This window comes from Taudactylus pleione, unplaced genomic scaffold (assembly GCF_031769625.1).
Source record: "Taudactylus pleione unplaced genomic scaffold, aTauple2 ptg000136l, whole genome shotgun sequence".
NCBI lineage: Eukaryota > Metazoa > Chordata > Amphibia > Anura > Myobatrachidae > Taudactylus > Taudactylus pleione.
The window spans coordinates 8,164,370-8,236,458 of record NW_028284538.1 but is presented as its reverse complement, the minus strand read 5'-3'; the positions used below and the strand labels follow the sequence as shown (position 1 = coordinate 8,236,458).

The following is a 72,089-nucleotide window of genomic DNA, read 5'->3' as shown; positions in this document are numbered from 1 at the left end:
CTAACATACATTCTAACATTCTAATATACATTCTAACATCCAATAAAACATTCTTACATCCAATAAAATATTTTAACATACATTCTAACATTCTAACATATATTCTAACATACATTCTAACATTCTAATATACATTCTAACATCGATTTTAACATTCTTTATTACATTATAACATTATAGCATACATTCTGACATCCATTATAACATTCTAACATAAATTTTAACATTCTAACAAAAAATATAACATCAATTATAATATTCTAATATCAATTATTACATTTTAACATACATTATAACATTCTTATATACATTATAACATCCAGTTTACCATTCCAGCATACATTATAACATTCTAACATACATTATAACATTAAAATATACATTCTAACATCCATTATAACATTCTAACATTCATTCTAACATTCTAATATACATTCTAACATCATTCTAACATTCTAACATACATTCTAACATTCTAATATACATTCTGACATCCATTCTAACATTATAACATACCTTCTCACATTCTAATATACATTCTAACATGCATTATAACATTATAACATACATTATAACAATCTAATATACATTCTAACATCCATTATAACATTCTAACATCCATTATAACATCCTAACATACATTCTAACATTCTAATATACATTCTAACATTATAATATACATTCAAACATCCATTAAAACATTCTAACATCCATTAAAAATTTCTAACATACATTCTGACATTCTAACATACATTCCAACATTCTACTATACATTCTAACATCCATTATAACATTCTAACATACATTTTAACATTATAATATACATTCTAACATCCATTATGACATTCTAACTTATTTTATAACATACATTCTGACATCCATTATAACATTCTAACATCAATTTTAACCTTCTAACATACATTAAATCATCAATTAATAATATTCTAACATCCATTATAACATTTTAACATACATTATTACATTCTAATATACATTCAAACATCCATTATAACATTCTAGCATACATTATAACATTCTAACATACATTATAACATTCAACTATACATTCTAACATCCATTATAACATTCTAACATCCATTATAGCATTCTAATATACATTCTAACATCCATTCTAACAGTCTAACATCCATTATAACATTCTCACAGACATTCTAACATTCTAAAATACATTCTAACATCCATTATAACATTCCAAAATCTATTTTAACATTCTATCATACTTTTTAACATCAATAATAATATTCTAACATCCATTCTAACATTCTAACATCCATCATAACATTCTAACATACATGATAACATTCTAATATACATTCTAAAATCAATTATAACATTGTAACTTCCATCATAACATTCTAACATACATTCTAACATCCATTAAAACATTCTAACATCCATTCTAACATCCATTATAACATTCTAACATACATTATTACATTATAGTATACATTATAACATCCATTATAACATTCTAACATCCATTATAATATTCTAACATACATTGTAACATTCTAATATACATTTTAACATACATTCTAACATTCTAATATACATTCTAACATGCATTATAACACTCTAACATACATTATAAAAATCTAATATACATTCTAACATCCATTATAACATTCTAACATCCATTATAACATCCTAACATACATTCTAACATTCTAATATACATTCTAACATCCAATAAAACATTCTTTCATCCAATAAAATATTCTAACATACATTCTAACATTCTAACATATATTCTAACATACATTCTAACATTCTAATATACATTCTAACATCGATTTTAACATTCTTTATTACATTATAACATTATAGCATACATTCTGACATCCATTATAACATTCTAACATAAATTTTAACATTCTAACAAAAAATATAACATCAATTATAATATTCTAACATCAATTATTACATTTTAACATACATTATAACATTCTTATATACATTATAACATCCAGTTTACCATTCCAGCATACATTATAACATTCTAACATACATTATAACATTAAAATATACATTCTAACATCCATTATAACATTCTAACATTCATTCTAACATTCTAATATACATTCTAACATCATTCTAACATTCTAACATACATTCTAACATTCTAATATACATTCTGACATCCATTCTAACATTATAACATACCTTCTCACATTCTAATATACATTCTAACATGCATTATAACATTATAACATACATTATAACAATCTAATATACATTCTAACATCCATTATAACATTCTAACATCCATTATAACATCCTAACATACATTCAAACATTCTAATATACATTCTAACATCCATTAAACATTCTAACATCCAATTATAACATTCTAACTTACATTCTAACAATCTAACATACATAGTAACATACATTCTAACATTCAAATATACATTCCAACATCCATTAAAACATTCTAACATCCATTATAACATTCTAACATACATTCTAACATTCAAATATACATACTAAAATCCTTTATAACATTCTAACATCCATTATAGCATTCTAATATACATTCTAACATCCATTATAACAGTCTAACATCCATTATAACATTCTCACAGACATTCTAACATTCTAATATACATTCTAACATCAATTATAACTATCAAAAATCTATTTTAACATTCTAGCATACTTTTTAACATCAATTATAATATTCTAACATCCATTCTAATTTTCTAACATCCATTATAACATTCTAACATACATTATAACATTCTACTATACATTATAACATCCATTATAACATTCTAACATGCATTCTAACATTCTAACATATATTCTAACATCCATTCTAACATTCTAACATCCATCCTAACTTTCTAACATACATGGTAACATTCAAATATACATTCTAAAATCAATTATAACATTGTAACTTCCATCATAACATTCTAACATACATTCTAACATCCATTAAAACATTCTAACATCCATTCTAACATCCATTATAACATTCTAACATACATTATAACATCCATTATAACATTCTAACATCCATTATAATATTCTAACATACATTGTAACATTCTAATATACATTATAACATTCATTATAACATTCTAACATACATTCTAACATTCTAATATACATTCTTACATCCATTAAAACATTCTAACATACATTCTAACATTCTAACATACATTCTAACATTTTAATATACATTCTAACATCGATTTTAACATTCTTTTTTACATTATAACATTATAACATACATTCTGACATCCATTATAACATTATAACATCAATTTTAACATTCTAACATACATTATAACATCAATTATAATATTCTAACATCAATTATAACATTTTAACATACATTATAACATTCTTATATACACTCTAACATCCATTATAACATTCTAGCATACATTATAACATTCTAACATACATTATAACATTAAAATATACATTCTAACATCCATTATAACATTCTAACATCCATTATAGTATTTTAATATACATTCTAACATCATTATAACATTGTAACATACATTCTAACATTCTAATATACATTCTAACATTCTAATATACATTCTAATATCCATTCTAACATTATAACAAACATTCTAACATGCATTATAACATTATAGCATACATTATAACAATCTAATATACATTCTAACATCCATTATAACATTCTAACATCCATTATAAAATCTGAAAATACATTCTAACATTCTAATATACATTCTAACATCCATTATAACATTCTAACTTACATTCTAAAAATCTAACATACATTGTAACATACATTCTAACATTCAAATATACATTCTAACATCCATTAAAACATTCTAACATCCATTATAATATTCTACCATACATTCTTACATTCTAATATACATTCGAACATCCATTATAACATTCTAGCATACATTCTAAAATTCTAATATACATTCTAACATCCATTATAACATTCTAACATACATTATAACATTATAAAATACATTCTCACATCCATTCTAACATTCTAACATCCATTATAGCATTCTAATATACATTCTAACATCCATTCTAACAGTCTAACATTCATTATAACATTCTCACAGACATTCTAACATTCTCAAATACATTCTAACATCCATTATAACATTCCAAAATCTATTTTAACATTCTATCATACTTTTTAACATCAATAATAATATTCTAACATCCATTCTAACATTCTAACATCCATCATAACATTCTAACATACATGATAACATTCTAATATACATTCTAAAATCAATTATAACATTGTAACTTCCATCATAACATTCTAACATACATTCTAACATCCATTAAAACATTCTAACATCCATTCTAACATCCATTATAACATTCTAACATACATTATTACATTATAGTATACATTATAACATCCATTATAACATTCTAACATCCATTATAATATTCTAACATACATTGTAACATTCTAATATACATTTTAACATACATTCTAACATTCTAATATACATTCTAACATGCATTATAACACTCTAACATACATTATAAAAATCTAATATACATTCTAACATCCATTATAACATTCTAACATCCATTATAACATCCTAACATACATTCTAACATTCTAATATACATTCTAACATCCAATAAAACATTCTTACATCCAATAAAATATTCTAACATACATTCTAACATTCTAACATATATTCTAACATACATTCTAACATTCTAATATACATTCTAACATCGATTTTAACATTCTTTATTACATTATAACATTATAGCATACATTCTGACATCCATTATAACATTCTAACATAAATTTTAACATTCTAACAAAAAATATAACATCAATTATAATATTCTAACATCAATTATTACATTTTAACATACATTATAACATTCTTATATACATTATAACATCCAGTTTACCATTCCAGCATACATTATAACATTCTAACATACATTATAACATTAAAATATACATTCTAACATCCATTATAACATTCTAACATTCATTCTAACATTCTAATATACATTCTAACATCATTCTAACATTCTAACATACATTCTAACATTCTAATATACATTCTGACATCCATTCTAACATTATAACATACCTTCTCACATTCTAATATACATTCTAACATGCATTATAACATTATAACATACATTATAACAATCTAATATACATTCTAACATCCATTATAACATTCTAACATCCATTATAACATCCTAACATACATTCTAACATTCTAATATACATTCTAACATCAATTAAACATTCTAACATCCAATTATAACATTCTAACTTACATTCTAACAATCTAACATACATTGTAACATACATTCTAACATTCAAATATACATTCTAACATCCATTAAAACATTCTAACATCCATTATAACATTCTAACATACATTCTAACATTCAAATATACATACTAAAATCCTTTATAACATTCTAACATCCATTATAGCATTCTAATATACATTCTAACATCCATTATAACAGTCTAACATCCATTATAACATTCTCACAGACATTCTAACATTCTAATATACATTCTAACATCAATTATAACTATCAAAAATCTATTTTAACATTCTAGCATACTTTTTAACATCAATTATAATATTCTAACATCCATTCTAACTTTCTAACATCCATTATAACATTCTAACATACATTATAACATTCTACTATACATTATAACATCCATTATAACATTCTAACATGCATTCTAACATTCTAACATATATTCTAACATCCATTCTAACATTCTAACATCCATCCTAACTTTCTAACATACATGGTAACATTCAAATATACATTCTAAAATCAATTATAACATTGTAACTTCCATCATAACATTCTAACATACATTCTAACATCCATTAAAACATTCTAACATCCATTCTAACATCCATTATAACATTCTAACATACATTATAACATCCATTATAACATTCTAACATCCATTATAATATTCTAACATACATTGTAACATTCTAATATACATTCTAACATTCATTATAACATTCTAACATACATTCTAACATTCTAATATACATTCTTACATCCATTAAAACATTCTAACATACATTCTAACATTCTAACATACATTCTAACATTTTAATATACATTCTAACATCGATTTTAACATTCTTTATTACATTATAACATTATAACATGCATTCTGTCATCCATTATAACATTATAACATCAATTTTAACATTCTAACATACATTATAACATCAATTATAATATTCTAACATCAATTATAACATTTTAACATACATTATAACATTCTTATATACATTCTAACATCCATTATAACATTCTAGCATACATTATAACATTCTAACATACATTATAACATTAAAATATACATTCTAACATCCATTATAACATTCTAACATCCATTATAGTATTTTAATATACATTCTAACATCATTATAACATTGTAATATACATTCTAACATTCTAATATACATTCTAACATTCTAATATACATTCTAATATCCATTCTAACATTATAACAAACATTCTAACATTCTAATATACATTCTAACATGCATTATAACATTATAGCATACATTATAACAATCTAATATACATTCTAACATCCATTATAACATTCTAACATCCATTATAAAATCTGAAAATACATTCTAACATTCTAATATACATTCTAACATCCATTATAACATTCTAACTTACATTCTAAAAATCTAACATACATTGTAACATACATTCTAACATTCAAATATACATTCTAACATCCATTAAAACATTCTAACATCCATTATAATATTCTACCATACATTCTTACATTCTAATATACATTCGAACATCCATTATAACATTCTAGCATACATTCTAAAATTCTAATATACATTCTAACATCCATTATAACATTCTAACATACATTATAACATTATAAAATACATTCTCACATCCATTATAACATTCTAACTTCCATTTTAACATTATAACATACATTATAACATCAATTATAATATTCTAACATCAATTATAAATTTTTAACATACATTTTCACATTCTAATATACATTCTAACATCCAATATAACATTCTAGCAAACATTATAACATTCTGTCATACATTATAACATTCTAATATACATTCTAACATCCATTATAACATTCTATCATACATTATAACATTCAAATTTACATTCTAACATCCATTATAACTTTCTAACATACATTCTGACATTCAAACATACACTCTAACATACATTCTAACATTCTACTATACATTCTAACATCCATTATAACATTCTAACAAACATTCTAATATTCTACTATACATTCTAACATCCATTATAACATTCTATCATACATTATAACATTCAAAAATACATTCTGACATCCATTATAACATTCTAACATCCATTATAACATTCTAACATACATTTTAACATTCTAATATACATTCTAACATCCATTATAACATTCTAACAAACATTGTAACATTCTGCTATACATTCTAACATCCATTATAACATTCTATCATACATTATAACATTCAAATATACATTCTAACATCCATTATAACATTCTATCATACATTATATCATTCTAATAAACAATCTAACATCCATTATAAAATTCTAACAGACATTCTAACATTCTAACATAAATTTTAACATTCTAATATATATTCTAACATCCATTAAAACATTCCAACATCCATTATAACATTCTAAAATACATTCTAACATTCTAATAAACATTCTAACATCCAATATTGCACTCTAACATACATTCTAACATACATTACAACATTCTAATTTACATTCTAACATCCATTATAACATTCTAACATACATTATAACATTCTAATTTACATTCTAACATCCATTATAACATTCTAACATACATTATAACATTCTAATTTACATTCTAACATACATTATAACTTTCTAACATACATTCTGACATTCAAACATACACTCTAACATACATTCTAACATTCTACTATACATTCTAACATCCATTATAACTTTCTAACATACATTTTAACATTCTAATATACATTCTAACATCCATTATAACATTCTAACAAACATTCTAACATTCTGCTATACATTTTAACATCCATTATAACATTCTATCATACAATTTAACATTCAAATATACATTCTAACATCCATTATAACATTCTAACATACATTTTAACATTCTAATATACATTCTAACATCCATTATAACATTCTAACAAACATTCTAACTTTCTACTATACATTTTAACATCCATTATAACATTCTATCATACAATTTAACATTCAAATATACATTCTAACATCCATTATAACATTCTAACATACATTTTAACATTCTAATATACATTCTAACATCCATTATAACATTCTAACAAACATTCTAACTTTCTACTATACATTCTAACATCCATTATAACATTCTAACATACATTCTAACATTCTACTATACATTCTAACATCCATTATAACTTTCTAACATACATTTTAACATTCTAATATACATTCTAACATCCATTATAACATTCTAACAAACATTCTAACATTCTGCTATACATTTTAACATCCATTATAACATTCTATCATACAATTTAACATTCAAATACACATTCTAAAATCCATTATAACATTCTATCATACATTATATCATTCTAATATACATTCTAACATCCATTATAAAATTCTAACAGACATTCTAACATTCTAACATACATTTTAATATTCTAATATATATTCTAACATCCATTAAAACATTCTAACATCCATTATAACATTCTAAAATACATTCTAACATCCAATTTAACATTCTAACATACATTCTAATATACATTACAACATTCTAAATTACATTCTAACATCCTTTATAACATTCTAACATACATTCTAACATTATAATATACATTCAAACATCCATTAAAACATTCTAACATCCATTATAATATTCTAGCTTACATTCTAAAAATCTAACATACATTGTAACATACATTCTAACATTCAAATATACATTCTAACATGCATTATAACATTATAACATACATTATAACAATCTAATATACATTCTAACATCTATTATAACATTCAAACATCCATTATAACATCCGAACATACATTATAACATTCTAATATACATTCTAACATCCATTAAACATTCTAACATCCATTATAACATTCTAACTTACATTCTAAAAATCTAACATACATTGTAACTTACATTCCAACATTCTACTATACATTCTAACATCCATTATAACATTCTAACATACATCTTAACATTTTAATATACATTCTAACATCCATTATGACATTCTAACTTATTTTATAACATACATTCTGACATCCATTATAACATTCTAACATCAATTTTAACATTCTAACATACATTAAATCATCAATTAATAATATCCTAACATCCATTATAACATTTTAACATACATTATTACATTCTAATATACATTCAAACATCCATTATAACATTCTAGCATACATTATAACATTCTAACATACATTATAACATTCAAATATATATTCTAACATCCATTCTAACATTCTAACATCCATTATAGTTTTCTAATATACATTCTAACATCCATTCTAACAGTCTAACTTCGATTATAACATTCTCACAGACATTCTAACATTCTAAAATACATTCAAACATCCATTATAACATTCTAGCATACATTATAACATTCTAACATACATTATAACATTCAAATATATATTCTAACATCCATTATAACATTCTAACATCCATTATAGGTTTCTAATATACATTCTAACATCCATTCTAACAGTCTAACTTCCATTATAACATTCTCACAAACATTCTAACATTCTAAAATACATTCTAACATCCATTATAACATTCCAAAATCTATTTTAACATTCTATCATACTTTTTAACATCAATTATAATATTCTAACATCCATTCTAACATTCTAACATCCATTATAACATTCTAACATACATTATAATGCTCTACTATACATTATAACATGCATTATAACATTCTAACATGCATTCTTTCATTCTAACATATATTCTAAAATCCATTCTAACATTCTAACATCCATCATAACATTCTAACATACATGATAACATTCTAATATACATTCTAAAATCAATTATAACATTGTAACTTCCATCATAACATTCTAACATACATTCTAACATCCATTAAAACATTCTAACATCCATTCTAACATCCATTATAACATACATTATTACATTATAGTATACATTATAACATCCATTATAACATTCTAACATCCATTATAATATTCTAACATACATTGTAACATTCTAATATACATTCTAACATCCATTATAACATTCTAACATACATTCTAACATTCTAATATACATTCTAACATACATTATAAAAATCTAATATACATTCTAACATCCATTATAACATTCTAACATCCATTATAACATCCTAACATACATTCTAACATTCTAATATACATTCTAACATCCAATAAAACATTCTTACATCCAATAAAATATTCTAACATACATTCTAACATTCTAACATATATTCTAACATACATTCTAACATTCTAATATACATTCTAACATCGATTTTAACATTCTTTATTACATTATAACATTATAGCATACATTCTGACATCCATTATAACATTCTAACATCAATTTTAACATTCTAACATAAAATATAACATCAATTATAATATTCTAACATCAATTATTACATTTTAACATACATTATAACATTCTTATATACATTATAACATCCATTATAACATTCCAACATACATTATAACATTCTAACATACATTATAACATTAAAATATACATTCTAACATCCATTATAACATTCTAACATCCATTATAACATTCTAATATACATTCTAACATCATTATAACATTCTAACATACATTCTAACATTCTAATATACATTCTGACATCCATTCTAACATTATAACATACATTCTCACATTCTAATATACATTCTAACATGCATTATAATATTATAACATACATTATAACAATCTAATATACATTCTAACATCCATTATAACATTCTAACATCCATTATAACATCCTAATATACATTCTAACATTCTAATATACATTCTAACATCCATTAAACATTCTAACATCCATTATAACATTCTAACTTACATTATAACAATTTAACATACATTGTAACATCCATTCTAACATTCTAATATACATTCTAACATCATTATAACATTCTAACATACATTCTAACATACATTCTAACATTCTAATATACATTCTGACATCCATTCTAACATTATAACATACATTCTCACATTCTAATATACATTCTAACATGCATTATAACATTATAACATACATTATAACAATCTAATATACATTCTAACATCCATTATAACATCCTAACATACATTCTAACATTCTAATATACATTCTAACATCCATTAAACATTCTAACATCCATTATAACATTCTAACTTACATTCTAACAATCTAACATACATTGTAACATACATTCTAACATTCAAATATACATTCTAACATCCATTAAAACACTCTAACATCCATTATAACATTCTAACATACATTCTAACATTCAAATATACATTCTAACATCCATTATAACATTCTTACATCCATTATAGCATTCTAAAATACATTCTAACATCCATTCTAACAGTCTAACATCCATTATAACATTCTCACAGACATTCTAACATTCTAATATACATTCTAACATCCATTATAACTTTCAAAAATCAATTTTAACATTCTAGCATACTTTTTAACATCAATTATAATATGCTAACATCCATTCTAACTTTCTAACATCCATTATAACATTCTAACATACATTATAACATTCTAGTATACATTATAACATCCATTATAACATTCTAACATGCATTCTAACATTCTAACATATATTCTAACATCCATCCTAACATTCTAACATACATGGTAACATTCTAATATACATTCTAAAATCAATTATAACATTGTAACTTCCATCATAACATTCTAACATACATTCTAACATCCATTAAATCATTCTAACATCCATTCTAACATCCATTATAACATTCTAACATACATTATAACATCCATTATAACTTTCTAACATCCATTATAATATTCTAACATACATTGTAACATTCTAATATACATTCTAATATCCATTATAACATTCTAACATTCATTCTAACATTCTAATATACATTCTATCATGCATTATAACACTCTAACATACATTATAAAAATCTAATTTACATTCTAACATCCATTATAACATTCCAACATCCATTATAACATCCTAACATACATTCTAACCTTCTAATATACATTCTTACATCCATTAAAACATTCTAACATACATTCTAACATTCTAACATACATTCTAACATTTTAATATACATTCTAACATCGATTTTAACATTCTTTATTACATTATAACATTATAACATACATTCTAACATCCATTATAACATTCTAACATCAATTTTAACATTCTATCATACATTATAACATCAATTATAATATTCTAACATCAATTATAACATTTTAACATACATTATAACATTCTTATATACATTCTAACATCAATTATAACATTCTAGCATACATTATAACATTCTAACATACATTCTAACATCATTATAACATTCTAACATACATTCTAACATTCTAATATACATTCTGACATCCATTCTAACATTATAACATACATTCTCACATTCTAATATACATTCTAACATGCATTATAATATTATAACATACATTATAACAATCTAATATACATTCTAACATCCATTATAACATTCTAACATCCATTATAACATCCTAATATACATTCTAACATTCTAATATACATTCTAACATCCATTAAACATTCTAACATCCATTATAACATTCTAACTTACATTATAACAATTTAACATACATTGTAACATCCATTCTAACATTCTAATATACATTCTAACATCATTATAACATTCTAACATACATTCTAACATACATTCTAACATTCTAATATACATTCTGACATCCATTCTAACATTATAACATACATTCTCACATTCTAATATACATTCTAACATGCATTATAACATTATAACATACATTATAACAATCTAATATACATTCTAACATCCATTATAACATCCTAACATACATTCTAACATTCTAATATACATTCTAACATCCATTAAACATTCTAACATCCATTATAACATTCTAACTTACATTCTAACAATCTAACATACATTGTAACATACATTCTAACATTCAAATATACATTCTAACATCCATTAAAACACTCTAACATCCATTATAACATTCTAACATACATTCTAACATTCAAATATACATTCTAACATCCATTATAACATTCTTACATCCATTATAGCATTCTAAAATACATTCTAACATCCATTCTAACAGTCTAACATCCATTATAACATTCTCACAGACATTCTAACATTCTAATATACATTCTAACATCCATTATAACTTTCAAAAATCAATTTTAACATTCTAGCATACTTTTTAACATCAATTATAATATGCTAACATCCATTCTAACTTTCTAACATCCATTATAACATTCTAACATACATTATAACATTCTAGTATACATTATAACATCCATTATAACATTCTAACATGCATTCTAACATTCTAACATATATTCTAACATCCATCCTAACATTCTAACATACATGGTAACATTCTAATATACATTCTAAAATCAATTATAACATTGTAACTTCCATCATAACATTCTAACATACATTCTAACATCCATTAAATCATTCTAACATCCATTCTAACATCCATTATAACATTCTAACATACATTATAACATCCATTATAACTTTCTAACATCCATTATAATATTCTAACATACATTGTAACATTCTAATATACATTCTAATATCCATTATAACATTCTAACATTCATTCTAACATTCTAATATACATTCTATCATGCATTATAACACTCTAACATACATTATAAAAATCTAATTTACATTCTAACATCCATTATAACATTCCAACATCCATTATAACATCCTAACATACATTCTAACCTTCTAATATACATTCTTACATCCATTAAAACATTCTAACATACATTCTAACATTCTAACATACATTCTAACATTTTAATATACATTCTAACATCGATTTTAACATTCTTTATTACATTATAACATTATAACATACATTCTAACATCCATTATAACATTCTAACATCAATTTTAACATTCTATCATACATTATAACATCAATTATAATATTCTAACATCAATTATAACATTTTAACATACATTATAACATTCTTATATACATTCTAACATCAATTATAACATTCTAGCATACATTATAACATTCTAACATACATTCTAACATCATTATAACATTCTAACATACATTCTATCATTCTAATATACATTGTTACATCCATTATAACATTCTAACTTCCATTATAACATTCTCACTGACATTCTAACATTCTAATATACATTCTAACATCCATGATAACATTCCAACATCCATTTTAACATTCTAGCATACATTTTAACATCAATTATAATATTCTAACATTCTTACATACATTATAACATTCTAATATACATTCTAACATCCATTATAACATTCTAACATACATTATAACATTCTAGTGTACATTATAACATTCATTATAACATTCTAACATCAAATCTAACATTCTAACATATATTCTAACATCCATTCTAACATTCTAACATCCATTATAACATTCTAACATACATGATAACATTCTAATATACATTCTAAAATCCATTATAACATTGTAACATCCATGATAACATTCTAACATACATACCAGCATAACATACATATATAGCATAACATACATACATAACATACCAGCCCACCACAATTGTCCAAGGAGGGTGAGAAACTTATATTGGCAGTCATAACTTGAAGGATTCTTTATCCATTTATCCATTTTGGCAGCTACATTTTGAAGCACTTTGTTTTTATTTATTCATTCATTGATGGTTATATGTGAATAAAAATACCTGGTTTTATTTCACTTTTTTTTACATCTTTTTGGTTTCCTTGGCGCCACTGCTTTCTTAAAGTTTTTATGCATAGTAGAGGTCATGTAAAATCCAAAAAGCCAAAGTTCAGTAAAATGACCTTAAAAAATTAATTGAAATTGACTGAGGAGAAACATAGACTTGCCAATGGACCATTTAGGACACGGAGTGGCAAGGAACGGATATGGTCCTTCCCTATGTTCATGACTAGTAGTTCAGCTTCACATGATGATGTGGTTTATTCAAATCAGGCACCGGGGGAGACAGTTGTAGTTTGTGGGATGAAAACGCCCATCACTGTCATGCCTGGGCAGAAGACCAAACATTCCACCTCTTTGGTCTGGCAATATTTCTATCCAAATCTGGACAACTACTGTCTTGCCATAAGTTGCATGTGTAAAAGTGAAATAATACATCACCTGTAGCACATTCATAAAAAGTTACTGCCAAGTTCAGAAACTGTGGCTAAGACCATAAGCAGTCCTGAGACACCTGAATCCCTTTGTCCTGTTGTATCCAAGAGCCTGCAAATCACACCGTCAACTCCCTCCTTGTCAATTTCCTCCTCTGTCAGGTTCAGAAGTAGTCCTGCAGGCCATGTCACTGGCATGACTGACTCCTCTCCTATCCTGCCTTCCTCCAGAGGATCCTGCTTTGCTATGCCTACTGCTGTCACTCACTGCTGCTGTTGCTGCTGGGAGTCGTTCATCATCCCAGAGAGGAAGTTGGAACACCACTACTTCTTTTACTAAGCAATTGACCATCCAACAGTCCTTTGCGAGGAGGATGAAGTAGGACAGCAGTCATCCTCTTGCAAAGCGGATAACTGAGGCCTTGACAGCTATGTTGGTATTAGATGTGCATCTGGTTTCTGCCATTAGTGCAGTGGGATTTAGACAATTGTTGTAGGTAGCATGTCCCTGGTACCAAATCCCATCTAGATTCCACTTCACTAGGCAGGTGATACCGAGAATGTACAGAAACATCAGAAAAAGTGTCCTTAGTGTCCTAAAAAATGCAGTTGTACCCAATGTCCAATTAACCATGGACAAGTGGAACAGGGCCGACTAAGGACTATATGACTGTGACAGCCCATTGGGTAGATGTATCACCTTACGCAGCAACAACAGCAGAGTCACCAGTAGCAGCATGTCAGAAAGGCCAGCACGATCTAAGGCAGGCTATGCTGTGTATCACCGTTCCAGTAAGAGGCACACTGCTGACAACCTCGTAGAGAAACTGGGGGAAATCATCACCCAATGGCTTACCCCACTTAGACTCTCCTGGGGATTTGTGATATCAGACAACACCACAAATATTGTGCAGGCATTAAATCTTGGCAAATTCCAGCATGTCCCATGTTTTGCTAACACAATAAATTTGGTGGTGCAGAATTTTCTGAAAAAACAACAAGGGCTTGCAGGAGATGCTTTGGGCGGCCCAAAAAATTTCTGTCCACTTTTGCCATTCAGCGACTGCGTGCTGAAGACTGGAGTGCCAGCAAACACTCTTAAACCTGCCCTGCCATCACCTGAAGCAAAAGGTTGTGACGCGGTGGAACTCAACCCTCTATATGCTTCAGAGGATGGAGAAGCAGCAAAAGGCCATTCAAGCCTATACATCCACCTATGACATAGGCAAAGTAGGAGGTATGCACCTGACTCAAGCGCAGTGGAGAATGATTTCTGTGTTGTGCAAGGTTCGCCAGCCCTTCGAACTTTCCACACGTGAAGTCAGTTCAGACACTGCCAGCTTGTGTCATGTCATTCCCCTCATCAGGCTTTTGCAGAAGCAGCTGGAGAAAGTGAAGGAGGAGCTAAGACGGTGCAATTCCGCTCGGTATGTGGATGAAACCTTTCATTCACTTTGCCAGGATTCGAGGGTGGTCAATCTGTTGAAATCAAATCACTACATTTTGGCCACCGTGTTCGATCCTAGGTTTAAAGCCTATGTTTTGTCTCTCTTTCTGGTGGACACTGTCCGCTGAAGTGGAATGTGACACATCTACAGTTCCATCTTCATTTTCTCCCACAACTGGGGCTGCCAGGAAACAACTTAGATATCCTAAGCAACCTGGCGGTGATGCAGGGGAGACAGGATCAAGTTTGGACATCTGGTCAGGACTGAAGGACCTGCCAACAATTTCTGACATGTCTACTGTCACTCCATATGATACTGTCACCATTGACAGAATGGTGGAGGATTACATCAGTGACAGCATCCAAGTAGGCATGTCAGACAGTCCGTACCTGTACTGGCAGGAAAAACAGGCAATTCGGAGGCCCCTGTACAAACTGGCTCTATTTTACCTAAGTTGCCCCCCCTCCAGTGTGTACTCCATTTTTAGTGCAGCCGGGAACCTTGTCAGCGAAAGGTGTAGGAGGTTGCTTCCACAAAATGTGGAGAAGATGATATTCATCAAAATTAATGATCAATTATTCCAGGAAGACCAGCCTCCAGAAAGTACAGAGGGACCTGTGGTGGTGGATTCCAGCGGGGATGAATTAATACTCTGTAAGGATGAGGATGTATACAACACTGAAGAGGGTGAGGAATCGGTGGATGAGGAGGATGAGGATGACATCTTGCCTCTGTAGAGCCAGTTTGTGCAGGGACAGATTAGCTGCCAGCTTGTTTTGTGGGGGCCCAAATGAACCAATCATTTCAGCCACAGTCGTGTGGCAGACCCTGTCGCTAAAATTATTGGTTTGTTAAAGTGTGCATGTCCTGTTTATACAACATAAGGGTGGGCAGGAGGGCCAAAAGACAATTCCATTTTGCACCTCTTTTTGTTCTTTGCAGTATGTACTCTTTGGAGCCTAGTTTTACAAACTGCCATCCTGTCTGCCACTGCAGTGCCACTCCTAGATGGGTCACGTGTTTGTGCCGCCCACTTGTGTCACTTAGCATAGTCATCCAGCTACCTCGGTGCAACATTTTGGCCTAAAAACAATAGTGTGAGATATTCAGAAAAGACTGGAAATGAGCGGAAATGAATGTTATTGAGGTTAATAATAATGTAGGAACAAAATTCTGTGATCTTAGCTGTTTTCATGCTTTTTTCCAAAAAAGTACAGTTCCAAAACACAAAACACGAAACGGTGGTTTTGGCAAAACCAATCTAGATCCAAAACACGAAGAAAGATCCAGATCCAAAACCAAAAAATGAAAAGTGGCCTGTGCACACCCCTAAGTTTAATTGACTAAAAATTAGATAAAAATCGATCAACATTGATGTGTTTCTGGGGCTTAATCACATATTTACTAATACACAAAAACCAAATGAAAAATGATGTTATTAAACGTGTGATTTAGCCCCAGAAACATTTAAATCAACCTTTAATAAATCTACCCTTAAGGCTGGATATATCCTATAAGGAGATATATAAAACCTTCTAAAGAGCACAGGTGGTTAAGTTGTCCATAGCAGCCAATCAGTATTTGCCTATTATTCATGGAATGTAGTTGATAGTTGATAAATTATAGCTAGAATCTGAATCCATAGGGAGGCCTGGTGGCATCACCACTACAAGTTTAGCTGCACTTGAATAGGTGTAATGAGGCAGCTAGAATGGCTTCATTATTTTCATAATTCATTAAGTATTCACAACGCTTCACTTTTTCCACATTTTATGTTACAGCCTTATTCCAAAATGGAATAAATTAATTTGTGGCCTCAAAATTATACACACAATACCCCATAATGACATGTAAAAAGTTTTTTTGAGATTTTTGCAAATTTAATAAAAAAAAAACACTAAGAAATCACATGTACATAAGTATTCACGGCCTTTGCCATGAAGCTCAAAATTGAGCTCAGGTGCATCCTGTTTCCACTGATCATCCTTAAGATGTTCCTACAGCTTAATTGGAGTCCATCGGAGGTAAATTCAGTTAATAGGACATGATTTTGAAAGGCATACACCTGTCTATTTAAGGACCCACACTTTACCGTGCATGTCAGAACACAAACCAAGCATGAAGCCAGGTCTGTAGACCTCTGAGACAGGATTGTCTCGAGGCATAAATCTGGGGAAGTGTACAGAAAAATATCTGCTGCTTTGAAGGTCCCAATGAGCACAGTGGCCTACATCATCCATAAATGGAAGAAGTTCGGAACCACCAGTACTCTTCCTAGAGTTGGCCGGCAGTCTAAACTGAGCGATTGGAGGAGAAGGGCCCTAGTCATGGAGGTGGCCAAGAACCCGATGGTCACTCTGTCAGAGCTACAGTGTTCCTCTGTGGAGAGAGGAGAACCTTCAAGAAGGACATCCATCATTGTAGCAATCCACCAATCAGGCCTGTATATTAGAGTGTCCAGAGTGGCCACTCCTTAGTAAAAGACATATGGCAGCCTACCTAGAGTTTGCCAAACTGCGCCTGAAGGACTCTCTTGTCTGATGAGACAAAGATTTGGTGTGAATGCCAGGCACTATGTTTGGAGCAAGCCAGGCACTGCTCATCACCAGACCAATGCCATCCCTACAGTGAAGCATGGTGGTGACAGCATCATGCTGTGGAGATGTTTTTCTGTGTTAGGAACTGGGAGACTAGTCAGGATAGAGGGAAAGATGAAAGCAGCAATGTACAGAGACATCCTGGATGAAAATCTGCTCCAGAATGCTCTTGACCTCAGACTGGGCCGACTGTTCATCCTTCAGCAGGACAAAGACCCTAAGCACACAGCCCAGATATCAATGGAGTGGCTTCAGGGCAACTCTGTGAATGTACTTGAGTGGCCCAGCCAGAGCCCAGACTTGAATCTGATTGAACATCTCTGGAGAGATCTGAAAATGCTGTGCACCGACGCTTCTCATCCAACCTGATGGAGCTTGAGAGGTGCTGCAAAGAGGAATGGGCGAAACTGCCCAAAGATAGGTGTGCCAAGCTTGTGGCATCATATTCAAAAAGACTTGAGGCTGTAATTGCTGCCAAATGTGCATCAACAAAGTATTGAGCATAGTTTGTGAATTCTTATGTACAGTACGTGTGATTTCTTAGTTTTTTGTTTTTTTAATTAAATTTGCAAAGCTCCTCAATTTTTTTATACATTGTCATTATGGGGTATTGTGTGTAGAGTTCTGAGGACAAAAATGAATTTATTCTATTTTGGAATAAGGCTGTAACATAACAAAATGTGGAAAAAGTGAAGCGTTGTGAATAGTTTCCGGATGCACTGTATATTCAAATTTACAATATTTCTGTGGGAAAGATTCTGGATTAGGTAAATTCCTGCATATTGAGATTATTTCTGCATGTATGTGTTTGTAAAATAGTTGATATAATGTACAGTTATTATATATTTGCTAATCAAAATGCAGGAATGCTATGGACCTCTTGTGGCACCTTATCAATGTCTTTTTCATTGATCATCCTGGATCAGCATATTCATAAATGCAAAAAATGGACATTGATGGTAGAGAATAAAGGATATCCATGTTTTTTTCCATTGAAAACATTAAAATCCTACTTCTAAATAGGGCATGAATTTCCTTGTAAGGCTGCTGTTATATATGTAAACATGCTTTGTGCACAATAACTACATAAGCCTCCATAATTTAAATTGCATTGTGATTTATTGATTTATTACTGTTAACAAGCTTATTCCCGTGCATCAAAGGTTAAAGGGACATCAGGGATATGGCTGATTTTCAGATGTTGCAAATGAAGGGCAGTTCAGCATTGCAGTTGACAGAGTACCACTGGCCGGCTGATAGAAGAAAACAAGAGAGGGGTGTTAGTGTTAGAGCAGATTGTATCCATGCATCAAGTTTCTTAAGTGATCTCAAAGATGGTCACCCATCAAATGCAAACAGGTTTCACTGCAGTTGTCAAAATACTTAAACCATATATCGGATGAAGTGTATCATGTGAGCAAATCGCTTAACAAATGTACTTATAATAATAATAATAATAATAATAAATAATGACTAACTATTCACCCATTTGGGTGATGATGCTGTCCCGGTCAGGGTGGTGAGCCAACTAACTATTCAACGAAGGGAGAGCACCCAAAATGAGTGGTTCCAACTGGACTGGAGAGCTGCCGTTCTTTTCCGCCGCAAATTGCCAACGATAAACCATCAAACAACAAATAAACTATAAGGAAGGGAGAGTGGGAAAACTAGAACAAAAAGGCTTTGGCCCAAGTCCAATACAGATACACCCCTGCCACACCATATTCAGGCTAAGTCATGTGATCAGCCCTTTTGTCAGCCCCCCATCCTAGTGGTTTAAACTACCTCATTCTTATACCAATCATCCAGTTTCTCTTCATGAAAAAAAGCAAAGCTAATGGAAAAAAAACATAAATAAAAATAGGATAGGAAAGGATAAAAAAGAAATGACTAAAATGACAAAAGCTATATATAAGTGCCAAAAAGGGCAAATTACACAAAGTTGAATTCATAATACTGTATATTGCTCTACACTATTATTAAACATTTTTAAATATGTAACTTTGTTTGAGCATAGATCCAAAATTTTATTTTTCATTTGGTCACTTGGCAACAATGTTTTATTATTGTAATTTCTGTCTTATTGTGCAATTTTACCTTTCGCTATATACCTACTGTATGTATGCCTATAATCTTCCCTTTCACTTACTTGACAAATTGACTGCAGTGCACCATGTTCCACACCGTTGGTTCTGTCCACAAGCCCAGTTGGTATAGTCCAACCTGCTCCCATCTACATTTCGGTATCCGACACATTAGAAAATGGAGGAGAAAGAAAAATGCAAGGTAAATAGATTTCCCATTGTATTTCCTACTACAAGTACAGTGTGTAAAAACTAGTACATGATTCTTGCATGAAACAGAGTCTATCTAGCCTCAGATGGAGATAACATGAATGGGGATAAAGTCTCACCCAATCAGCTCCTAAATGCCATGTCACAGGCTGTGTTTGAAAAATGACAGCTAGGAGCTGATTAGTTGGGAGTTTATCCCCGTTCACGTTATATCCATCCAAGGCTTAATAAATAGACCCCTACCGGAAACACAACTGAATGTGAAGACATTATAATGGCTACAAAGAGGGCTTGTCAGTTGTCTTGAGGTGAGCACTTGTTGACTTTGGAAGGGTCATCCCCTGTTTAGGGTAATCCATATTGTATAGTTCTGTGGCATGTAATTATATTGCTTTTGGGTTCCTTTATATGTATACTGTAGTTTGTATATTTTATGTGGTTTTATGTGTTTAGCAAGTGTTTCTTTAACAATCTGGCTGGGATATACTAAAGGGAAAAACAGGGTTTTAACCGCATTTCCATATGTACTAAGGCCCGGACGCACTTTTATCCATGCATAGGGTAACGCCAGAAAAATCTGGAAGCCTATGGGCTTCTTATCGCACCTTGCTCCCGCTGGTTCGCCGCCGCCTCGCCGCCCCACCATCGCCCAGCGATAACCCCCACTCACCTGCACTCATTTGTCGCTGGCCCGCGCTCCTCCTGGGTCCTCCGTCTCCTTCTCCTCCTAAGCTTCTTCCAGGTGCAGGGAGGAGGAGGAGGAGCCCGGGGCTTCCTGCACATGTGACCAGCAGGAAGCTTCTATGGCTTGGAGGGGACGGGGTCCCACGGAGACCCTGTCACCTGGCGTCGGCTACTTCACAAAGGGCAGCACTATCGCAAAATCTGTCCTTTGCGATACTAATCGCAGATGTTAGTACATATGCGATTAGTAAGGTTGCAGTGACTGGCGGAATGGTCACTGCAACCTTAGTACATCCCACCCTATGTCATAAACCAATGTGTTGTTTTTGGCATTTGCGTATAAACATTAAACTTGGTGGTGGAATTATCTGCTAGGGGGCAACATCCACAATCTTGCCTAGGGCACCAAATTGGTAAGTGTCAGCTCTGTTTTCTCTGTTTCCTGGACTGTCTTCTGTTGTGTGTCATCTTTTTACTCCAGGAGACTGTGGTCCTGTTACTATGCCACCTTACAATATACATATACTGTAGTATATACCTCTGGAAAACATGTCTGATAAAAATTCTTTAGGTTACAATCCTTTCTATAGTAGTAAGTTTTTAACTTCCTAAAAACAATATGTGGGTGTGTGGCTGTAGCACGGACCTCCGGCTTGTGTTTGCATCTAGGATAAAAGCAGCAGTTGTGTGCTACTTACGTTGTTGGCTTTATACACTCCGATCCATGCGTAACTCTGATTTGCGCATGTACGCTTTGCCAGACATCGAAGATTGCTGTTAGCACACGAGTTGTGTAGAGAACTCAGATTCCCTCTCAAACATCTGCAGGTATGATATTGAGGTAATAAAAAAGTGTCATTAATATTTCAGTAACATTTACATGTTCACGTCAAAACATTTACAAAGAGCACAAATGTAACCCATATCTAGTGGCGGATTTTACCTAGAGGCTGCAGGACTGTAGCTCTCCCCCACCAGTAATACCCGACACATGCTGGGACTGCCTAGCAGTGGCAGTGGTTTCCTACTAGAAGCGCTCCCCGCTAAATACAGCCAGGCAGACAGTGGGCCTGATTCAGAGCCGGACGCTCTGACCAGAGTGCTCGCTCTGAATCAGGGCCCTCCTACCTTAAAGTGGAGCAGCCTTCTGGCCGCTCGTATAGCTGTGGGTGACCACCAACAGCTATAGCGAGCGGCCATGATGATGGTCGCGATGGTCAAGACCATCACGACCATCGGGCTTGCGACGAGACCCTTGCGGTAGGGTCTCGCTGCCGCAAGCCCTGGAGTGATTTTGGCTCTATCAGAGCCAAAATCACTCCCACTTACATCACTACTGATGTCAGTGGGGCCAGACTCAGATGGTAGGCGTTCCCATGGGAATGTTTCCATCTGGCAGCCACGCCCCCGGCACGCCCACCAAAGGGGCCGTGCTGTCTCTCACCATCGACAGCATGCTCCCTTTGGTGCAAGACCCATAACAACAGCTTGGCTGTCGCTATGGGTCTCGCGCATGCGCACGATGGAGCTCCCTCCGTCGTGCGCATGCGCATTAGGGCACCATCGACTCGCTTGCCAGCGTCCTGCGCTTGCGAGCAGGTCTGAAGTAGGCCCAGTGCTCCCTGCTAATCACAGCCAGACAGACAGTGCTCCCTGCTAATCACAGCCAGGCAGACAGTGCTCCCTGCTAATCACAGGCAGACAGTGCTCCCTGCTAATCACAGCCAGACAGACAGTGCTCCCTGCTAATAACAGCCAGGCAGACAGTGCTCCCTGCTAATCAGAACCAGGCAGACAGTGCTCCCTGCTAATCACAGCCAGTCAGACAGTGCTCCCTGCTAATCACAGCCAGGCAGACAGTGCTCCCTGCTAATCACAGCCAGGCAGACAGTGCTCCCTGCTAATCACAGCCAGACAGACAGTGCTCCCTGCTAATCACAGCCAGGCAGACAGTGCTCCCTGCTAACCACAGCCAGGCAGACAGTGCTCCCTGCTAATCACAGCCAGACAGACAGTGCTCCCTGCTAATCACAGCCAGACAGACAGTGCTCCCTGCTAATAACAGCCAGGCAGACAGTGCTCCCTGCTAATCACATTCTCGACTGCAATTAGCAGAGAACGCTTCCAATTAGAAGCCTCTCTCCTGCTATAATGGTAGCCTCATCTGGCTTCTAAGGCCTGCAGCCCCTAGAAGCCTGGGCTGCTTGTCAATTTGTGTGCATGTTGGATTGCACATAAAACACATTCTATAAAATTACTGGTAGACGCTATTTGTTGCTATGGGCAATGTCTCCACTGTCCATTTCGCCTTTCTTTTCACTGCTTCATACATCAACCACAAAAGCTTCAGGTCTGCTAGTTTAAGTGCTCTTGCTTGTCCACTAAACACAATTGAAGGTGAACACCCACATCACTGTCTCTGGAGACTCCCATGTAAAACCATTGTGTCCTAGTTTTGCGCAGGGTGGGAACATGGAAACCATAAAAATGTAACCTCCTTCCATATCAGGACTCCATTTCTTTATGACCAATATTTAATGCACACTTATGTTTGTCTACCTAACACCTGCCATTTGCAGAGGCAAAATGCTGCATCCTGTGAATGAAACCATATTACCGCAGATTAGTGCGCATTATCGGGAAGCTAGGTGAATTAGCTGCGGTCACACTTCTGCTGTCCTTTACCAAGTTCTTGTTGAATTTAGAGGAAGAATATTGATTAGGCAAAATAATGAAATAAACAATGAGCTGCCTCTACTGTAAATATGTGACATACAATACCACATACCGTATCAGGGTTGGTTGCTTTGAGGTGCAGCCCATTTGTCGTATTTGCACCATTGCATTGGATATGCTATGTGTTGGGTGATGAATGAGGGATCATATTCACCCCTGGTTCTTATAAGCGATGCATTGAAGCAGAAACTGTCAGAAAGCTCAGTGTAAGTGCTCAGTATAAGCAGTAGGAATCCCAAAGCTTTGATCTTCTAACCTCAATAAATAAAATAGTTACAGTATAAGAGCTTATGAAACTTGGAATTTCTCCTGTGTCAGCGCAAAATAACCCCATAGGCATAGGTTCCCAAATTCAGTCCTCAAGGCATCCTAACCATCCACCTATTAAGGAATGAGCATGGGATGCAGTTATTGGACTGGCGGACGGCATGCCACTGGTCTGAATCCCGATGCTGAAAGTCCAACACAACACTTTAGGTAGGCGTCGAAATACCGAAGCCTCTCTTAATCCCAATGCCGGAATCCAGAAGGATGCCAGCCTGACCGAGTTAAGTCCAGGGGGACCCTTAGCTGTTAGCCACAGGGGGAGGAGTGTTAGGTTTAGGTAGTGTAGCGGGGTTAGAGCTAGGTTTTGGGGGGGAGGTAGGGTTAGTCACATCTTGGGGGGATGGTTAGGGTTAGGTTCCATGGGGGGAGGGTTAGGGTTAGGCAAGAAGGGGTGAGACTTAGGTTTAGGCACTAACGGGGAGGGTTAGGGTTAGGCTACAAGAAGGTGGGGTTAGTGTTAGTGGGAGAAGGGGGAAGGGTAAGTATACATACCTGACCCTTGTTGGGATAGCAACCATAAGGATGCCGCTGTCTGTATTTTGGCAGGAGGCATCCCAACAGCCGGCATTACATATCGATTCTGTTGAGCACAGATGGTTAAATTAACTAATGAAGTCACCTGTGCCCAAGCATTGTTATCCTTAGAACCCATTAGGGCCGAGTTTGGAAACCTCTGCCTTAGGGTCTAAAATGTTTATACCCATTAAAATTTTTAAAACTGTTTCTGAGTAAACTTTGTATAATGAAAGTGAGGAGCCATTTTGAATGCAATGACAGTTCTTTTCATTATCACCTATACATGGATTGCTTTTAGTAACAGTTACAGAATATCATCAATAAAGCAAAATGAATCAATGTTATTCTTTCATATTTAACTACAGTAGGGGGTCTAGTCATATAGCAATGAAAAGACCTGTTTCAGGAAGCACTGCATAAAACAGGGCTTTCACTGCTTTCTGGTGTTCAAGTAAGGGTATACTTAGGAGAAGACCATGATGTCCCAGCAATTTAATTGCTTCCCCATACACTGCTATGAGGAGGATGATTCATAGATAAATAGAAACTTAGGGGTACAGTAAAGTGCGTGATTTTAGAAGTGGAGATGTTGTCCATAGCAACCAATCACATTCTATCTATTATCTTCTAGAAGGTGCTAGATAAATGTTAAATAAAATCTAATTGGTTGCTATGGGCAACATCTCCACTTCTAAAAACCAGAGTAAAAATTAGTAAATATACTTCTTGCTGTTTCTGTTTCGCTTCTCAATTGCATTTCACCATCTAGAGATGAAGAAATGAACTGAATTGTCCCTCTGTAGTTCCTTGTTCTGCTCCTTCCCAGTCGCCGCGCCCATTGCACCCAGCATCCGCCCTGTCCTATCAGGGGACGATGGAGCACAAGGCACTGCAGAGACTGCGCATCGAGAAGAAGACATATCGGAATCCCATTATATATCTGTCTTCAAGCTGCTTCCGGGATCGTGGAGGGGCCGCTTATCAGAGGACATCGCTGGACAGATAAGTTTAATATGAATGGCTACAAAACATTACTAATGTATATATTGCATAGATATGATGCGACATATAGTGATATTTTCCAGTAATCACTTAATGTTCTACATGAACAGAGCACTAGATATTCAGTAGCTTAATGATACAAAATGCTGCAAATACCTAAGCTTCCATCCACTAGAATACACTCAGTGATTACACAAACCTGAGTGATCCAGAAGTTCTTCAAACAGTTAAAAACATGGTAGGAGCAGGTCCCTTTGTCAGGGCAGATGCTTTCTTCATCTCCATTGTGACATTGTGACATTTATGCAAGTGGCATTTCCTTTGGTCGTAGGTCTGCAGGCGATCTGAGATGTCACTTCCATCCTCTTGGCTGTCTGGGCAAGCGGTCTCTTCTGAGTCACCCTGAGCAGCTTGCTCTTCTAATTCACCATAATCATAAGCATCTAAAAAAAAATAAAAAGCATAAAGAACTGGTGAAAACATTTTCTTTTCAAAATCACTCATAGAACAAAAATAGTACATGATAACCAAAAAGCGCTCCCCACTCAACATGTGTAACAAATGGGACTCCACTGTGTTCTCACACAAAAAAAGGGACAATAGTCACCAATAATAATGGCAAATAGAGATTCCAAGTCCTGGATATTCACTAATTAGACTTCTCTATTGAAGTGCTGGTCAGTTTTCCCTTAGAGTAAATCCATATACATGGAGAAAAAGAGAAAGGATAATAGTGCAGTATGTCTAAATTAAAAAAAAAAACTTTTAATGACAAATTTGCACTTACAATCACGAAATAAATATAAGGCATGTAACAAATATAAGACCACATCCAGCCCCTGTCCACGTGTCGACATCCACACCCAGATGTACAAAGGAAATAGTGGTACCACTACTCCGGATATAGGGATCCACTAGGATGAACTCCACAAGAGGAGGCTGCAGATATTGCGGTTAGTTCACAGGGTGAGGCCCGCTTAATGCATTTCAGACATCAATTCGTCCTTCGTCAGAAGCGTGGCATAATCACCCAAAGTCTTACTTAAATACCCTGTAAAAAATACACTCACATGATTTCAATTTAGACGATCACCGGCAGCTGTGTATAATTACGGAAGTTGTCCACCCGAGTGCGTTCCACCGCACCCGGAAGTACTGCGTTCCACAGGCATACAGCACGTGATTCAGCCTGACGTCCACATGTGGGGCGGCGATCACAATGCCTGATGCGTTCCACCAAACCTGGATGTACTGTGTTCCAAAGGCACACAGCACGCGATTCAGCCCGACGCTCATAAGTGGGGCGGCGATCACAATGCCCGGCGCACTCCACTGATCCCGGAAGTCCAGCGCCCCAAAACTGCTTGGCCACAATCCTCCACAGCGCACAAACATTAAAATCTTTGTTGTTCTTAAACAGTCGCTGTATTGTCCTCATTAATAGGTCCATTTAAACATGAAAAAATACAAAAGGAAAAATCAAACATAGACTCTATATCCAAATTAATAAGAATAGCATCATAATAAATATGTCCAAATATATAAAATATAGCAGCAAATAGTGCAAGGAAAATATTAAATAGCAGCAAATATGTAAACTCAAACACATAATTAAAAATATGCATATTTAGGTTTTAAAGCAGCCGATAGGTCAATTTGAGCACATCATTTAATTAAAAATAGGTGAATAAATTAAGTTAAGAAGCATTTGAGTTCGAAATCTCCGTTCAGCCCCTTGGGTACAAGGGTCCCTAATTGGTAAATCCATCTCATTTCGGCTTGTGAAAGCCTCTTTTCAATGTCTCTTGTTTTCCACCTAGGTAGCACCTGTTGAATACCTAAAAAACATTTCAGATGACACTCTTTACTAATGTGATAATTTTTAAAATGTGCAGACACTGTATGTGTAGTAAGACCTTTGTGTATATTATAAATATGTTCAGATAATCTTATTTTGAGGTTTCGAGTGGTTTTACCTATATACAATAGGCCACAATCACACTCCAGAAGATATATTACATTTCTGGAGTTGCACGTAATGAATTCCCTAATGGGGTATTTAGTACCGTGCACCTCAAATTCCGAAACTTTGTGTTCATGTGATCTAACTGTTTTACACATTAAACAATTACCACATCTATAAAAACCCTTAGATCTTACACTTTGTCTAGTATCAATATCAAGAGTGCTTTTAACAAGTTTGTCTTTAAGGGTAGGTGCCTTCCTATATATAAAATGTGGTTTTTCTGATATTACTGGACCTATGATTGCATCTTGCTTTAATAATTTCCAATTTTGCCTAAAAAATTTTCTATTTCTTTAAAAGATCTATTATATTGAGTGATAAAAGCCCACTTAAATATCTCATCAGTATTATTTTTTGTGGATTTTATTTTTAATAATTCAGTGCGATTAGTTAAGGACATTTTGTCTTTAGCTTTCAATAAGACTTCGTTTGAATATCCCTTCTTTCGAAAACGATCAGCTGTCTCCTTAATTTGTTCCTCACAGATATTAGGTTCTGTACAATTTCTTTTAATCCTCAAAAATTGGCTATAGGGGATCCCATCCAGCCAATTTGAGTGGTGTTGACTTGTTCTTTCTATGAAACTGTTGGAATCTGTATTCTTTCTAAAAGTTTTGGTGTTAATAACACCATTTTTAACATAAATACATAAATCTAAAAAGGATACCTCTGTCGCACTATAATTAAAAATCAATTTGATATTAAAACTATTAACATTGAGTAGATTGCAAAATATTTTGAGAGAGTCTTCATTTCCACGCCATATGAATAGAACGTCATCAATATAGCGTTGCCAGGACACTAGGCCCACCCCCAGCTCACCATTTTGCCACACATCATGATCCTCCCAGTAGGCCATAAATAGATTGGCGTAGCTGGGGGCAAACCTAGTGCCCATAGCAGTTCCAACTTGTTGTAGGTAAAAGGACCCATCAAAATAAAAATAATTATTAATTAAAATAAATTTAATACTTTCAAGTATAAAACATTTAAGGGGGTCAGTAAAATCGGTCAAGTTTAAAAAATAAGTAACAGCAGTCAGGCCCTTGTCTAATTCAATGATAGTATACAAGGTGCTGACATCAGCTGTCCAAATAATATCACCTTCTTCCCACTTATAATCTGCAATTTTCCTAAGTACATCTCCAGTGTCTTGCAGGTAGGCTTTGGTAGTCTGTACAATTGGCTGCAAATAATAATCCACCATAGCCGAAAGGTTACTGGTTAGACTATTACATCCTGCAATAATTGGTCAGCCTGGGGGGTGGAGGGGGTCCTTATGGATTTTTGGAAGCACATAAATTGAAGGAATTGATGGATTTTGGATATTTATGAATTGACATTCACTTTTAGTAATTACATTAGTATCCAATGCTTTCTGTGTTAGCTCTGCTAATTCTTTACTTATTTTTAATGTAGGATCACTTTTTAATTTTTTATATGTTGATCCATTGTTTAGTTGTTTATAAATTTCAGTAATATACTCATCCTTCTTCATAAGTACCACCCCTCCACCCTTATCAGCAGGTTTAATTACTAGATCCTTATCATCTCGCAGAGCCCTTACTGCTTCAAACTCTTTTTTACTTAGGTTTAGTCTAGTTTTTATATGAGATTTATGTATTATTTTATCTACCTCTTGACAGACTACTTTATTAAAAGAGTCTATACAACTCCCTTTATGTTGTACAGGATAAAAGGTAGAAGGTGGTTTAAAGTTTGTTTTATTCAAAGGTCTCTCTATTAAATTATCATCATTTTCCCTACCAAGGAAAAAACGTTTGACCGTTAATTTACGTATAAACTTTTGTATATCTACAAACACATTAAATGGATTAGGCTTATTTGATGGAGCAAATTTTAATCCTTTCATAGGTACACTTTTCTCACTTTCAGTTAGTATTTTATCAGTTAGATTAAAAATTTTACTTTCATCATTTATTAAATCAGTACTTATTTGATTTCTAGAATTTGTTTTATTTACTTTCGTATGCTTCTTTTTATTCCCCGCTCTTTTACCTCTACGTGTTTTCTTTTTGCGTTCTAGAAGCGATTCTTTCTGGGAGTTCTGGGATCCCACTTTAAAAAAGATCTGTCTAATGATGAAGGACCTTCTCCGAAATCTTCATCTAATACTGTAAACCTATTCATAAGTTCAATATTAGATTTATAGGAGGGTTTGAAATTTCTCTTTACTGGATAATTAACATGTTCCCATTCGTCATTTATTTCTTCATCTGTTTTATTATATTGGGATCTCCCTTGTTTTTTTTAATTTAGACATACTGCACTATTATCCTTTCTCTTTTTCTCCATGCATATGGATTTACTCTAAGGGAAAACTGACCAGCACTTCAATAGAGAAGTCTAATTAGTGAATATCCAGGACTTGGAATCTCTATTTGCCATTATTATTGGTGACTATTGTCCCTTTTTTTGTGTGAAAACACAGTGGTGTCCCATTTGTTACACATGTTGAGTGGGGAGTGCTTTTTGGTTATCATGTACTATTTTTGTTCTATGTATGTTTACTGAGTAATATTTAGGTGTTTACTCCTGTGCATTTACCCCAGCAGCACCTCCCTCTTTATTTGCGCTATTTTTCCTTCACTTACGTTTTTATTGTTGTTGATCACCTGTATTGGAAAAATTGCAGCAAACATGTTTACTTATAGAGACTCAAGAAAAGATTTAATTAAAAATACATTTTATCGATCCAATGATGATATAAATATATGTGATGAAGATCTAGGTTCATTATTTAGTAAATTAGAATCAATTATGATTAAGGAAAATAAGCTGTGGTGGGAGGTGGTCACTCTCGAGCAATATCAAGCAGCTGAGATCATTCCCAAAGGTTTAAAAATTTTTAAACCAGCATCTTTTGAGTCATCTGATATGAATTTTAAAAAAGAATGGGACTCCATTTTAGATGCCTGCTCATTTTCCTTGATTAATTTGATTTTGAAGTAATGAAGGATAAAACTAACGAAACTAAATGAAAATATTAATGAACTACAAATAATGGCGCATCCATTTAGAAAAATGGTAGAGTTTAAAACTTTTGAAAAAGATCTCTTATTAAAAATAGAAAAAAACACTAAAGATTTAAGACAGAAAAAACAGAAAAAATATACTAGAGATATGAATTTGCTAAAATCTCCTGACTTAATACAGTTAATTTCCCCTCAAGGAGTAGAAAAAGTAAAAAGAAATCAAGATTCTTTTAAACCTAAGAAGACTTCGTTTTGGAGACAAAAATTCTCATATAGAGGAGTTTAAATATCCAAAATCCATCAATTCCTTCAATTTATGTGCTTCCAAAAATCCATAAGGACCCCCTCCACCCCCCAGGCTGACCAATTATTGCAGGATGTAATAGTCTAACCAGTAACCTTTCGGCTATGGTGGACTATTATTTGCAGCCAATTGTACAGACTACCAAAGCCTACCTGCGAGACACTGGAGATGTACTTAGGAAAATTGCAGATTATAAGTGGGAAGAAGGTGATATTATTTGGACAGCTGATGTCAGCACCTTGTATACTATCATTGAATTAGACAAGGGCCTGACTGCTGTTACTTATTTTTTAAACTTGACCGATTTTACTGACCCCCTTAAATGTTTTATACTTGAAAGTATTAAATTTATTTTAATTAATAATTATTTTTATTTTGATGGGTCCTTTTACCTACAACAAGTTGGAACTGCTATGGGCACTAGGTTTGCCCCCAGCTACGCCAATCTATTTATGGCCTACTGGGAGGATCATGATGTGTGGCAAAATGGTGAGCTGGGGGTGGGCCTAGTGTCCTGGCAATGCTATATTGATGACGTTCTATTCATATGGCGTGGAAATGAAGACTCTCTCAAAATATTTTGCAATCTACTCAATGTTAATAGTTTTAATATCAAATTGATTTTTAATTATAGTGCGACAGAGGTATCCTTTTTAGATTTATGTATTTATGTTAAAAATGGTGTTATTAACACCAAAACTTTTAGAAAGAATACAGATTCCAACAGTTTCATAGAAAGAACAAGTCAACACCACTCAAATTGGCTGGATGGGATCCCCTATAGCCAATTTTTGAGGATTAAAAGAAATTGTACAGAACCTAATATCTGTGAGGAACAAATTAAGGAGACAACTGATCGTTTTCGAAAGAAGGGTTATTCAAACGAAGTCTTATTGAAAGCTAAAGACAAAATGTCCTTAACTAATCGCACTGAATTATTAAAAATAAAATCCACAAAAAATAATACTGATGAGAAATTTAAGTGGGCTTTTATCACTCAATATAATAGATCTTTTAAAGAAATAGAAAAAAATTTTAGGCAAAATTGGAAATTATTAAAGCAAGATGCAATCATAGGTCCAGTAATATCAGAAAAACCACATTTTATATATAGGAAGGCACCTACCCTTAAAGACAAACTTGTTAAAAGCACTCTAGATATTGATACTAGACAAAGTGTAAGATCTAAGGGTTTTTATAGATGTGGTAATTGTTTAATGTGTAAAACAGTTAGATCACATGAACACAAAGTTTCGGAATTTGAGGTGCACGGTACTAAATACCCCATTAGGGAATTCATTACGTGCAACTCCAGAAATGTAATATATCTTCTGGAGTGTGATTGTGGCCTATTGTATATAGGTAAAACCACTCGAAACCTCAAAATAAGACTATCTGAACATATTTATAATATACACAAAGGTCTTACTACACATACAGTCTCTGCACATTTTAAAAATTATCGCATTAGTAAAGAGTGTCATCTGAAACGTTTTTTAGGTATTCAACAGGTGCTACCTAGGTGGAAAACAAGAGACATTGAAAAGAGGCTTTCACAAGCCGAAAAGAGATGGATTTACCAATTAGGGACCCTTGTACCCAAGGGGATGAACGGAGATTTCGAACTCAAATGCTTCTTAACTTAATTTATTCACCTATTTTTAATTAAATTATGTGCTCAAATTGACCTATCGGCTGCTTTAAAACCTAAATATGCATATTTTTAATTATGTGTTTGAGTTTACATATTTGCTGCTATTTAATATTTTCCTTGCACTATTTGCTGCTATATTTTATATATTTGGACATATTTATTATGATGCTATTCTTATTAATTTGGATATAGAGTCTATGTTTGATTTTTCCTTTTGTATTTTTTCATGTTTAAATGGACCTATTAATGAGGACAATACAGCGACTGTTTAAGAACAACAAAGATTTTAATGTTTGTGCGCTGTGGAGGATTGTGGCCGAGCAGTTTTGGGGCGCGGGACTTCCGGGATCAGTGGAGTGCGCCGGGCATTGTGATCGCCGCCCCACTTATGAGCGTCGGGCTGAATCGCGTGCTGTGTGCCTTTGGAACACAGTACATCCGGGTTTGGTGGAACGCATCAGGCATTGTGATCGCCGCCCCACGTGTGGACGTCAGGCTGAATCACGTGCTGTATGCCTGTGGAACGCAGTACTTCCGGGTGCGGTGGAACGCACTCGGGTGGACAACTTCCGTAATTATACACAGCTGCCGGTGATCGTCTAAATTGAAATCATGTGAGTGTATTTTTTACAGGGTATTTAAGTAAGACTTTGGGTGATTATGCCACGCTTCTGACGAAGGACGAATTGATGTCCGAAACGCGTTAAGCGGGCCTCACCCTGTGAACTAACCGCAATATCTGCAGCCTCCTCTTGTGGAGTTCATCCTAGTGGATCCCTATATCCGGAGTAGTGGTACCACTATTTCCTTTGTACATCTGGGTGTGGATGTCGACATGTGGACGGGGGCTGGATGTGGTCTTATATTTGTTACATGCCTTATATTTATTTCGTGATTGTAAGTGCAAATTTGTCATTAAAAGTTTTTTTTTTTAATTTAGACATACTGCACTATTATCCTTTCTCTTTTTCTCCATGCATATGGATTTACTCTAAGGGAAAACTAACCAGCACTTCAATAGAGAAGTCTAATTAGTGAATATCCAGGACTTGGAATCTCTATTTGCCATTATTATTGGTGACTATTGTCCCTTTTTTTGTGTGAAAACACAGTGGTGTCCCATTTGTTACACATGTTGAGTGGGGAGCGCTTTTTGGTTATCATGTACTATTTTTGTTCTATGTATGTTTACTGGGTAATATTTAGGTGTTTACTCCTGTGCATTTAACCCAGCAGCACCTCCCTCTTTATTTGCGCTATTTTTCCTTCACTTACGTTTTTATTTTCAAAATCACTAACTAGATAGCTATCTTTCTGGCACTATTACTTAAAGAAAAGAAACATAACCATTGGCGGTTGCATGGTGGGGTATGCAGCCTTTACCAAAACTGCCAGGGGGGTTGCTGTTTAAACAATAACACTAAGTTGGCTCCAAATGCTGCTGCTGGGGATGCATGTGCTCAGCATCCATTCACCAGCAGTTTTCCCCACCTGCGGGACTCTGCAACCCATGGGTGGGGACGGCACCTACAGGCTGTCTCAGCGGGGCACCACGGCAGAGGGCAGGGTGCTTTTTGCCTTTTAGAAACAGGGCAGGGTGCGGTGCCCCACTAAAACAGCATAGCGGGACTGCTATATATATATATATATATATATATACACATGTATATATATATATATATATATATAGCGATATGTACACGTGTGTGTGTGTATATATATATATATATATATATATACACTCACACATATATACATATACATAGACACAGATAAACATATACAGTCAGGTGCATAAATATTGGGACATTGACAGAATTTTCATATTTTGGCCTCTATTCACCACCACAATGGCTATGAAATGAAACAAACAATACGTGCTTTAATTGCAGACTTTCAGATTTAATTTGAGGGTAATTACATCCAAATCAGGTGAACGGTGTAGGAATTACAACAGTGTCTATATGTGCCTCCCACTTTTTAAGGGGCCAAAAGTAATGGGACAAACTAAACAATCCTAAATCTAACTTTCACTTTTTAATACTTTGTTGCAAATCCTTTGCAGGCAATAACAGCCTGAAGTCTGGAACGCATAGACATCACCAGACACTGGGTTTCATCCCTGGTGATGCTCTGCCAGGCCTCTACTGCAAGTGTCTTCAGTTCCTGCTTGTTCTTGGGGCATTTTCCCTTCAGTTTTGTCTTCATCAAGTGAAATGCATGCTCAATTGGATTCAGGTCAGGGGATTGACTTGGCCATTGCATAACATTCCACTTTTTAGCCTTAAAAACTCTTTGGTTGCTTTTGCAGTATGCTTCGGGTCATTGTCCATCTGCACTGTGAAGCGCAGTCCAATGAGTTCTGAAGCATTTGACTGAATATGAGCATATAATATTGCCCGAAACACTTCAGAATTCATTCTGCTGCTTTTGTCAGCAGTCACATCATCAATTAATACAAGGGAACCAGTTCCATTGGCAGCCATACATGCCCATGCCATGACACTACCACCACCATGCTTCACTGATGAGGTGGTATGTTTTGGATCATGAGCAGTTCCTTTCCTTCTCCATACTCTTCTCTTCCCATCACTCTGGTACAAGTTGATCTTTGTCTCATCTGTCCATAAGATGTTGTTCCAGAACTGTTATGGCTTTTTTAGATGTTGTTTGGCAAACTCTAATCTGGTCTTCCTGTTTTTGTGGCTCACCAATGGTTTACATCTTGTGGTGAACCCTCTATATTCACTCTTGTGAAGTCTTCTCTTGATGGTTACTTTGACACATATACACCTACCTCCTGGAGAGTGTTCTTGATTTGGCCAACTGTTGTGAAGGGGTTTTTCTTCACCAGGGAAATAATTCTTCTGTCATCCACCACAGTTGTTTTCCGTGGTGTTCTGGGTCTTTTGGTGTTGCTGAGCTCTCCAGTGCGTTCTTTCTTTTTAAAAATGTTCCAAACAGTTGATTTGGCCACACCTAATGTTTTTGCTATCTCTCTGATGGGTTTGTTTTGATTTCTCAGCCTAATGAAGGCTTGCTTCACTGATAGTGACAGCTCTTTGGATCTAATATTGAGAGTCGACAGCAACTGATTCCAAATGCAAATGTCACACCTATAAATCAACTCCAGACCTTTTACCTGCTTAATTGATAATGAAATAACGAGGGAATAGCCCACATCTGTCCATGAAATAGCTTTTGAGTTGATAGTCCCATTACTTTTGTCCCCTTAAAAAGTGGGAGGCACATATAGAAACCGTTGTAATTCCTACATCGGTCACCTGATTTGGATGTAATTACCCTCAAATTAAATCTGAAAATCTGCAGTTAAAGCACATCTTGTTTGTTTCATTACATAGCCATTGTGGTGGTGAATAGAGGCCAAAATATGAAAATTCTGTCAATGTCCCAATATTTATGCACCTGACTGAAATACAATCTCCTCTATTGACTTATAACAATGATTCAAAGAAGCAAATGTCAGATAGTGCATCTGGGGGGAGTGTTCATTGACTCGCACTTTCTCCGGGTGCCATGATTCCACAATACTCCTCTGCCACCTAATATCAGCAAAGTAATACAATGTGAGGCTTTTGCCCAGTGTCACGACTCTCGGGTATATAATGGTTGCAACCCGTATTAGGGACTTGGCGTGACCTATTCCTGATGCTCAGAGTCTAATGTTCTGGCGGTATTCACCAGGGACCCTCGCAAAAAGGTATAGACTTGGCTGTGTCCGACACACAGGTCGCGTCCCTCAGTATAGGTTCCCCTATACAGGTGCTGGGAAACTCTGGATAGAGCATAGAGAATATTCAGCATAGTCGACAGGCCGGGTCAGAACCAACAGACAATACGGTACCAGGGAGCAGACGAAAAGCGTGTCTCAGGGAAAAGCAGAGGTCAGCACCAAATATAAATGCAGTACCAAGGGTCAGGCAAAATCGTACCAAAGGTCAGGAAAGGATAATAGGATAAGTAAGGTAATGGAGCATGTGCTCCAAGGGACTTCCTAAATAGGCAGTCTTGAATCTGGCGCCTTCTGTCACGTCACCACTGCATGTGCTTGGCCCTTTAAATTTCCCTACAGGTAGGCACATGCGCACCTAGGAGCTGCATCCACCTGCATTCCAACAGCCGTTCAACAGGGGGAGCCACATCCACCAGTCATAAACATCAGGGAGGCACCACCCGCCGCCTGGAACTCCAGCGCCGCCGGACTCGGCAAGCTACAGCCGGCATCCAGCACCACATGAGCAAGACACACACATGAGCAGCGGGCACCAAGAACACACTGCCCACTGACCGAATCTCCAGCGCTGCCAGATCCAGTGACCATCACGTTGTGACACCCAGGATGAAATAATTCCTAACTTTTACCTCTGAGACTTATTGGGCAGTGTTCTTTAGCAGCACATTTGATATCTCAAGTATAGTCCTTTTAAACACATCCGTGTTAGTAGAAACTTAAAACAAATGTCCAACAGTCTGTTGGTAAAGCCAGTTTACAGAATAATAGATTGCCGTTGTTAGTGGTTAGTAAATGACATCCATGTTCTGTAGTGTTAGTTAGTGATTAAAGTGTCACAACTTCTACTCTCCCAATCAGATAATTTATTAGACTTGATGCTCACAAAATCACTTTGATAAAAAATAGAAAGCACACAGTCCGATGTCCAGCAGCGCAAGTCCCAAATTTATATTTAGCAGTGATTTGTTTTACCGTGCACGGCTAAATGGTTTAAAATCTTTAGTAATCGCTTATGTGGCACTCGAGTCTATTACCACCAGGATGAATTGAAGCCCTGTTTATCTGTGTCTGCTTCCGACACTTCTACAGACTGTAAACTTTCTCCCTTCCTGGTAGGTATATCTCCATGCAGGAGCATTATTGTGAGGTGACCGGACCAGCGTCTGCATCTTGCCTCCATCTAACATGCTGGTACCAGCATTTGGACTTGTGGGAGGGTGCGTGTGTTTCGATTGGGTAGTGTCCTTAGGCTAGTATTCCTGCAGGGTGCCAGACTTGACGAGTTTCTCAGCCACGAATGAACGGCTGTTTTCTCAGAAGTCAGGTGAGGAAGGAAGTTCTGAATGATTTCATCCTGGGCAAAAGGCTTACATTGTATTATTTTGCTGATATTATGTGGTTGTTCTGTCTATGTCTTAGGCTACACCTTTTTTTATTTTAGACTTATATTGTACAGGTCCCTAAGCTGCTGAAAAGAATAAAGATTGCCCCCAGGATCAAACAGGTTTCAAATGGCTGCCAATCCATTTTGTTTCCACATCAGGTAGAAAGAATTTGAGAGTGAGGGGGTTACCTCATAATGGTATGAATTTGGTTTTGCTGAAACTTGAACCGAGACTTTTATGTATAGAAGACAATGCCCTATATGTGTCCATAAATAATATATTTTGAAGAATTACTTTTGGCAATTTAGAACGAGGTAAATGGAGCAATGCTGCCGGAGCATAAGGTTTAAACAGTTCCTCTTCTAATAGTTGATTTGTAAAGTTAGCTTGACCTAGACACCTGTCCGAGGCATATCTAAAGACAGCCATGCAAGAGTGAGTGAAGATATCTAGGTTGAAGTAACCGATTTCTAGCAATTCTAGGTTTCTTACGGTTCCATAGGAATCGTTGAAATGGCTTTGTACATCTAGAAGTGTCATTTTTGGATAGGAACAAGGGTATAATTTGAAGCAGATACATCAGTTTAGGGAACAAAATATTTTTTATAACCACCGCTCTCCCCAATAAAGAAAATGGTATTGACATCCAGTGCTGTAATTTCTGTAGGAGTTTGGTTATAATTGGGTGAAAATTAGAATTGTAGATTTGGCGAATTGATGATTTTATGATAATGCCTAGGTATTTTAATTTAGACACAACCGAAAAATCTTCAGCTAAGGCCATGCATTCTGCTAGGTGATCAGGTCTAGTCAATGGTAGGATTTCTGATTTAGTTATATTTATTTTATAGCCAGCAAAAGAGCTATAAAGGTTAATTTGTTGTAAAATAACGGGGATGGAAAGACGCGGACGTGAAACGAAAAGTAGTTTGTCATCCGCATACAGCGATAACTTAAGCTTCAGTGCACCCACTTTGATACCTTTAAAATCTCTATTCAATCTCAGAGCTATTGCCAAGGGTTCTAGAACCAGTGCAAAGAGGAGAGGGGATAAAGGGCAGCCCTGTCTAGTTCCATGTTGTATAAGAATAGGGAGTGAGACGTAATTATTAGCTACTATTCGCGAAGATGAGCAATTATTTAGTGCTTGAATAAGCATTATAACTTGGGGGGAAACCAAAATTGCGGAGTGTCTCATACAGGTGATCCCACACCACCAAATTGAACACTTTCTCAGCATCTAATAAAATTAAAATTTGTGACTCATTTTCTTGGGATTCTTCAAGATGTTGTAATACTGCCAACACTTTTCGTACATTGGATACAGCACTGCGTCCCCATACAAATCCCATTTGATCCTGGTGTACTAAGGTAGGGACCACCTCCTTGAGCCGAACCACAACAATATTAGTAAAAATGTTATAGTTCACATTCAATAAGGATATGGGATGATAAGAAGTGGGCAATGTGGGATCCTTATCGGGTTTTGGGAGGACTCTAATAAAAGCATCTTGAAATAAGAGAGTGGCGTATTACCTGTTAATATGGATTTGTACAAACTAGTTAATGGTTTAACTACTGCATTTTTAAGGCATTTGTAAAATTCCCCTGTGAAACTGTCTGGGCCTGGTGATTTGCCCGGTTTAAGACCCTTAATAACTGAAAGCACTTCAGTTTCGGTAATCGGGGTGATTATGGATATCTTTTGATATTCCGTTAGTTTAGGGAGCGTTATGGAGTCCCAAAAGTTTTATTTATTTTGTACATTTATGAATTCTTGAGAATATAATTTTGTGTAGAAATCCCGTAGGGAGTCTAAAATGGCAGGGCCTGAAGTACATAATACACCTGATTCATCGTCAATTTCAATATAGTCGAGTCAGTCCTATCACCCCGTACTAAATTGGACATAAGTTTACTATTCTTATTCCCATAAGTATGAAATTGATATCTGTTATTATGAATTCTTTTATTTCCCATCTGTTGCATCAGGGTGTCAAATGTCAACTTGCATTCCATGAATTTGGATTTATGGAAGGGGGATGAAGAATGACAGAGTAATTCATATTCATTCGTCGGTTCTAGTTGTGCTGATTTTAGTAGTTCAGACTGGTGCTTCTTGTTATGTGCCACAAATGAGGGGATCCTACCTCTTATTACTGCCTTTGCCACCTGCCAATATAGATTTGGATTCTGTTGATGTTGGGAATTTACCATCTGATATTCATCCCATGCAGTTTGTAGTACGTTTTTGAATTTAGTGGAAGAGGTCATAAAAGAGGGAAAGCACCATTGTCTAAAGTCCCCTAGTGGAACCTTTGAATTCTCTTTAATCCATATGAGGGCATGGTCCGACAATCCTATCATCTCTATACCAGACTCTGGTATTCTAAAAGTTAATGTGGAAGAAGTGAGGGAATAGTTAATTCTAGTGAACGTAGAATGGGGAGCTGAATAAAAGGAGTATTCCTTATCTATTGGGTGATGATATCGCCAAATGTCAATTAATTGGAGATGCCTATGGAGATAATGAATACCTATTCGGTGTGTTGTAACAGGATTAGAAGCTGCAGTTTGACGGTCCATATAACTAGAGGCTACAATATTTTGATCACCTCCCAAGATTACATTGGAGACAAGGTAAGGACTCAATAAATTAGCCAGGACTATAAAAAATTGTTTATCATAGATTGTAGGGGCATAGATGTTGCACAGTGTATAAGTTAACTCAAATATCTTAATTACCAAGAGTACAAATCGACCCTCAGAATCTGATTGCTGGTGTAGAATGGTAAGTGGCAAATTTCTCCTTATTAGAATTGCAACGCCTCGGGATTTAAAATTGTAAGATGCATAAATCACTACTTTTTGCCCCAGCATTGCTAATATCTCATATTCTAGGGCTGTCAAATGTGTTTCCTTTAAAAAGGAAATATCAGCTTTTTTGTGTATTTAGATAAGAAATCATTTTGCATCATTTGGCTGGAGAATTGATGCCCTTTACATTCCAAGAGCAAATTTTGAGGTCACACATAAGTAATAGACAGGTGGTAAAGTTTTGACTGACTCATGTCTAGTGTATTCCGTGTATTTAAAACCAGAAGATCATACATAATAATCACAGGGAGAACCTGTCCCTGTTCCCAATGGTAATGTGTGTAGAGAGTGCTTATTAAATAACACATTTTTGCAAGACAATTCTTGAAAATAAAGAAAGTAAAAAAGAAAGAAAAGTTCTAATAAAAACATATAGAAAACAGATAAGAAACAAATTTAGAAAATAGCAAGTGGCTCTTAGTGAGCCCTACAAGTGTAAATATAGTAATTTGGAGAAGTGTAAATAAACTACCTAAAGTGATTAACATAGTGGAATACTGAGAAGTATTCACTGCATAATAAAACCTTACATAGTGACATAATTGCCTAATGTCATAGAAATTAACTTTTAAGAAACAATGTCAATCTTTCCAGAATACAATTTTCTAAACAATTTTCCATAGTTTGCGATAGAAATAACTATATGACATATTCTGCTTAATAAAAAAAAGGTAAGAGAATATCGGACATAAATTTAAATGCATATAAATAAATTGTAACCGTATTGGTTGATGAATAACCAAGTAAACAGACATTTGACTGGGCATAAAGTTGTAATACCACACATCATCTAAACAACTGTATACGTTGCCCATTCAGGTAGATGAAGCTGTGGACTCAGCCTCTTCCTCTTCCAGATAAGCCATCACATCTGCACCGTTTGTAAATTCCTTCGGACCCAAATCCTGAAAAAGGTTAAGCCTCGCCGGGAAGAGTAGTGCAAATTTCCTCTGGGCTTTTATCAGCTTTGAGCACACAGGAGCCATCTCCTTATGTGCATGGGACACTTCCACAGAATAGTCCTGAAACATTAGCAGATGATGATTCTGCCATTCAAGATTACCCTTTTTACAAGCTGCAGACCATATTGCTGACATATGGGCCGAATTAAGACATCTGAAAATAACCGTTTGAGGGCATTTATTCTCATGAAAAGGACCCAACCTATGTGCCCTTTCGACTGCAAAGTCAGGTAATTCTGAGGATAGTTCCAATAATTCTAATAAATCTTTATACAAGAAAGAGAGAAGCTCCGGGTCCTTTATTTGTTCTGGGAGGCTTACTATATGGAGATTATTCCTCCGAGAATGATTTTCCAAGTCGTATACTTTATTTAAAAGATGAAGTGTAGTTTTCCGCTCCTGGTCCAGTTGTTGTTGTAATTCAAAAATAGCTTGTTCATGTTCTTCAATTTTATGCTGGTTAGTAACTACTTGGAGGTCTGTAGAGTCTAGATGTTCTCTCAGGTCTTTAATTGCTGCGGCAAATTTATTAGTCTGCTACTCCATTATAGGGGTAATGGTGTCTTTTATGGCTCGAACCACATCTTCATAGGTTAGTGATTTATTAGTATCCATAGCAGACATAGATCGGGAAGAACTAGGGAGTAAATCAGTAGAGATAAGAGATGTAGCGTCGACCGCTTTTTTCCCAGAACGTGTACGTGGAGTTTGAGCAGGTGTAGAAGTTGTAGTGATTTTTTTCATTACCACTAGATGGTGTTAGATCACAGCAAGTGGTCTAGGGATCAGTAGTGGTTTTTGCAGTCACTTAAGACCTTAGGATAACACTGTCCAGCCAATAATATAGAACACTTTGCGGTTTAAGTCATCCAAATAATCTGATATCTCGTGATGTTTGTCACATAAAATAATGTATCATCATTGATGATCTAAGAAAATGAAAGCAGGAACCTTCTCATTAATGACAGATTCCTAGCTAGAAACTCTGACTCAAAGATTAAATGATCTCAAAGGGGGGTAATGGTATCTCAGGGAGTGCTGTGGGGAGTCTCTGCTACCTCTACTCTTGTTTTGTGATATGTGTAGAAGGAGGGGTAGAAATAGGGAATAATTAGAGATGCTTGCCTTGGCAGCTGGAGCAGGCAAGCTGCATTACTTCAGGTCCATTGTGCGCTTTCCAAGATGGCTGCCGGTGTCCCCTGTGACAGGGGCTGAAGAGGAAATGTGCCCCTTCAGTACAGAGCTCTCTACCCGGCAAGGAGGGAGAGCCATGCGGCTTGTAGGGTGAGTAGCCCGGCATTCTTATAGTGGGCAAGTGGTCCAGCACTTCCCGCTTATGCAGGGACACCTCTGCAGGGGAGCAATGGTGGCTGGGAGCCCAGTAGAGGTCCGGTCTTCGGGATGCTCCCTGGGGGCCATTGCATAGGTGGCCGGTGGTTCACAGTAGGTCATGGGGCCGCGAGATGGTCAGTGCGGGCAGGAGCAGCTTGTAAGTGCAGTGGTAGCGGTAATAGGAAGGATCTGTGTACGGAGATCCATGATCCTGCTGCCTCTCTGCAAAGTCAGTTTTTAATATCACAATATTTTTGTTTCATACACAATTCTTTCTTTTTTATTTTATATTGTTGTTTTTTTAAATATTCATAATAATAAAGTTATATTTTATGTTTCATCAATGTGCACCACATAAGACAACCTCTTCTTTCTCTTTGGATTGTTTTCCATTGTTAATGTACACCTTTTTTTCTCTTGATCTATTTTAAAAGTAGATGTTGAAGTAGTATGACTGCCAGCACTAGTACTGGCTATCGACTGATTCATGATTGATTTCATTTTTTACACCTGTTACCTTTACCATGCAGTTTTACTAAAAGATGAGATTTTTGTTTAACACCTGAAAAGAAATGTCTATTTTCCAATTTTATTACTTTTATAGGGTGCAGCTTATGGGGGCACCTACAGTTAGCATGGTAATATATATTGCCTCTCCAAGACACACACTTGTGAAATATTATTTAAATTGAATTGTAAAAGATTGCAGATTGATTTTGTCACCAGAAAAAAAAAAGTTTCCACTTATTTATTTTTATTTTTTGGAGTGCAGATAAAGGGGACATGAAAACACCCAGAGTAAGTACAGTAATAGAAAAGAAATATGCCTGCGCTCGGTTTCACCCATATCATACATGGTACCAGCAGCATGGCAATATTAATGCCGTAAATGTATACAAAACAGAAAAACTTTTGCTATTGGCGCTGACAATAATATACTGCAAATTTATGTGTGTGCAGCAAATAAAACAAAGGGGATTTTGTCATGATTTGATCAAAGCATTTAAGCCTCAGCCCAGCATCAAGGGACCCCATTTTTCTGCATGTCCCTAACACTAGCATATATGCCCAGCACATCATTACATTGCAATTAAATGTACTCACCTCCTAGATACAGAGGGACACATCTATACAGAGGCTGGCTGTTAGCCACACCCAACTAGGCCTTTTATAGCCTGAAAGCTGGGTAAAACCGAGCACGGGCATATTTCTTTTCTGTTTTGTGTAAAAATTTTGCCTTCTGCTATCATGGCAGCTTTCAATTAAGGCTATAAAAAGCAGTCACCCTTCCCACCAACTCTGCTTACCTACTACAACTCTCTCTAATCTAATGGCATCCTAATGGTGTTTTTTGGAGAGCAACTACAGCCCAAACCCTGACCATTCATTCTCCTGTGTGAAATGTTGCCTCATCACAAGTGAAGGACTCTTATATTCAATTCATAATTAAATGAACTACAGTGATGAAGGTACTGTATACAGATGTTTCATCTGGGAGCTAACACTTACAGGAGGAGGCTTAGGAGTAGGTCTCCTATAAAAGGTTCTGGACCAAAATTCAGGTTTCAGTAATGAGTAATAAAAAACTCTGGGGATTTTCATAAACAGAGGTAAGTCATCACATTTGTGTGATACTGGGTTAATTTTCTTAATTATGGTACAGTAGGTTGGCCAATGTATTTATGACTGAATTTCCTTGAAGGTTGTCAAAGCTGGAGATCCTTAGTGGCCATCCAAACTCTGTCCACTACTTTAAATTGGAATGCCTTGCCATGATGGTCAGCTTGCAACCTTTGCCTTTGTTTGGGCTTTGCATGTCATGTCTGAGGGTTAGAGTTGGTTGGAACAGGCATAAAAGGCTGCAGTGGCGACTTTGGAGGTGTGGATGAAGTTGGGAGGCTTGAGCCAAGACTTACACATGTATCAGGTGTGGAGTAGGGAAGCTGTAGAGCAGGGATGGGGAGCCTCAGGCCCGGGGGCCATATAAGCCTCGTGGAATCATTTTGTCTGGCCTTCTGAGCTTTTTTCTGCTAGCCTCACTTGCTAGCAGGGTGCCTAGAATGGCACCCTGCAGGATGATGGGCCTGAAGGTGAGGACAGGAATGCAATGTCTTTGTTAACAGCAAGTAGGAATGAGAACTGGAGATAATGATACTGTATAGATCAGCAGAATTGGGTTGGGACTGATGATGCTGGGTTGTTGAGTAGGGCTGGAATGACCGATAATGCTGAACTGAAGAGCTGGATTGGTTTGAGACTGATAGTGATGAACTGGAGTTCTGAATTGGTTGGAGACTGATGGAGATATTTTGAAGTTCTCAATCAATTTGAGACCAATGATGATGAGTTATGCTCCTGGAGTTGTTTGAGAATGATGATGATGAATTGGATTTCTGAATCTGTTTGAGATGATGAATGTATCGGATGGGACCAATGTTTGGAGATGACAGATGGAGTCGATGATTGGAGATATTGGATTAGAGCGATGATTGAAGGTATCAGATGGAACCAATGATTGGAGGTATTGGATGGGACAGATGAGTGAAGGTATCTGATGGGACCAATGACTGGAGGTATTGCATGAGACCAATGTTTGAAGGTATTGCATAAGACCAATGATTGGATTGTATGGGACTGATGATTGGAGTTATTGAATGAGACTGAAGTTTGAAGGTAATGAATGAGACCAATGATTGGATGGGACCAATGATTGGAGGTATTGAATGAGACTGATGTTTGAAGGTATTGAATGAGGCCGTAAGAATAAGTCTCAGCGGTAAAACCAGATTGGAGTGCAAGATGGTATTGGAGATTTGTTTACGAGATTTAGGAACTGGTTATGACGGACTGGGACCATTCAGATACTGAGTACCTGTGAGCTAAGCACAGAGCTGTAACTTCAGCAAGAAGGAATGTTGTACTGGCAATTTGGGCCAGTCAGGAAATAGAATTTATAGGGGTGGATCCCCAGGGATTGGATGCTGTGATCAGCTGGTCTGGGAGCTGCACTCTGAGTGGAGGAAGAGCGTCAGGTGAAAGAGTCCAACATGGCTGCGCCCATACTGTTGTCTTGGAGGGAACTCTGGTGTGCTCATGATCCACCATGCTGGGGAGACACGCTGTAAGCAAGGGGCTGCAGAGAGCCATCTTCATGCTCAGTGACTGGACAATTTTTGGGCTGAAGGAAGGCCTTCTAAGGGGACAAAATTAACAGTTTACTGAACCTATGAATCACCATCCAGATGGTATTAATACCCATGGACAGGGTGACATTGATTATGAAATCCATGGTGATATGAGCCCATGGAAGTTTAGGGTTAGGTAGTGCTACCAACAGACCCAGAGGTGCTTTAAGGGAGACTTTACTTGAGCACAGACTGGACATGACTGGACAAAACTGTAAACATCTTCACAGGTTTCTGGCCATAAAAGTGGCTGGGACACCACCTGAAGAGTTTTGCTAATTCCAGGATGGCCAGACTTCTTGTGGCCAGGAGCTTCTTGAAGAACTTCAGACCCTAGCACTTTTGGTACAATTGATTTGGAACTGGTAGTCTGGGGGGAGCCTGTTTTTTGCTTGTTTTAATTGCATAGATAAATCTCTAGACAGTACTACAATAATGATGGCCATAGGTATCATAGGATTCAGAGATAATAGACCAGTTTGGTAAGTGGAGGTGCTACCTGTTGAGACTTTATTGCAGGCACAAAATTCAGACAAATCACAGGTGCGCAACTCCAAATTACTGATTATATATAAATATATATACATTATGCAATAAAATTTTGCAATCAATAGAGGCTTTAAGCATAATCATGGCCAAGGTTATTGGCCTACCCACCATATCCAGGTAACCTCTGTAGGGTAGGTTCCTAACATACTATGGTTCAAATCCAGAGCTCAGGACACCCCTAAATTGGCACAGCCGAGCCACCCCAGGGCATCTCTATAATGAGAAAAGTGAAGTGTGAAGTAAGAAAGGTAAGAGCAGCTGTGGTTGCATAGAAAGGTGAAAATACAAATATAATAAAAACAAACAGTAAAGTGTTAAAATTGTGCAAAAAAGGAAGAATGTGTTATAATGTGATGCCCTGAAGCAAACCAACCAAAGCAATCCAGGGGACCCACGCCCCTAAAATCAACCCAAAGTTGCACTACAGTATATAACTTGTAGGACTTACCTCAAATTATGCCTATTACTAGTGTGCATAACAATACTAGATTCCATGCTCTTAAACTAATAAGGGAGGGGTGCTAGTCCAGGCTGAAGGCGTCTCCTTTCCCTCAGGTGTGCAATGAAGGACATTAATTGTAGTGTATAGGAAAGATTCCTGGACTGCACACCCTGAATATATATAATGGGAGGTACTACCTGTTGAGACTTTATTGCAGGCACAAAAACAGACAAATCACTGGTGCACAACTCCAAATTACTGATTATATATAAATATATATATACATTATGCAATAACATTTTGCAATCAATAGAGGTTTTTAAATCTGAAGTGGTACAGAATGCTTATTTAATTTAATGAATGTGTTGATGACCTCTAGATTTCAGTTTGAGTCTACTGTTTTCTTGGTGACTGCAGTTAATAGAGCTACTATTGAAAAGAATCCTTTTATACATTTCCTATAGTAGTTTGCAAATCCAAAGAATCACTGTTAGTCTTTTAGACTGCTGCGTTATACCCATTCTTGGATGGCTTTCACTTTAGTTTGATCCATGGAGAATCCATGAGCTGAGATAATGTAGCCTAGAAAGCCTTGCATTTATCCAACTTGGCGAATAGATTATTTACTCAAGCTTCTAAAAATACAGGAATGTCATCAAAGTAATCAAAGTAAGCAACAATAAATCTCTTCTGAAGGTTCCTTAAGACATCATTAATTAGACACTGGAAAACTGCAGGGTTGTTACTGAACCCAAAAGGCATTACTAAGTGTTCTTAATGCCCAGTATGTGTGTTAAATGTAGTTGTCCACTTGTCTCTCTGCTTTATTTGGACTAGATTATATTCCCGTTGAAAGTCAATTTTGGTGTATATATCTGCTTCTCACAACTGGTTGAATAGTTCTGGAATTATATGCAAAGGGTACTGGTTTTTCATAGTTATCTGATTAAGGGGTAAATTTACTAAGGATCGTGTTGGTCCAAGATTGCAATCACGGGGGTATATTGCCATTTTTCCAAACACAGGAATTTTCTATGAAAAAAACGGGGGTATTTCCTGTATCTTTAGAGGTGATCACGGCCAATTTTGAAGTTAAATGCATCCGAAAATAGAACTAGAAATGAATACGCCATCATCTGAATACAGCAGTACTTTCCCTAGACTGGAATACAACATGGGAATTTACCAAAAATCATGATTAGAATCACAGTTGTAATAAAACCAAACAAGGTGTAAAAATAGAAATCACAAATAGACCCCCTCCTGAGTAGCGTGTCTAGCAGAAACATACACAGATCAGTAACTGTAACTGTATCAGTAATTGTAGTCAGGCCTCTAATTGTCTGGCGGGCCTGGAGAATGACAATGTCATTCACTGTGTTAGAGATGTATGTGTTGTTAACGTATGCATCTCTACATGTCCGAAATGGATTGTTATGCCAAATTCTGCGGAGCCTACAGGAGAAGGGGACCGAAGCTACGCCAGGAGGTAGGTGAGTGTTGTTTTTTTTTTTTTCACAGGTAAACCCATGGGAATTCTACTGGAGAAGAGGATGTGAACATCTGGTAGAAGATAAGTATGTGTGAGTGTGTTAGATATGTAATAAACTTTTAAATTCCACAGTGTGCGTGTACTGTCTGTTTTTAAAAAATGTTTACAGTGGGGCTACGTGTGCCGGCCGCCTGCTACCAACTGTAGTTTCACAAGTGCCAAAGGACAGGCATGTTGGCACCTGTAGTTCTACTGTAAAAAACAATAGTATAATTCTAATTTTCACACTAGTACTCCTGTACCCATCCGCCAGGGGTGCAGGGAAGAGCCCGGGGCATCAGCGTAAGCCTAGGGTGCTCAGAAGAGGGGAGACCCCTTTATTGGGGGCTCCCCACCTCCCCTGAAATTCCTGGCTTGTGCTGTCTAGCTTGGGCTGTTAATTCTTTGGCTGGGAAGACCCAGTGAAAGGGAACCCTGGCTGTGGCAGTACACTCCAGCTAGATTTGAGTCTGGTGCCAGTTTAAAAACAAGGGAAGCCCCACCCATTTTTCCCCTATTTTTAAAACCAGGACTGGCACTAGGAGCCCAGTGCTGGTTCAATACGGGATACCCTACACTTTTTTCCCCCGTATTTTTAGAACCAGGACTGGCTTAGAAGCCTGGGGCTGGTTAAGCTTTGAAGCCAATTTTTTTTTTAATTACTCATTTAGCTACACACACAAACACACAAGCAACCTGCACGTATCTCACTGAAATGTGCAGGCTGCTTGTTCGAGAGGGAAACACGGGGGTAAAACATGGGTAAGAACAATCACATATGATCACAAGCACCATCGGGAAATACATTCCTGACAAACATGGGAGCTTGGTAAATTCCCTAAATTCCCTAATTTTTTTATTTAAATTTCCCTATTCTTAACGTTCCTACCTGTGTTTAAAAATTAACAGACAGGAGCAAGGACACAATTCTTAGTAAATTTACCCCTAAAACTTCTATAATCAATGCAGAGCCGAAGTCCCCCATCTTTTTTGGGACAAAGAACAAACCAGCACCAACTGGTGATTTAGAGGGCCTTATGTTTCAAGCTTTTCAGAAATATTTTCCTCCATGGCTGTAAGTTCAGAAAGAGAGAGAGAAAATAAGGGGTATATTTACTAAAGTGAGAGTTTTTAGAAGTGGAGATGTAGCCCATAGCAACCAATCAGATTCTACTTAACATTTAACTAGCACCACATAGAAGATAATAGCTAGAATCTGATTGGTTGCTAGGGGCAACATCTCCACTTCTAAAAACTCTCACTTTAGTAAACAAACCCCTAAGAGTCCCTTAGGGATCTTGGACCAAGGAATCAGCTCAATAGCAGAAGCATAGGCTCCATGCAGGGGAAGGGTGTTTGCTGAAAACATCAGCATAGGTCGAATACTGAGCTGGAAGTTTTGCCTCTACCTAGTTGGCCAAACGTATAAGCAAATATAACTACTTGCTCTATGCTGAAACTGCCTCCTACTTTCTCTCCTTACTGCATCTTCATGGTTTCCACTTCAACTCTTCCATTTATTGTCACTTATTTCCCACCAATGTTAACTTCTGTGAATTGCTCATCCTTCCCCACTGTAACCTATGTAGTGCACCATAGATGGCTGCCTTACCTGGTACTTTAAAGGGCAGTATGAGTAACTTATTGAATTATCTATGCGGTGGGTATCCTGACAGCTCACTGCTCATTTTGTCCTGGAATGTGTCATTTTCTTGTAATGCAACCAATGTAGTGTGAATAACATGGCTGCCTTGCCTGGTGCTCTGTGTAGAATTAACAATGCAATGGTTCAGAAGTATTTGCAAGGACCTTGTCTAGTACTTTTAGTTGTCCCATTGTGTGCCATCAGTTCTAGGCATTCCTCATTTTGCTCAATGAAATCCTATCTAGTGCACCAAAAATGGCTGCCTCAACTGGATCTTTTGGAAGTTTGATAAATAATCCTAGTAACTTATAACCCAGAATGGTTGCCACACTCTTTGTATTACTGCAATATATTTGTATATGGGCTCTGTGTTTTCATGCATATCCAACTTTTTATTATGGTCATAGTTTCTGTTTTCTAAATAGCTTGATAATGTTCAAACTATATGACTCAAGTCTCTTGAGTTCTATCGGAGAAAGAGTGCTTTACAAATAAAATTATTATTATTATTATTATTATAACACCAAGTTCTCACCTACACTGTCATCAGCCAGAAAGAAGCATGTTGCCAGCTATAGTCTTTGAGGGGGCAACTAGGTTCAAAATTCTAAAAGCACAATGGAAAGCCATGATGAATGACAAATGTAACAACAACACATCAACCACCATCATTAACCTCAAGAGAAGGTCAATCTGCCTCCTCCTATCAACAGAAGAGGGGGCCATCTGAACCCAACCCCTAAGAGCTTTCACTATCAAACAGCTTTTAGTAAGATCTGGGAGTCTGTGAACCCGGGAAAAGAAAGAGGCCCACAACATAGAGCCCCAAATAAAAGATCAATTAATGCCCACATCGTGAGGTACAGTAAGCTCTTCCCATTTGGCCTACGAAGCCTGATAAGATCTCAATATACCAGGAGCAAGAAATTGCGGTGCTAAGCACTTTATGCCGGCTCAATCAGCTGCCAAACATAAGAAGAGCAGAGCTCACTGATCAAGTTAGCCTCAGACGCAAAGCCCATGAACCTACTGAAACCTGGAAAAGGCATCCACTATACCATTCTTAAGACCAAGAACATGACAAGCTTTGACAAAAATGTTGCATTGCAAGAAACACAACACTAGCTGCTCAAGCTACAATGCCTGCTGATGGTTAATATCATGCACTACACCAAAGTTTACACGCATGAATATAATTTTCTGATTGCATAGGAAAGAGTTCCAAGAGAAGGAGATCCTTTGTGAAGTCCTTGGAGATCCATTCAAGAGGCAAAGGGGCCACTTACCAGGACCAATCAAGGTAACTGAAAAAATGTGTAGATCTTTCCAGGTCCGTGAATAATTGCTGCATCGAGTTGTGAGCTGCTGGGAAAATCCAGGTATGAATGCAATTAAAATCTGTTAAATGCATACCCCAGTTAGCTAGGTCTCACTTTATTTTAGGCGACAAGATGGCATGCTCTTTTTGATTATTTAGATTTTTTGGGGTAATTGTTTGGTTTCCCTTTCCTTGTTAATCTAGGTGGCAATGATTTGGAATCTATACATTTTTGGATCTGTGTACTTCCATCTCATTGAATTGGAAAGAATTATGAGGATGTGGCACTTTTGTTGTGTTCTGTGGACAGAAATTACTTAGGTATATACAGGTGGTTAGTCACCAGTAGTGTTGGATTTAGCTTGGAAAAATGAAAGATATGGTAAGAACTTACCTTTGTTATCACTCTTTCTTCAAAATCCATAGGGTCCACAGGGTGAACTATATCTTTACCTATATATCTGGATCTGGATCCACGGGCACCATGCAGTTGAAGCTTTAGCTCCCAGGATGCACTGGGTCCATACTACTCTATACCCCACCCCCGAGCCACAGGCACCTCAGTTAGTAAGTAGCCAAGGCCGGATGAGGAAAAGCAGAGAGAAGGGAGACTGGAACACTTGAGAATCACACTCACAGAAAGGGAGATGGAAACCAGTGACCAGTAACACAGCCCATATGAAGCCAGGTGCATCAGGGCAGGTGCCCTGTGGACACTATGGACTTCAAAGAAAGAGATAACAAAGGTAAGTCCTTACCATAATTCTTATTTTCTTCAGGGTCCATAGGGAGTCCACAGGGTGACCTTGGGTTGTCCCAAATCAGTCCAATTAAGGGTGGGGATGCTCCTGTGCTAAGAGGAGAATCCGGCACCCAAAGGAAGCATCCAGAGAGGTGACAGTCTCAAAAGCATAGAACCTCAGAAAGGTCTGAATGGAAGACACAGTTGAACAGCTGAGGCACCATGGCGAGCTGCCCACAAGGGGCCCACTGACCAAGTGGAATGAGCTTTAGCAGAAGCTGGAACAAGCAGGCCTGCTTGTGTGTAAGCCTCCAATATAGTCATACGAAGCCATCTAGCCAAAGTTTGTTTGTTGGCTGGCCATCCCCTTTTGTGAAAACCAAAGAGTACAAATAAGGAATCCGAAGGGAACTGGTCCGATCCACATAAATCCTGAGAGCATGGACCACATCACCAGCCGACAAGTGTGGTAACTGAAAGGCCGGAACAACAATGTGGAAATTAGAAACCATCTTAGGTAGAAATCCTGGCTGAGTGTGAAGTACAGCCCTGTCCTGGTGAAATATCAGAAAGGGAGGCAGACAAGAGAGTGCTCCCAAATCTGACACCCTCCTGGTCAAAGCAATCGCCAGGAGAAAAAGAGTCTTAGCTGTCACCCACTTGAGCTCCACCGAATCTAGTGGTTCAAAAGGAGGACCCTGGAGGGCTCGAAGAACTATTGCCAAATCCCAAGGCGCCACTGGGGGAATGAAGGGAGGCTGAATCCAGAGGACACCTTGGAAAAAGGTATGGATATCCGGAAGCAGAGCTATCCTTCGCTGGAAACACACAGACAGTGCAGATACATGCACTTTTAACGAGACCAGGTGTAGGCCGAGGTCCAAATCAGACTGAAGGAAAGCCAAAATCCTAGAAATACGAAACACTTGAGGGTCGTAATTTATTGAGCTACATCCCTGAAAAAAGGTATGCCATATTCTGTAGTAGATCCTGGTGGAGGCAGGCTTGCATGCTCGAGGAATCATGCTGATGACAAGCTAGAGAAGCACTTGGACTTTAAGATGGATATCTCAAGATCCACGTCGTCAAAGACAGATGTCCCAGATCCGGATAAAGGCAAGGACCCTGAGACAACAGGTCCAGATATTGAGGCAGCAGGAGCGTAGTGTCGATGGAGAGACTCTGAAAATCTGAGTACCAAGGACTTGTGGGCCAAGCCAGAGCTACCAGCAGGATCATGCCACCATCTTGCTTTAATTTCCGAAGAACTCGAGGAAGCAGGGATATTGGAGAAAACAGATATGCAAACTATAAGGTCCACCTCACTGACAGAGCGTCCACCAAGCTTGCGTCAGCATCTCTTGTTCTGGACCTGTACACTGGCAACTTGTGATTGTGACAGGAAGCCATGAGGTCCACCTCCGGCAGGCCCCATTTGTCCACAAGGAGTTGAAACACCTCTTGGTGACGAAACCATTCCCGGGATGCACGTCATTACAGCTGAGGAAGTCCGCTTCCCAATTGAGGACTCCTGGAATGAACACAAAACACTGGTGGCACTCTGCCCAAAACAGGATGCGTTACACCTCTGTCATCACTGCCCCCTAGATGGTTGATGTATATATATATGGTAAAACTGGAAGCGCCCCACTGGGAACCCACTGGTATGCAACACACAGGTCCAACAATATGGTACCATGTAGCACACAACTGTATGTGACAGACCTCACAAATACCTGAATTTATATATGTGAGGTCACAGAAACTTCCCTACACACACCTTTCAGGGCTGTAGGAAAAGGAAAGGGATAGGTATAGACTGAAAGAATCAGAAAAACAGACACAGACAGTCAGCGCTAGTATAAGTCACATACAATGCATAAGTACTTACTGCACTTTGACACTATAATCAATCTGCCCAGATACAGTGTCTGGGAGGGCTATAGTGCTGTATACACTGACTCCAGGGGAGAGGTAAACAGGGGGACCGGTCCGCATGCTATCCGGAGAGATCTGCAATGTGCCAGTGAAAAATGGCCACCGGAGACCTCAGAGGGGAAGTGGCCATAGGAAGAGAATAGCTCAGCAATGCCAGACCCGAGCAGAAATGTGGGCTTAGCTGAGGGGAGAAGCCACTAAACATGGAAGGCTGCCTCCCCTGGCCGGCTATTAACCTCCAGGACACTGGCTCCCACTGCCGAACAAAAGTCCCTGGTGGTCTAGTGGATGCACGGGGAAAGGGGGGGCCCGCTGCCACTGCCAGCACCTCTCGTGTGTACCCAACAACCGGAGGAAACAGGCTGCTTGAACATGCGGATCACCCCAAGTGGTGATTCGTGATTTACCTGACCCTGAAGATCCGACAGCAGTTCATGGAACCCGCATAATCTGGCTAGCACAGACTCTGGAGTCCCACCGAGATCCCCAGATCTGTACGGGCATCGCAGCACTGGTGGGGTGATGGAGCGGCAGCACGGATGTCCAATGAACAGTCCGTCACTGCCTGCTCTGAAGAGTTTAAAGGAAAACTAAACTCAAAACTCATAAAATAAAAATTCAGCTCAGGGGCTGATAATCAGCCCCTCCAGTGTAAACGGTGACCCGACTCCGGCCGGGCAGCAACTCAAACTGAGGCCTGTGGCTCGGGATGGGGTATAGAGGAGGATGGACCCAGTGCATCCTGGGAACTAAAGCTTTAACTGCGTGTTGCCCATGGATCCAGATCCAACTATACCCTGTGGACCACTATGGACCTTGAAGAAGAAAGAGTAAATTAAGTGATGGGCTATTGTTTCCAGGGTTTTGGTGGTGTTATGATTGTGTCACAATCCTGGCTAGTTTTTACCTTTTGTGACTTACCTCTGCCAGCTGCTCCATGGATCTGTGTTTGTAATTCTCCTGGGACATCTGCTCTGGCTGAATCATGCTGGCTGTTACATCTCTGTGTGTGCAGAACTCTCATCTCTCCATACTGATTAAACACCTGGACCCTGCTCTGTCTGTGAGCATTGCTAGTCTTAATTGAAATCACAGGTGTGGTCCTGATTCTCAAGGGCTGCAGAGATGAATACTCCCTCTGCATGCTGTGCCTTGCTCCACTCTGAATGCCACTGCCAGACCACCTGTCTGTATCCACCAATCGCTGCCAGACTCTAGGTATATAGATCCTCCTCTAATAGCACTCAGTGCTAGAACATCTCATTACGTTCCGTGGTGTACAACTTGTGCTGTAGTTGTTCCTGAGTTCCAGTGTGTCCCAGGCTCCTGCTGGTTCCTAGACCAGTGCTATCTGTAAAGCCTGCTATGTTCAGTTATCCACACGGCTCCCAGGCCGCACCAAGTAGCTTCCACGCTACCACCTCTCACCTATGGCTCCCAGGACGCTCCAAGTAGCTTCCACGCTACCTGCTTCTCCACACGGCTCCCAGGCCGCACCACGTAGCTAACACGCTACCATCTCTCACCCACGGCTATCCAGCCGCTCCACGTAGCTACCCAGCTACCAGCGTCTACCCACAGCTATCCAGCTGCTCCACGTAGTTACCCAGCTACAAGCATCTACCGGCTAGATGATACCCAAATCTTACCTGAACCCTTAACTACTTTCCATCAACTGCTGGAACAGCTACAGGCTCTACTCAGCAAAATCTTTCAGCTCCTTCCTGAATTTCTTAGAGCTACCTCTGTCTCAACTAAAAATTCTGTCTTGGAATCTCTAAGAACCAAAGATACTTCCATGCCAAGTGAAGTGAGACATCGAAGTTACCCACGCTCCAAGCTCTCTGTGGCTGAACGCCAGCGGCGTAAAGATTTACATCTCTGTCGCTATTGTGGAGCTTCTGACCACTTTATCAAAGACTGTTCCCTTTGCAATTCCAGCAGTGGTTCCAGGTGTCAACGTCTCAGTGCCCGTTCTGGTCCCGTCCCAGATTCTGCCTGTTCGGCTAAATCATCTAATCATCATGTTAAAGAATTTCTAAGTGGTTCCTTCTCAGTTCCTGAAAAGAATGCGGTAGCTCAGGATGATATAGTGTCCATGACCTTTGATGATGATCTGTCCCAGTACACCGTATTGCTTAAGCATTATGATGCCCTAATGAGAACCAATCCTACCTGTGGTATTACTCCCACCAACATCGTCAAGTTTCTTTTTATGCACTTTAGAGGTAAAGCCTTGGAGTGGGCTAACCCACTCATTGAGTCCAAGGATCCAATTCTACAAGACGTAATTGCCTTCAGTACAGCTCTGCTTAAAGAATTCGCTCCTATATGTCCATCTCCAGATACCCGTTCTGATAAATATTCTAGAGTTATTTCAGCACCTTCAGATATTAAACTCGCATACCCCGCTGTTCTCCCTTCTCAAAATCATATGGTACAGGATCAATCAGTCCAAAAGAAGAAGACTCAAAGAACTTTTAGAGACCAACAACATGATACCATGAGAGTTGGTTGGGTTTCCCTCTGCCCATCTCCGGAGTCCTCTAGGTTTCCAAGTCTTGTTAACTCCTCTTATCTTCCTTTGGACATGGATTCTGATTCTGAATTCGATCATGTGCATGACAATACTCCTTTCCTCGACAACCATTTGGTATCAGACCATGTTCTTCCTAGTAATACGTTCTCCCAAGAATTACCTGTAAAAACTACTTTACTGAAAAAGGAAAATTCTTCAGCTACTCTCCTTAACACTATGCAAATTCCTCTAGGAACAGAGAGATGCTTGAAGGGATTAACCTTTGAGATCGTGGGATATTTTGAGTCCATAGAAAAGGAGGAAGCCAAGTTGTTAATTGAGAGTTACGGAGGTAAAGTTTCCGAGAAGATATGCAGTAAAATCGATTATCTCGTTATGGGTCGTTTCGGTGGAAAAACCAAACGAGAGAAAGCAAAGAATCTTGGGGTCAAGGTTATTAAGGAAGATGGCTTGTTTAAGTTGATTGACATTATGCTCTCCAAGGAAAGATTTTTTGAGCAAATTACCTCAGGAAACAATTTTCCAAGCACCTTCTAGAGTTCTCAAAGTTTCAAGTTCTTGAAGATATCGGATAGGCTCAGCCAAGTTTTTAGAAATTTTCCAAGTTGTCCTGGTGTTTCGAGTTTCGAGTCTTTTGGAAGCTTTCTTGTATTTCTGAAGGAAGTTTTGCCTGGGTGTTCGGAGTCCACCCTTGAAGAGGGGGGTACTGTCACAATCCTGGCTAGTTTTTACCTTTTGTGACTTACCTCTGCCAGCTGCTCCATGGATCTGTGTTTGTAATTCTCCTGGGACATCTGCTTTGGCTGAATCATGCTGGCTGTTACATCTCTGTGTGTGCAGAACTCTCATCTCTCCATACTGATTAAACACCTGGACCCTGCTCTGTCTGTGAGCATTGCTAGTCTTAATTGGAATCACAGGTGTGGTCCTGATTCTCAAGGGCTGCAGAGATGAATACTCCCTCTGCATGCTGTGCCTTGCTCCACTCTGAATGCCACTGCCAGACCACCTGTCTGTATCCACCAATCGCCACCAGACTCTAGGTATATAGATCCTCCTCTAATAGCACTCAGTGCTAGAACATCTCGTTATGTTCCGTGGTGTACAACTTGTGCTGTAGTTGTTCCAGAGTTCCAGTGTGTCCCAGGCTCCGGCTGGTTCCTAGACCAGTGCTATCTGTAAAGCCTGCTACGTTCAGTTATCCACACGGCTCCCAGGCCGCTCCAAGTAGCTTCTATGCTACCAGCTTCTCCAAGTGACTATCCACGTTACCCACTTCTCCACACGGCTCCCAGGCCGCACCAAGTAGCTTCCACGCTACCACCTCTCACCTACGGCTCCCAGGCCGCTCCAAGTAGCTTCCACGCTACCTGCTTCTCCACACGGCTCCCAGGCTGCACCACGTAGCTTCCACGCTACCATCTCTCACCCACGGCTATCCAGCCGCTCCACGTAGCTACCCAGCTACCAGCGTCTACCCACAGCTATCCAGCTGCTCCACGTAGTTACCCAGCTTCCAGCATCTACCCACGGCTATCCAGCCGCTCCACGTAGCCACCCAGCTACCAGCGTCTACCCACGGCTTTCCAGCCACTCCACGTAGCTACCCAGCTACCAGCGTCTACCCACGGCTATCCAGCCGCTCCACGTAGCCACCCAGCTACCAGCGTCTACCCACGGCTATCCAGCCACTCCACGTAGCCACCCAGCTACCAGCGTCTACCCACGGCTATCCAGCCGCTCCACGTAGCCACCCAGCTACCAGCATCTACACACGGCTATCCAGCCGCTCCACGCAGCTACCCAGCTACCAGCGTCTACCCACGGTTATCCAGCCGCTCCACATAGCCACCCAGCTACCAACGTCTACCCACGGCTTCCCAAGCCACAACAAGTAGCTTCCACGCTACCATCCATCTGCAAGCCCATCTACTAGTAACCCGACCAGCTCAGTCAGCCTTCCTGCTGGTCCCAGTCCGGTTCCTCCAAGTCCACTCACCTCACGGCTCATTAGCTGCACCAAGTAGCTTCCGTGCTACCATCCATCTGCAAGCTCATCTTCTGGTACCCCAACCAGCTCAGTCAGCCTACCTGCCGGTCCCAGTCTGGTCCCTCCAAGTCCCTTCTGGTCTCATTCCAACGTCTCCAGTTTCCAGTTCCAGTCACTCATCACCAAAGGCAGTTCTCACTGCTACCCACTTCATATAATAAAAGAGCTATTCATGGTAACCATGGTTCCAGTCCAGCCAGCCTCCAGTGATTCCAGTTCATCACCTGATACAGGTAACCCTCGAGCACCAACTGTGACAGATTGCACATACCTAGATCAGGTTTAGGGATTCCCATCTCTTTAGGCTGGATGGGTTTCACCTTAATGATGAATGATTGTTGGTGTGGGGTGATAGGGATGTTTTTTCTTAAGGTATGGTGGCAGCAGTGGCTCCTTAGCTTAGGGACCTTGTTGGCAGGAAAGAATGGTAGCAGTTGTTATCAGCCCTTAGATCTTGAAGTGCTTTCCTTGCCAATACAGTACATTATTCTACCCTACTGGGGCCAGCAGCTCCACCAGGCAAAATTGGCCTTTTGTATAATTGGGATGGGAGATGGTTTGCTTGAGGTTGTGCTGATATACTGGCAGTTGGCCCCCCATATAGACCTAAGTGGAGTTGGCATGCAGATGGTGATATTTCTTAGTGAGGCAATTTTTTCTTCACTGTTATACTTTTTCCTCTTTTCCCTCTTACCATTTATTTAAATATAAATAAAGCTACCCATTTTTTTCAACACAAGTATGCCTCAATGTCATTAGTTCTAGTTTAAAGTTATTTTTATGTTCTTAACAGCCTGACATCAGATGATATGGCATTTAGTGAGACAGAATGCATTAAACTCTTAGCTGGGTTTGGACTGCTCCGGGGCTGCAACGGTTACACCATGGTAGAAGTTTGCCATAGTATAGCCTGAAATTTTGTTAGCCGATGGCTGTAAAAGGGGTGGGTTGATAGTGTGAATACCCTAGATGGGTGGGCCTCTTTCTGCCAAGGATTCTCCCACCCATCTGCCCCATTGTTTTGTTTATTTTTTATATCTGCTTTATTTGTGGCAGGAAAGAAAGATATCAGTTGCTACCTGCCTTTAGATCTTGAGGTGCTCTTCCCACCAATACAGTGGTTAACTTGATTCTACCCTACTGGGGTCAATGGCACCACTGGGCCAGATGGCTCTATTGTGTCATTGGAATTGGAATTAGATACCTTGAGATTGTGGTGATGGGCTGACAAATGACCTCTCATCAAGGCCTAAGTAGAGGTAGTGTGCAGATGGTGATAATGCTGAGTAGGACCATTCTTTCTTCGCCACCACACTTTATCTGTCCTTTGTTCCCAGTTGACATTAATTTAATTGTAAGTAAAACTGACCCCTTTTTTCCCCCACAAATATGCATCCGTGTCATTATTTTATAAGTTTATGGATACTGTTTTTCTCTTAACTTGCACACAGGAGAAGTATAACATCACATGATAGGGCGTTTAATGGGTATTGTGAGTACACAGACAGTGTCATCTCAGTTGCAGTCCAATTCTTCACAAAAAAGGCTTATACCATGTGACCCCCAAACCTTAAATACACTAAACTGTAACCCCACCCCCTAAAACTAATTGGCTAAAACAACACAATGTGACCCCACACAATCCAACACATAGTCTTGTGGTTTATCCCACACGAGGCATATTTTGCCATCTGTTCTGAAAACATTCAAATTCTAATTATAGATAGGGTATGAATCTCTGTGTAAGGTCGCCATTAAATATGTAAACATGTTTCTTTCACAATAATTACACAAGCCACCATAATATATACTGCATTGTGATTTATTGATTTATTACTGCTACCATCCTATTCCCAGTGTATCAAAGCTTAAAAGGATGTATATACTTGGCTGACTCTCAGACGGTACAAATATAGGGCAGATGAGTGTTGCAGTTGAAAGTGAACCACTGGTCGGCTTGTAAAAAAAAGAGAGGGGTGTTAGAGTCAGAGCAGATTGTATCCAGACAGGTACCCTAATTGGTCTCACAGACAGTCATCCATCTAATTCAAATAGGTTTCAATGCAGTTTCATGAAAAAAGAAAAATATCATACAATAAAAATGTAGCTATTAAAATGTCAAAGCCATATATAAGTACCAAAAAGGGCAAATTACACAAAGTTAAATTCATTGCACTGTATATTGCTCTACACTATTAATAAACAATTTTAAATATGTAAATTTGTTTGGCCAATGGTCAGAAGTTTTGTTTTTAATTTGGTCACTTGGCAGCAATGTTTTAGTGTCATTTTTGTCTCATTGTACAATTTTACCTTATACCTATGTATGCCTATAGTCTTACTTTTGCTTACTTGTTAAACTGATTGCAGTGCACCATGTTCCAGTCTGGCGGTTTTGTCAAGAAGCCCAGTTGGTGAAGTCCAACTTGCTCCCATCCAGATTTCAGTACCCCGATGCCTAAAAAATAGAGAAAAGTCAAGAAAAATAAAAGGCCAATAGATTTTCTACTTGTTTTCCTCCGAAACATAAAGTGTGTAAGAACTAGTACATGATTCTTGCATAATACAGAGTTTGTAATGGAAGCACTACTGAATGCAAAGACGTAATGACTACAAATTCAAAGGCACTAGAGACTCTAATAAAATCTGGATGAGGGCGTCTTGAAGTGAGCACTTGTTAACTTTGGAAGGGTCACCCCCTGTTTAGGTTAGACATGTGAGGTTCAGTTTTCCTGAAATTCTTGAAAGTTTTCCAAACATACCCAAACTTAGGGGTTACGAGTTGAACCAAGTCTCGACTTGGGTCTTCTCGCAATTCAGAATTCAGATTTAAAAAACAGATCTTGCATGTTTCGGATAACATTTAAGCCCCTCCCTCCTGATTTCAGGTGCTGTGAGGTGGTCAAAATTTACTGAAAATGAATGGAAATCAATTTTATTAATGTTAGTAATACTAAAGGAATAAAATAGCTCCAAATGAAATGATTTTCAGCTGTTTTTAAATTTTTAAGAAAACCAAAACCAAATCCATACCAAAACAATTGAGAGTGGTTTTGCCAAAACCCAATGATGAATTAGAACGAGAACCAAAACACATGGGTCTGCACACACCTCTAGTTTAGGTTAATCTGGGCTTCATGGTATCAGCAAAAATTTCAGCCTACAACTTTTTGAATAATTAAAATAGACAGTAGACCTGAGGAGTGAGGTACAATAACAGGACACCCATGTTTGATAAAGCAATCTAACAATAGGTGCATTGGTGGGGAATAAATTCTACTGTTGGTCAGATGGACAGTTAGGGGTATATTTACTAAAGTGAGAGTTTTTAGAAGTGTAGATGTTGCCCATAGCAACCAATCACATTCTATTTAACATATAACTAGCACCTTCTAGAAGATAAAAGCTAGAATCTGATTGGTTGCTATGGGCAACATCACTTCTAAATACTCTTAATTTAGTAAATATACCTCCTAGGCCAGCATGTACTAAAGGAAAAATGCAGTAAAAACCCTATTTTTGGGGTTTATACCGCATTTCCATATGTACTAAGCCCCGGCCGCCCTTTTATTGGTGCAGAGGGTAACACCAGGAAAAAAGCCTATGGGCTTCTTATACCCCGCACCCGACGCTTTGCCGCCACCTCGTGCCCTGCAGACACCAAGCTCTGGCCCACACTCTCCTGCTCTCCATGGTTGCCATCCCATGCTCCTGCTGGGTCCTCCTCCTCCTCCTAATCTTCTTCCGGGTGCAGGGAGAAGGAGGAGCCCAGGGCTTCCTGCACAGGTCACCAGCAGGGAGTTCCCAGGGCTTGGAGGGAGCGGGGTCCCATGGAGATCCCCTCACCCAGCGATGGCTGCTTCGCAAAGGGCAGCTCTTATGCAAGAGCTGTTCTTTGCGATACTAATCGCATATGTTAGTACATATGCGATAAGTAAGGTTGCGGTGACTGGTGGAATGGTCACCGCAACCTTAGTACATCCCAGAGAAACACTAAGGTGAATTAGTACTGTAGGTATGTAATATAAGTACAGGTTGAGTCTCCCATATCCAAATATTCCGAAATATGGAATATTCCGAAATACAGAATTATTTTGCATGACTGAGATAATGAAACCTTTGATTTTTGATGGTTCAATGCACACAAACTTTGTCTAAGGCACAGATTATAAAAAATATTGTATAAAATTACCTTCAGGCTGTGTGTATAAGGTGTATATGAAACATAAATTAATTTCATTTCTGTTTTGAACCTCTGCTTGAGCCACAAAATTATTGAAAATATTGTATAAAATTACCTGCAGGCTGCGTGTATAAGGTGTATATAACACTTAAATGCATTCTGTGTGTATATTTGGGCCCCATTCCCAAGATATTTCATTATGATATGCAAATATTCCAAATTACGGAATATTCCGTTATCCAAAATACCCCAGGTCCCAAGCATTTTGGATATGGGAGACTCAACCTGTAATATATATACTATATAAGGGTGCCCGTGCCATAATTTACTGCAGTGAACCCGTATTATTTAATCAGATGAAACAACATATTTATATTAATACAAAAATAACTAAAAATATGTATCTAACACTCTGATGACTGTACACAAATTTTTATAGCACTTAACTGTTATTGGAATAATTTTTAACACACTAAAAAAACAATTTGAAATTTCTCTTTTCATTAATTTTTTTTTATATGTTTTGCTGGTTTGTTCTATAGTAATATATAATTTTAATACTACATCTAATGAACGCTAAGTTTTAATAATGTGCATCACCATAAAGGTGCCCACACACTGGACGACTCGCAAACGATGCAATGTCATTAACGATTTCCCAGGAACTCCCCGGCAGCTCCCCGGCAGTCCTGGACAAACAATATCTAATCTTGCATAAACTGTGCAATCTGACAAACGATCTGACTAAAAACCTTAATCTCATTAATGAGATTGCCAGATCTTACCTGCTGTAGGTAAGATCTGTGGATAGGACATACGACCCGTGGGACGGCGCATCGGATCATTATTGTTCCTGGAAGCTGCATGATTTGCACGATTTTAAACAATGTATCGTTCCCATTCGTCGTTGTGTGAGCACCTTTATGTAAATATTGTTGCATTATTAAATTGACAGTGATAGCACCCCCTACACCTCATGATATAACAGTATCTATACCTTGATTAGGGGTTCTGCTCAGTATGATATTCCTTGAATATATATACCAGTGCGGACAGTATTTTTTTCTTGTTGTGTTTCATTATCTCAAACTGTAACCTGTGCTATGAGCCATTAGTGCTGTTAATTCCCAACCCGACCTGCTGGCAGATAAAAATATGTTTGCAGACTGGAATTGTAATTTTTTGGACTGTTTTTGGATGTGTGTCATCATTTTACTCCAGGAGACCATGGTCCTCTAAACCCGAGTACTCACTAGACGAAATGTTGTCCGACCTGGCGGATTGAATGACATATCATCCACATCGGGTAGTATGTACCTGCTATGTCACTGATGATGCACGCTCCCGCACATCGTCGGCAACATCGTTCATCGGACCTGCATGCAGGTCCAAAGGGAAATACTGTCAGCGGGTTCCATGCTGCTGAATTCAGCATGACCTCCGCCATTGCTCCCGGCATCGGCAAGTGTGTATGCACTTGCCAATGCCGGGACCCCATCCGGGATACGATATTGTGCAGGGTACACATCGGCTAATGTGTACCCAGCATTACTCTGCCACCTTACAATATACATATACTGTAGTGTATATACCACTGTCTTAGAATAATCCTTTAGGCTACAATCCCTCCTATAGTAATAAGTTTGAATGTCCTAAATACAGAATGTAGGTGTGTGGCTGAAGCAAGGACCCCCGGCTTGTGATTGCCCCTAAAATAAAAGATATAATCCTGCGCTACTTACGGTGTTGGGGTTCCACATGCCAATCCATGCATAATTCTGATTTACGCACGATCTCTTTGCCAGACATCGCACTTGGGTATCAGCCCCAATGTTGTGTAGAGAACTTAGATCTCCTCGCAAATATCTGCACAGATGCTATTGAGGTAATGTAAAGATAATATATTTGTGTCGTTAATATGTCAGATCAACTTTACACCATTACATGTTAATGTCACATTTACAAAGAGCACAAATGTACAGTAACTCATAGTTACCAACATAATGAATCACTTTTATTGCTCTGACTTCCACTACACAGGAGAAAGCTGATGTGTGCTGCTATCTAGGTGCTTTTAGAGCCATGTCAGTAAAGGATCTTCAACTACAGTAATATCCACATTACAGGATTAATTTAATAAATTTGGATTCAGTAAACAGAAAACTGTTTAACTCTGCGTAAAATATAATCCAGTTACATGGAGCGCTACCTATCACCTATATGTGGATTGCTCTTAGTAACTGTTACAGAATATAATCAAATAGCAAAATTGATCAATAATGTATTTCTATCTTATTAAACTAGATATTCAATAATTTAACATTACAAATTTAAAAATTAAAAAAAATGTAGAAATCTTTTATAGGTGCTGAAGAGACAAGCTGTCATTCATTAGAATATGCCCAGTGATTCCACAAACCTGAGCGTTCCAAAAAGTCCGCGTAGTAATAAAAACAAGATAAAACCAGGTCGCTTTGCCAGGATTGATGCCATCATGATATCTTTCTTTTTTGATCTCCATTGTGACACTGTGGAATTTATCCAAGTGGTAGTGACTTATGTCGGGGGTCTGCAGATCATCTGCCATGTCACTTCCATCCTCTTGGCTGCCTGGGTAATCTGCTTTTTCTAAGTCACCCTGAACAGCTGTTTCCTCTAAGTCACTCTGAACAGCAGTTTTTGCTAAATAATCATAATCATCCCAAAAAAAAAAAGAAAAAGATAAAGATAAAGCATAAAGAAATGGTGGAAACAAATGCCACTTTTAATTTGAAAAAATAAACATAATTATGACCAGAAGTACATTTGTGGAGCCCATTTGATGCAAACCTACTTCCTCAATGATGCTCAATTTGGAAATAATTTAACAATACACCTAAATAAAGGTAAATGCAATGAAACAGAGTTTATATGTCATCTGCTGGCGTCTGCACACATCATAGATAATTACAACACAGCCACTTCACTCCTATTAATGGGCACCAAAGGCCTCACCGGGTGTGGTGACACCCGGTGCTCACTCTGACTATCGCTGCGTGTAGGCGCACACGTGCCCAGAAAGGGGGCTTCGCTGAAAACAAAGGGGCAAGGCCTAGCAGGGGATGCCGATGACTTCACACCGCCGAAGATGCTGGGCTGCCCCCAGAGACTGGGCTGTCAGCACTGTCGGCTCCTCTTCTATGACAGGATCCGGGTGCTGCTGTAAAATATCTCACTACAGCACTCTCTCCTGTCACTGCAGAGGAGCCTGCAATTTGGTGTCTCCCCCTCCGAGGATGACACCCGGGTGCGGCCCACAGCCCCCACACCCCCTCATTCCAGCGGCACATTGCAGGCTCTGCTTGTAAAGTAATTGTCCCCTAAAACAATTATTTTATTGTAGCCCATTTCTTGTTTTATGAAATATTTAAAGAATGGGGGAGATGTACTAAGCTTTGGAGAGTGATAAAGTGGAGAGAGATAAAGTACTAGCTGATCAGCTCCTAACTGTCATGTTACAGGTTGTGTTTGAAAAATGACAGTTAGGAGCTAATTGGTTGCTAGTTTATCTCTCTCCACTTTATCACTCTCCAAGACTTAGTACATCTGCCCCTCTATGTGAATAAGTAAAACATTTATACACTCAGTAAAGCTGGCCATACACTAGACCAACTTTCATCCAACCATCCAACTAGTTGGTTGGTTGGAATGAAAATATGGTAATGTAGGGAAGCAAATGACAATAAGCAATTTGCTCCCAAACACCAGTAAACAGACGAAAATGGTCGTTTAATCAAGTTGGTTAATTCTGTTTGAATTAAAAAACTTGATTGAATACGTTTTTGTCCATTTTCAGGGGCTTGGGAATAAATGGCTGATTCTCATTTGCTCCCAGACATTACCAGATTTTACATTCCAACCAATCAACTAGTTGGATGAAAGTTGGTCTAATATATGGTCAGCTTAAGGCAGAGGTTCCCAAACACGGTCCTCAAGGCTCCCCAACAGTTCAGGTTCAGGTCACCATGGTTGAGCACAGGTGACTTAATTAGTACTATATAAGGAAATGGCCTGGGCACAGGTACTTACCACGCTAAGTCGGCGTGGTATTCATTATTATTTCTGTTGTATGAACCGGTAAATAGGTCGTCCTTTTTGATACAAATTTCACTAGAGCGAATATAATGATTCTTTTAACCGGTGGTGCTCCCCTAGAGTCAGTGATTTGAGAAGTACAAAAAAAATAGAAAAAGAAGACTCATTGTGTGGGGGCACTCTTGACTAAATGTAAAACTTAACTTTTATTAGATCTCACTTAGGATCTGACACAGTTACTTACAACACATAACATAGATGTATATTAGGATCCTATAGATTTTTGAATCCTATTACTCTTAAAAAATATATACATTGATACTTTTTTATAAAAAGGAAATAAGTTTCATAATAGACATTCCTTAGACACCCTGAGATGTAAATCTCAAAAGGTGTAACAATAATCCCAGAGCATGGTATCTTTCACAAAGGCAAAATCTCATAATCTTAACTCTCCATAATAGTTACAGTTCGTGTTTTAATACCAACATCATAAATATTCTTTTAGTATTTTTCAATGAACCTCACAATAAAAATTGTTTAAACAGCCTGAGATATAAATATCAGAAGGCTTTTATATATGATATACTTGCTATTATATTCTGTTTTTAAAAGAAAAAAGTTCCATAAAAGCAGATATTCTTTTGGTATAACAATAATCCTAGAGTGTAGTTTTATCCAAAAACGGCAAAATTTAGCTCTTAATAATAGTCACCATTTGTGTTTTAACACCAATGTCACCAGTATCTACAATGAACGTTCATCCAATTCATATAATTAAATTTACTCTTAAAGAGTGCTTGATTCATATGTATATCTTTTTCAATATATATGTGCTCATTCGAACATAGAAAAATTCCATATGATGATAGAACAGTTCTGAAAAGCACTTGTATGCATATGAGGAGATAATCTGCTTTTGATCACATACCCGTCGGTAGAGGTGATTAATGAGAGTTACCTACCTCAATACAAGTGATCTACAAGTTTTCCTGCATCTGCTGTCAGCTCCCAGAGATTGGAGCTGATGAGAGTACAGAAAGAGCAGTCTACAGAGAAGAGATATGTGCCTCTTGTATTAGATATCACCATCAACAGGTTGTGAAATCCAGGGGTAAATAAATATTCAATAAACAGTGTATATATATCTGGCAGGTTGATAATCTCATTCATATGATATAATCATTGCCCAATACATCTGTATAGAATAACAAAACAGCAGCTTTTATATCATAACCTGATATTCTCTTATATTCGCACACGCATCATAAATACAATAATTGATGGTACATAATAAGTCATAGAGGAACAGGAAAAGCCTCTTTTCCATGCAGCACCAGTAAAGTCCCTCTCGCATGTGCAACCATTAAGGAATGCAGTGAATGCTAAGTAAACAAGGCTGGCTGCCCTACTGGGAGGTAAAGGATAAGTAGTTCTCTTTTTGCAGATATGGGGGAATGATTCCCTTGGTGAGGATAATCCTCACTATCTGCTGAGTACTACAGAAGAAAGTAAAGAAAAAGTTACCATCCAGTCACATAGTCTGTCTTTCAGGTATATCAGCTGTTGTTAATGCAGGGATCCGGGTGTGCACACTCCGGAAAACCCTCTTGTCCCGACCAACGTGCGTTTCACCCTGTGGGCTTCCTCCTGGGTCCGTGTAAGTGTTCTAAAGTTACCTTTCTTATACTTAATTAGTACCTCAGTCAATTTTGATTTAACACCTGTGCTCAACCATGCATACCTCTAAAACCTGAACTGTGAGCGGACTGCGTTTGGGAACCTCTGGCTTAAGTGAAACACCCTCTAGTACAGGGAGATTGTACAGATTGTCAGCTCACCAAGTTCTTGAGCATAGATGGTCCCCACCAGGAGCAGCAGCAGAAGACGGATCATGTCTGCTGGGGAAAATAAATAGTCATCATTTCATGTTCTTCTCTGTGGTTTTCAGACTGACCTGTAACTTTGGTTGTTTTAACTTTTCAGAGAATTGAACCCTTTGTGCCTTCACAATTCTGGAGGTCCTTCAGGTGTCTGCAGTCTCCAGTGATCTGTATTCTCCTCTTTATACACTGATTTTAGGAAGTTGTGGTTTTACATGGATTAGATGACAGTCACTAAAAGTGATGCAAATGGTATTTATCATCACACACCTATATTACCCAAGTGCAACAAATTGAACTGTCCATGCTCCATCTAAGTAGATTTTGTCCTTGTATTTGCATGATAAAAAAAACCTTTACATTTCAAATTTTATATAGCTACAAATGTATTGCAAACATACAGTATATAAGGTAGCAGATCTGACAAATAAAATACAGGCCCTAAAATGAATGCATTTATAGTGGACCTGTAATCTGTAATTATCCATGGAAATAAAAGTTACAATTACAACCGTGTATGCAGACTGATCGATTGATCAATACTGCGCACACGTATGCACCACACTGCGCGTGCGTGATGATCGCACTGTGATTACGGATGCACATAGGAATCCATCGCAGAGTGAGTGACAGGCTGCGAACGTTTGGGGTGGTGAGGGGGGAGTGGTTTGAGAAACGCAGGTTTGCCTGTCCATTTAAACACTGTTGCATAGGCGTGCATAAATTAGCCACTACGATGGCATACACAGCTTGAGAGCCCACTGCGCGCAAGGAGACTTGCAATTTCTGAGACAGATCAGGCCTGCTGTAAATGTGTGTAAGGGGCTGATGTCCGTCGTTGGTACCTATATTTACACAAAAGTGTGAGGATGTACGGATGGGAGAAAGCAGAAGTGGGCATCTTTATGCTGGTGGAACTGTGGCAGGCATTAGAATATTTTCGCAGCAATTGCGATTCATCCTGAATCATACCCTTAGTGAGCAACAGATGGTCAACTTAACCCTTGTGGGTTCCTATCACATAAATTTACTCCCTGTGGAGAAAAAAATACACTATTATAAATAAAGAATTACTTGCCATGAAATTAGCTCTGGAGGAGTGGAGATCTCTCTTGGAAGGAGCTAAGTATCTGGTCTCCATCTTTACCGACCACAAGAATTTGCTATATTTGAAGTCTGCTCATTTTTAAAAAACATATTTTATTATAGCATTAACAAAAACGTACATAGAATATATAAACAGGAGTGACAAAATTAGAAAATATGGAAACATACGCTATAAGTCAAAAAGTATATAATGAAGTACAGTACATTACACACATTAGAATAACCAAATACAGCAATAGAACTGGATTGTGTGATACCTTTGCCCTATTAAAGTGCAAAAAACCCCTAAAGGAATAACCTACTATAGAATAGTTGTTTGTCCAGTGTCTAGGATTATTGGAGGGTCCTCCATGCAATGACTAGTTTCGTACCACATGGTAATTTTTAATCAAAAATAAAGTTGGCATTGGATTGTTGGAGGTAGAGAAGAAACATAACACTGCCAGTAAATAAAAAAAAATTAAACACTAGATTCCTTACAAAGAAAAGTCATAATC

The 72,089-nt window shown here is 37.5% G+C and overlaps 1 protein-coding gene across 3 annotated transcripts; it reads right to left on the bottom strand.

The window, feature by feature from the left end:
• Positions 1–20,709: 20,709 nt before the first annotated feature.
• LOC148522962 (uncharacterized) lies at positions 20,710–70,547 on the bottom strand. Of its 3 annotated transcripts, XM_088473596.1 has the most exons (10): positions 70,444–70,547; positions 66,948–67,210; positions 66,271–66,405; positions 62,698–62,803; positions 27,316–27,559; positions 26,091–26,178; positions 25,324–25,522; positions 23,234–23,357; positions 21,707–21,790; positions 20,710–20,810 (listed from the first exon to the last, which is right to left on the bottom strand). In XM_088473596.1, exons 1-4 carry the CDS (start codon positions 70,496–70,498, stop codon positions 62,789–62,791), a joined length of 468 nt encoding a protein of 155 aa, XP_088329722.1. In that variant the 5' UTR covers positions 70,499–70,547; the 3' UTR covers positions 20,710–20,810; positions 21,707–21,790; positions 23,234–23,357; positions 25,324–25,522; positions 26,091–26,178; positions 27,316–27,559; positions 62,698–62,788. The 3 variants fall into 3 exon arrangements, with proteins under 3 accessions (XP_088329722.1, XP_088329723.1, XP_088329724.1); XM_088473597.1 differs by lacking the exons at positions 25,324–25,522; positions 26,091–26,178; XM_088473598.1 differs by lacking the exons at positions 20,710–20,810; positions 21,707–21,790; positions 23,234–23,357; positions 26,091–26,178 and having other exon boundaries at positions 25,483–25,522.
• Between the last annotated feature and the right edge of the window lie 1,542 nt (positions 70,548–72,089).

Coding starts and splice junctions, on each gene's coding strand:
- LOC148522962 (XM_088473596.1), bottom strand. CDS start 70,498: ATGATCCGTCTTCTGCTGCTGCTCCTGGTGGGGACCATCTATGCTCAA. Junction 67,211..70,443: donor CATCTATGCTCAAGAACTTG/GTGAGCTGACAA, acceptor ATGATTATTTAG/CAAAAACTGCTGTTCAGAGT. Junction 66,406..66,947: donor GGACTTTTTGGAACGCTCAG/GTTTGTGGAATC, acceptor TTACCTCAATAG/CATCTGTGCAGATATTTGCG.